This window comes from Lactuca virosa, chromosome 6 (assembly GCF_052849685.1).
Source record: "Lactuca virosa cultivar CGN04683 chromosome 6, Lactuca_virosa_CGN04683_v6, whole genome shotgun sequence".
Classification (NCBI taxonomy): domain Eukaryota; kingdom Viridiplantae; phylum Streptophyta; class Magnoliopsida; order Asterales; family Asteraceae; genus Lactuca; species Lactuca virosa.
In genome coordinates this window covers 205,336,888-205,408,976 of record NC_136431.1, presented here as the reverse complement: position 1 = coordinate 205,408,976, position 72,089 = coordinate 205,336,888, and the positions used below count along the sequence as shown (strand labels likewise).

General features: G+C 37.6%; 2 protein-coding genes across 3 annotated transcripts; one reads left to right on the top strand and one right to left on the bottom strand.

The window, feature by feature from the left end:
* Positions 1 to 28,803: 28,803 nt before the first annotated feature.
* On the top strand, positions 28,804 to 31,677 carry LOC145122844 (NAC domain-containing protein 71-like). Of its 2 annotated transcripts, none has more exons than XM_079058415.1 (4): positions 28,804 to 29,369; positions 29,639 to 29,922; positions 30,568 to 30,852; positions 31,193 to 31,677. In XM_079058415.1, exons 1-4 carry the CDS (start codon positions 29,213 to 29,215, stop codon positions 31,436 to 31,438), a joined length of 972 nt encoding a protein of 323 aa, XP_078914541.1. In that variant the 5' UTR covers positions 28,804 to 29,212; the 3' UTR covers positions 31,439 to 31,677. The 2 variants fall into 2 exon arrangements, with proteins under 2 accessions (XP_078914541.1, XP_078914540.1); XM_079058414.1 differs by having other exon boundaries at positions 28,809 to 29,369; positions 31,187 to 31,677.
* Positions 31,678 to 38,820: 7,143 nt separating this feature from the next.
* Positions 38,821 to 41,064, bottom strand: LOC145119026 (MND1-interacting protein 1-like). Its single transcript, XM_079054673.1, has 4 exons — positions 40,996 to 41,064; positions 40,795 to 40,891; positions 39,517 to 40,676; positions 38,821 to 39,407 (listed from the first exon to the last, which is right to left on the bottom strand). Exons 1-4 carry the CDS (start codon positions 41,050 to 41,052, stop codon positions 38,970 to 38,972), a joined length of 1,752 nt encoding a protein of 583 aa, XP_078910799.1. The 5' UTR covers positions 41,053 to 41,064; the 3' UTR covers positions 38,821 to 38,969.
* Between the last annotated feature and the right edge of the window lie 31,025 nt (positions 41,065 to 72,089).

Below are 72,089 nucleotides of genomic sequence, written 5' to 3'. Positions count from 1 at the left end.
AAGTTACATTCTTTGGATCAAGCCATTCAGAAGGTTGTGGCTCCTATTTCGAAGTTTGCTCATATGTTACCAACTGGTGCCCCACCTGTTGTCACAGGGGTGAAAGGGGGAGAAAAGAAAAATCAAGAAAGCAAACCTTCGAAAGTTACAAAAGTGGTGGAAAAGCCGAAAAAGATTGAGAAGATTGTTACTACTACTGGTGAAGTAACAAAATTTGTATCTACTCAAGTCACAAATCCTATAGTTCCAAAGACAAATACAACAGAAGCCATCAAGACAACAACAAGACCCATCCTAAAGGGGATTGTGTTTAATTCGACAACTGAAGGAGGGAGTTCAAGTTCGTCAAAACCAAAAGTTTCAGAAGGTGATAGAGATAAAAGAAAAGTGGTTGTGGTTGAAAAATCAAAGGAAGAGAAAAAGGCCGAAGTTGAAGCTGAAATGGAGAAGCAAAGGCAAATACAAAGCATTCTGAGACTTCGTGAAAGTGATCCTCCTGGTATCGAAAAGGGAGATCCAAAGAAGCTATATAGTTATGAGAACATTGAAGCAAGAGTTGCTTACAATCACATGCATGTGTTTGAGAAGAAGCAAAAGAAAAGCTACTCTATCACTAACACTGATTTGAGTCAGCTTGATTTCCCAATAAACGAAATGATGTTTATCATGGCTCAATACAAGATTGTGGAGAAGTTCGACAATGAGGATGATTATATCCATATGAAACTTAGGTTTCATGCAGTTGTTGGAAAAGAACCAGAAGAGATATGATCTTTGGTGAAGATCAAGAAAGTAATCAGCATAACGAAGGATGTGATGTTCGAGAATATGATACAGAACTTTCAGTATCATGATGTAAGAGCGAACAATCAAGTTTGTGATTTCTCAGTTGCTGATTTCCCTCTAATGAAATTGAATGATTTGATTCAAGTTGCATTGATTCTGAAAGACATAGAGGTTTCGCAACTTCAGGGGACTGATAAAGACGTTTTGAGGCTTGGTCTTGCGCATATCAAAATCTTCATAGACAATTACTATGATTGTTTAGCATTGACTGATGTGGAATTAGCATCAGCAATGGGAAAGGAAGTGAAAGTTGCAATGGAATTGTCGAAGACTCAAGTTGAATTGAAGAAGTATGCTGATGGGGAGATTAGCTTAAAGCCTTTTGGAATGGTATTTGTTGGAAAAGACAAGAATGGCAAACCTAAGAGGTTTTTGTTCCAGACTTCAGAGATTGAAAGATATACCACTTCGCAATATACGAACTTCATTGTTCGTATGAATAATTGCAAGAAGAACAATGATGGTGACAAGGTGGAGTTAAGGAAGATTATAACATGGTATTCTGAGATACGAAGGATGATGCATTTTGCTGCACAGATTCTCACGAATTGAGAATTTCGACATGATTACAAAGGGGGAGATTGTAGAGTCGAATTATATTGTAATATGTCGAAGTTTGTGTAATTGTCTTTTTCGTATGTTCATTATGTATTTACTAAGGCATCTGTTTTTACGAAGTTTTAATGTCTAGCCTTAGTATTTTTTGTACTTTCAGCCTCCTATAAATAGGAGCTGAACATAGAGTGGATGATAGAGTTTTCCCATTTTCTATTATCATTTTGTACTCGTGTTCATTGGAAGTAATGAGAGCTTAAACCAGACCTTATTTACTTCTCGTGTTCATCTTTACTCTGATTTTGATTCTTATACTCGATTAATCAATTCTACAGGGGAAGGGCCCGACTTGATGGCACATCATTCACTCCTCACTAGTTTTCCGCAATTTGACATTTTACTCTGATAATTTGACATTATTATTAATGAATAGTTTTGGAACAATGTGACGATTTTAAATTTTGTTTTTATTTAAAAATGAAAATTTTGATCCTGGTTTTTAGGCTGTTACATACCTAGTGTAAAAATGGTTTTTTCTATAGTTTCTAGGGAAGAGTCTCTTCACAGAAATGGTTCTCTTTCCTCTTCCAAATCTCAACCTACTGCTTTAATACTAGGTTTAATAATAAGTTCAACTATTATAATAATAATAACAATTAATTTGTTCAATGTAAAAACTGTGGTATTAAAGGTCATTCCATAGAGAACTGTTACAAACTTATTGGGTATCCTAAGGATTTCAAACCTATAAATGAACCTAATAGTCAAATCAACTTTAATAAAAAAAATTCTATGAATTTTGTTACTACTTCCTCTGTAAGTTCTACTACTTCCATTGTGCTTGAGTATTCTGGAGACTCTGAAATTCATCAGCTCACTAAGGCACAATACCTTAAGTTCTTACAACTCATTAGTGATAAGCAGTCTAATGAGGAAGCATATGCTAGTGCTAATATTACAGGTACTTCATTGTTTAAAGCTTTTAGTTCTTCTGTTAATTTTCAAAAATGGACTGTGGATTCAAGAGCCAATCAACATATGATTACTTCTGAATCTTTTCTTCATGATATTGTGGATGTGTCTAAGTTAGATCTTCTTGTTAGTCATCCTAATGGTATTTCTGCCAAAATTAAGAAAATTGGAAATATGAATTTATCTAATTCCTTAACTTTGTTTGATGTGTTTGTTGTGCCTGATTTTAATGTAAACTTGCTTTCTGTTCATGAGGTCTGTAAAGATAGTAATTGTGAGGTTATATTTAATGAACATAATTACAAAATTCAAGGTTTACAATCCAAGGAGATGGTGGGGGAATGATAGCGGATCTTGAGGTCTCTATTACATAGACAGTGTGCCTTCAGGTAATATCTCTAGGGTTAATAATATCTCTTTTTTTGTATGTTGTGTTTCCAAACTTACTTGGTATAATAGACTTGGTCATCCTTCTGATCAAGCTTTGTTTTCTTTAAAAAATAAAATTAATTTTGAAAATCAAGTTCTTCCTCCTTCTGACATATGTCATAAGGCTAAACAGACTAGAGATTATTTTCCCACCAGTCAACATGTCACTTCTAAACTTGGTGAGTTGGTCCATCTGAATTATAACACCCGCATCTTCGGGCTAGACAAAATAAATAATAATCATAATTAAAATCCTCGATTAGGATTCCCATTAGTTGTGCGCATTGCAGACTACGTATTATCAAGCCATTTTAGTAATTTATCGATAGGCAATGAAATGGAAATCTTGATAAAAGAATATTTCGGAAAAATAATCTTGCTAGCAAATGTAGGAGTTGTGATATGAATCCCGTAGATATAAAGCATACTCAAATCCAACTTCGTATGCAGAAGTTATAGACTTCTGAAGTTTCACAATCAGTCAGCATATCGTAAATAATGAATCGGAGATAGGTTGCTTATTAGCCTAAGTAACCTAAACGAAATACGTAGCAGTCGTTAACCCGAGAGCGTGCATATAGAGAACATCCAAATCTGACTTCGTAAGAGGAAGTTATGATTTTTCTAAGTTCTAGCGTAACAGTGTGCAACACTTATATCAACTTTTAGATCGGTTGATTGTTATCCAAAACAATCTAAACAAGAATCGAAGATCTCGTTAATAGGAACCCAACAATATAAAGACAGTCGAGAACGGACGTCGAAAGAGAGAGTTATGAATTTTTAACGGACTTTAACAGTCTAATCCTGTAAAAAGTATAACTTTAAAAATAAAGTCAAAATTAGCTGATAGAGTCTTAATGAAAGTTGTTGATCTCGTCGATAGCTACGCGTGGATATTAAACTCATCAAAAATGGAGCTCGTATGAGCAAGTTATGAAATTTATAAGAAAACAGAAAATCTTACGCACAGCCGCATGCATAGACAACGTGCGCGGAGCGCACTGACACACCACCCAGAATGCGACACGTGGCACCACGCAGAAAGTCACATGTCAGCCTCTTCCGACCAGATGAGCGGCGCACACCTGGTCTATGAGCGGCGTACACGTCGATGTGGCCTATATAAAGCTGCCTTCAGCTCACTTCATTCTTCACATCTTCCAACGATTCTCTCTCGAATGCTTTCTCTTTTAGCCCAAGATTTCTTTAGTTTTAAGTTCCCGAACCCTTCGGTGAAGCCCTGTGGTATCAGATAGCCGGTGAATAGAAGCTCATGGGTAAGAGTTATGCCCGCATAATTCCTGGTTTTCGCTAGATTACTCTATAAGTTAAGTTACGCTTATTTTATTTAAGTGTAACTTTTAATTATAGTCATAAGTCGTTATTATGAACGTATAATTAAGATTTACCAGTGATTCTAGGTCATTATCCTAATTGATCTACTTATAAGAGTGATGTCTAGGCTGGATTTTGTGAGGTGTTTAAAGTGAGATTTCCAAACAATATACATTGTATATCAAACGGACCCTACCCCTGATATGATCCTACCTGGTTATTCCTTACTTGATAGATCTTGATGTAGACATTGGTTTTGTTGAGGAATATAGACTATAATTATTATAGTCGCCAGGAATATGAGACTACGCTAAGGCTTAGTGCTTTATACATCTTGGTCTCTTTGGAAGTGCGAAGCTAAGCACTACCGAAATCGCCAGTCGCCCATTTTTATCAAGTGAGTGCATAGTCTCTTTCATGAACATGATTTAATACAAATATAAATCAAAGTGTTAAATATTTTTTGGTAGTCGTATGTGAATTATATGCTTATTTCCTAGATTATATGTTTATATATATATATATATATATATATATATATATATATATATATATATATATATAGATAACCTAATATAATAATATTAGAAGTAGCATTATTAAGAAGATAAATGAACGGTAATACCTAATCCTCTGTAGGGAATACATATACACTAAAGATAGGTTAGTGTCACTCAAGAATAGAGTTAGTAGTAGAAGTTGGTTATAGGCGTTGTAATCTAGTCTAGGGATAAACTTAGACTTATGGAAGATGCCTAGTTCAATTAAGTTTGATATTGGCTAGTCTCATTAGGAAGATGTGTGTAAGCTAGGGACGGAGAGTAAAGTTCTGTCCCGTGACACTTTCACGTTTCGATGTACGGTAGCTCTGTATGGGAGTATATTATAGTATTCCCCTTGGATAACCAGAAATGGTAGGTCCTGTTTAGACAACTGCAATGGTATGTCTGGTCACCTCCAAGAGTGGGTGACAACACTTGAGCATTCTAGATAATATTGTGAATACGTTGGTGGCGTGAGCTCATTACTTACACATGTAGATGAAATGGGATACCATATTCATCAAATACTCTGATGACCCATATGTCTTTATGACTGCACCGACCAAGGAAGCCCCTAGCTGAGTAGTCAAGATTTTTAACTGTTCATCAGGAGAGATAATTTCTCCCTGATAATATGTAAGGATCGATAGGAATGGAAATGTGGGAATGTAAGCCTATATGGTTATTGTATGGTAAAAGTTGATTTTGTAGGTATGATAATTAAGGAATATTATCATAACACTATTGTGGGATTGAAATCCATATGCATCTAACTAGGTTTCCCAACCTGACCCACTCAGTTTATATGCATCACAAGTATTAAGACTTAAGCTAGTGGAACTTGATTAGGATTCTGAGTGGTTAAGAGACAACCTGCTATAGTTTTCAGGACCATCAGGTCTTTACTCTGTAACTTATGTATCTGTATTGATTATGACATACTTAGGGTTTTAACATTTTGGAAACAAATATTTGTAATCAAAATGATATTTTGTATTGGGATTTTCTACAAATATAAATAAAATGATTTTTAAAGCGTAAAGAAAAGTTTTAATTGGTTTTGAAAATTAGAGGATGTCACAGTTTGGGGACCTTATAGAGTGACTACCTCATAAGGATTTAGATATTTTTTGACCATTGTGGATGATTACACTAGAGCTACTTGGGTTTATTTGTTAAGGTCCAAAGATGAAGTTTTTTTATTGTGGTTCTGGTTTCTTTAACATTCTTTTTAAACAGTTTGTAGTCAAAATTAAGACTGTTAGGTCAGACAATGGAACTGAATTCTTAAATCATAAAAATGAAACATTTGTTTGCGTCTAAAGGAATTTTGTATCAAACTTCTTGTGTTCATACTCCACAACAAAATGGTGTTGTGGAGAGAGAACACAGGCATGTTTTAAATGTTGCCAGGTCTTTGATTTTTCAGTCTGGTTTGACTCTTAAATATTGCCACCAAGGAAGTCAAGTAGGAGCAAGAACAACACATCAACAGCCTCACCACCGCCACCTCCCCCACAAATGGACTCTTCAATGTTCCAAGCTGTAGTGATAGCTGTTATGGCTGCTGCCGTCGCCCAAATCAGTAGTAACAGCAATGGAGGCGAAAATGAGAATAACGGCTCCAATCAAAGTGAAAACCAAGGGCACCCAAGGGAATGCACTTACAAAGACTTTGCAAACTGCAAGCCCAAGCCCTTCAATGGAAACGGTGGCGTCATTACTCTGACACTGTGGTTCGAGAAAACAGAATCAGTATTTGAAATTTGTGCCTGCCCAGAGGAGAGCAAAGTCAAATTTGCAGCCTACACTTTTTCTGATAGGGCCGTTTCATGGTGGAATGGTCACGTCAAAGCCCTAACACTGCCAGTGGCGAACTCGATGAGCTGGGAGGATCTCAAAATCATGATGCTCGAAGAGTACTTCCCAAGGGGCGATGTATAGAAGCTAGAACATGACCTTTGGAATCTCACTATGAACGACTCTGACATCGAAGCTTACACCGCCAGATTCAGCGAACTGGCAATCCTATGCCCTGGGATGATCACTTCGGAGAGAAAGAAAGTAGAACGTTTCATATGGGGGCTATCTCCCTAGATTCAAGGGAATGTAATTGTTGCCAACCCAACAACTTTCGACAGCGCCAAGCGCCTCGCTCAAAAGCTCATTGATCATGGAGTACGACAAGGAATAATGACTCCCATCCCCGAACAGAAAAGGGAATTGATAACAAGAGGAATTTCGGAAACAAAAAGAAGGGTCAACCAACCCAGGAGGCCGCGAAGAAACAACAAATCATGACGGTTCATGCCACTACCGCCCCTGCCACGCCAGCACCTACCAAGCCATATGTCGGTACCCTCCCAAAGTGTGACAAGTGAAATTTTCACCACAACGGCGCCTGCCGGGAAATGAACTGTACAAACTGCAACAGGAAAGGGCACACTGCCCGATACTGCAGAACATCCGCACAGCAGGCCACCCAACCCACAAATGTTGGGGTGAGCCAAGCGTGTTATGGTTGTGGGGAAACGGGGAACTACAAGAGGAACTTTCCGAAAGCCAACAACTGAAATACTAGGGGAACGGGAAGAGTCCTAGCAATAGGACACGAGGAGGCAATGAAAGACCCTATAGTGGTCACCAGTATGTTCCTCCTCAATAACATTTATGCATGCATACTATTTGATAGTGGTGCGGAGAGAAGCTTTGTGAGTCATAAGTTTAAACATCTACTCAAACAAAACCCTCAAACACTAAACGAAACATTCACCGTGGAAATGGCCAACGGAAAAACTGAAACAACAAATGATGTATACATAGGATGCACGCTAACTTTGAACAACCACTCCTTCCAAATCGACTTAATGCCGGTTACCATAAGAAGTTTTGATGTTATCATCGGCATGGACTGGCTAAGTCCTCACCATGCCGATATTATGTGTTACGAGAAGGCCGTTCGCCTTCACCTACCAAGTAACGAAACCTTGGTCATATACGGTGACAAACTCAGTACGAACCTCCGAATCATCTTGTATATCAAGGCCCAGAAGTGCTTACACAAGAAGAACCACACCTTTTTAGCTCACGTTGTCGATAAGAAGAAAGGAGAAAGGAACATTAAGGACATCCCGGAGGTTTGCAACTTCCCTGACGTATTTCTTGAAGACCTCCCGGGAGTACCCCCCGAACGACAAGTCGAATTCAGAATTGACTTGATACTCGGAGCCACACCAATCGCCAAGTCGCCATACCGCTTAGCTCCTACGGAGATGCAAAAATTTTCCAGTCAAATGAGTGAACTGTTGAACAAGGGGTTCATCTAGCCAAGCTTCTCGCCTTGGGGAGCTCTAGTCTTATTTGTGAAGAAGAATAACGGATCGTTCCGCATGTGCATCGATTACCGAGAACTAAAAAAACTCACCATCAAAAACCGATACCCTCTTCCCCGAATCGACGACCTATTCGACCAGCTACAAGGAACGAGTTATTTCTCGAAGATAGATCTAAGATATGGGTACCACTAGCTGCGGGTCCGAGAGGAAGATATCCCCAAGACCGCATTCCGAACTCGCTACGGTCACTATGAATTCGTAGTAATGCCCTTCGGTCTAACAAATGCGCCTGCGACATTCATGGACCTAATGAACCGTGTGTGTCGACCTTACTTAGACCAATTTGTGATTGTATTCATCGATGACATACTCGTCTACTCACGAAGTAAGGAAGAACATAGTCAACAACTACGGCAGGTTCTGGAAACATTAAGGGCGGAGAAGTTGTATGCAAAGTTCTTCAAATGCGAATTCTGGATCCGAAAAGTGGAATTCCTAAGTCACTTTGTCAGCAAGGAAGGGATACACATGGACCCTTCCAAAATCAAGGCAATCGCGGGCTGGGGAACCCCAAGAACCCCAACAGAGATCAGACAATTCTTAGGCCTCGCTGGTTACTACAGGAGGTTCATACAGAATTTTTACAAGATCGCCAAGCCACTCACCGCCCTAACCCAGAAGGGTATAACCTTCAACTGGGAAGCGAAACAAGAGACTGCCTTCCAAACTTTGAAACAAGCTCTATGCAACGCCCCGGTCTTGCCCCTCCCAGAAGGGACGGAAGACTTCGTGGTCTATTGCGACGCGCCCAAACAAGGATTAGGTTGCGTGCTCATGCAGCGAGGAAAGGTCATAGCCTACGCGTCAAGGCAGCTAAAGACCCACGAGGTCAACTACACCACACACAACCTCGAGCTGGGAGCAGTAGTATTTGATTTGAAGATATGGAGGAACTACCTTTATGGTACGAAGTGCACCATTTTCACGGATCACAAGAGCCTTCAGCACAGTCTCAATCGGAAGGAGCTTAACATGAGACAGCGGCAATGGGTAGAGCTATTGAATGACTACAAATGTGAGATTTGATATCATCCGGGCAAGGCCAATGTAGTAGCAGATGCCCTGAGCCGAAAAGAATACTCGGGTCGCCGAGTAAAGTCACTAACCATGACTATCCATTCGCACCTGTCTTCGCAGATTAGAGAGGCTCAGCTGGAAGCCTTGAAACCCGAGAACGTCATGAACGAAGCCTTACGAGGGATGGATAAGAACCTTATAGTCAAAGACGACGGAGCTTACTACCTCATGGATTGAATCTGGACACCGAAGTTCGGTGGGTACAGAGACATTGCATTGAACGAAGCCCACAAGACAAAGTACTCTATCCATCCAGATTCAGACAAGATGTACCTGGACCTCAAGAAACTTTATTGGTGGCCGAACATGAAAGCCGAGATCGCTACCTACGTGGTCAAGGGTTTAACTTGTGTCAAAGTCAAGGTAGAGTATCAGAAGCCCTCGGGTTTGCTACAACAACCAGATATACCCAAGTGGAAGTGGGAGTGGATAACCATGGATTTCATAACCAAATTGCCCAAGACAGTGGGTGGACTTGATACCATCTGGGTGATCGTTGACAGGTTAACCAAATCCGCCCTTTTCCTGCCAATAAAGGAGACCGATAAGATGGAGAAGCTAACCAGGACGTACATAAAGGAAATCGTACGATTACATGGCATGCTAATATCTATTATCTCTGATAGAGATAGTAGATTTACCTCGCGGTTTTGACAGTCGCTGCAAAAGTCCTTGGGAACCAAACTCGATATGAGTACAGCTTACCATCCTCAAACTGACGGGAAAAGTGAGAGGACCATTCAAACACTAGAAGACATGCTGAGAGCTTGTGTGATAGACTTTGGAAAGGCATGGGATACCCATTTGCCACTCGTTGAGTTCTCATACAACAATAGCTATCACACTAGCATCAAGGTCGCACCATTTGAAGCTCTATATGGACGTAAATGCAGATCACCTCTGTGCTGGGCCGAGGTGGGTGACACACAGTTAATAAGAGGGTAAGTACCCGACAACACTCTCACCAGTCCCGAGATCATCAAAGAAACCACCGAAAAGATCGTCCAAATTCGGGAACGACTAAAGGCATCCAGGGATCGACAAAAGAGCTACGTAGACAAATGACGAAAACCCTTGGAATTTCAAGTCGGTGACCGCGTGATGTTAAAAGTCTCACCCTCGAAAGGAATGATACACTTTAGGAAGCATGGAAAATTGAATCCGAGGTACATTGAACCATTCGAGATCCTCGCCAGGATCGGCCCAGTGGCCTATAGGCTACGGTTACCACAAGAACTCAACAACATACATCCTACTTTCCACGTGTCCAATTTGAAGAAATGCATGTCTGATGAAACTCTTGTCATCCCTCTTAAGGAGATTGAAGTAAACGAAAATCTCCATTTCGTCAAGGAGCCTGTAGAAATAAAGGACAGGGAGGTCAAGAGGACAAAGCAAAGCCGGATACCCATAGTAAAGGTCCGTTGGAATGCCAAACGGGGACTCGAATTCACTTGTGGACGCGAAGATCAAATGAAACAGAAGTACCCACAACTTTTTCTTTAGTTGCAAGAGCCCATCCAAGATGCCAATTTCAGGACGAAATTCCCTCTAACGGGGGGATGATGTGACAACTAGAAATTTTGGGTCAAATCAAATTTAAGGGGTCTTATGTATAAGTGTATCTACAATATATATCTATGTAACTTTGATGCAATAATTTTTATTGAAAGCCAAGAGGGCACCATTTGTATGATTAAAGATAATATACACTTGGAAATTCATGTTGAAATAAACTTTGAAAAGTCCATGCAAGTCAAACAAGAGTCAAATGTGTAACAACCAAAATTTTCCAACCAATTTAAACTTTTCAAAAACAACCCAAATGCATTAATTATTATAAAAAGGTTTTTAATTACTTTATTATCAGAGTATCCAGAAACATCAACATAAAAATGAGGAGCGGTACGATCACGCCTTCGCCTTGCCACGATCTCCTGAAGTACCTGAAAACAATACACTGAAACTGTAAGCCCGAAAGCTTAGTGAGTTACCCCCAAAATACCAACCACATAACCATACACATATCAAATCATATCATAATACAGAACAGCCATGCATATCGAGTCACAGTGTGACTGGTCCGCCCGCATCGGGCCTTCAGTCCACCTGGTCTACTCTCTGAGTCTACAGTATGACTGGTCCGCCCGTACCGGGCCTTCAGTCGATCTGGTCCACTCCCCGAGCCTACAGTATGACTGGTCCGCCCGCACCGGGCCTTCAGTCGATCTGGTCTACTCCCCGAGCCTCGGCACGTCTGGACCGCCCTCCTGGGGCCTTCAGCCTATCCGGACCGCTCGCTGGGCCTACGGTTTATCCGGTCCACCCTGGGTATGTTGGCCTACAGCACAAAGCAGGACCCGCCTCAACCCAACCTCGATCAAACCACCATGTGCACATAAAACAATCAATCACATAATAATCCCCAGACAAACCGATCTATCAGATCAAACAGCATAACATCATCCTAACCAGGATACCGACCTAATCGGTCACTAACATAACATTACCCTATATACCAGGATACCGACCTCAACCAGGTCACTAACATAATACCATCCCAAATACCAGGATGCAGACATAGCAAATCAATACATATCAAACAAATACCTGGATTCCCATCCGATAAAGGGCCGACCTTGGTGCCTTAGACCCTGTTGATATAGTGAGGATAACTCACCTTGCAACTGCCGAACCGAATCACAAAAGCACAAACCCAAAGCACTGCCTCCAACTTCAACACCTATCATCATCAATGATCCAAGGACATAAATATCCAAAAATTACCATAATACCCCTGAAGGTCAAACTGGTCAAAGTCTACCTTCCTGATTGACCATACTCGCCGAGTCAACCCATTGACTCGCCGAGTTCCTAACTCAGGAAACTCTCATAACACGACTCAACTCGCCGAGTCACCCCATGACTCGTCGAGTTCAACAATCTCTGAGTCTTAACCCGTCCGACTCACTGAGTCACCACTCAACTCACTGCTCTGAGTCTAACCATAAGAGGTTGGGTGATATGGGCTTATTTAGTCATAGAAATCATTCATTATCTTATTAATTATTGTTGATTTTATATCATTTTATGGACAAAAGGTACTTAATTAGCTTAATATTTCAATTTCAGCAATAAAAGACATGCTCGGGTGGAAAAGGAAGCGGAACTAGCGATTGGAAGCTTGGATCTTGGATTTTGAAGAAAGAAGGATGTTGCTGGACAGCTTGACCCCTCATCAGTGTTTTGGCCATATCTCATGAACCGTAACTTCGATTGACGAGATTCAAATTGTTCTGAAAACTAGACACAATTCCGGACGACTTTCGTGTTTTGAGAAAATGTTGATTCCAAACGGACTCGGCGAGTAGGGTCGACTACTCGGCGAGTCGTATCGAACTGTCGCGATTCTGGACGCGCTGACTTGCCGTACACGGGTTTTAAGTGACGGACTCGCCGAGTAGGTCACTGGACTCGCCGAGTAGCCTCTGTTTTGTGAAAATCTATATAAAGGGACTTTCAGATCGATAACCTAGCATATAGAGAGAGATGAACCCTTGGAGGCCAATTGTCGACTAAAGGTGCTGCTGGAGCGTGGGAAGCAAGGGAATCAACCCTACATTCAATTTTAAGGAGATTTGAGGCAAATTCACATCATTCTTACTTCAATATATTGTTTTTCATTATGTTAAGACTTTTAGATTTCGTTTTTGTGCTGTCAATTACCTCAATCATGAGCTAAAACTCTTAAACTTCTGTTTGGGGATACAAAATTGAGACTATGGTTTGATTAATGGTAGGATTGATTTAATATTGGTGATTTTGTTGATTCTAGCTTGTTAAAGAACCTTATGTGTGAATGATAACTATTTTTCTGTTAATAGGAAGATAATTAAGCTGCATGAACATCTCTTAATTGTTACCTCATATAATTTATGTGACCACTTTATTATATGACTAGGATTAGCGACTGTGAAACTAGAATTAATAGAAAAATAGGTAAATTCATGTGTGAGCTTGTGTGATGACCATCAACGAGAGGTTAACTAAAGGACCAATTTAGTTAGCTATTACAAGTCTTAATTAACCCGAATAAATAACCTAGTGAATTGAATTAAATTAGACAACTGGCCACTGTTTGAGTTAGTTTTTTCTCTAAGGATTAGTGCAGCGAACGTGAATCTAATCACTTGAATCGGTAGCCAATAGAAGAATTAATCCATTGCACTATTACCATAATATCAACCATAGGATCAATTGAGTTGAACTAAACAGAAGTTCCCTTCGTTATTGAATTTAGTTGAATCTTTGCTTATCTAGTTTTTAGTTAAGTAGTCTAAGTATTAGTTGTTTAAGTTTCTAGTCTTGCAAAACTAGAGAAACCCCTTTTCTATTACTTGTTTTATTTAGATAATATTAGCATTTCTTTTAATTGTTTACCGTTCCCTGTGTTCGATACCCTACTTACCTGAACTAAACTGCTAATCGATAGGTACACTGCCTTGCGTGTGTTCGTCTTTGTGTTTAAGTTAGTAGGATTAAAACTAGTTGGTTTTACACACATCATTGGGGATTCTGCGTCGTGACTCGCCGAGTCCAAGAACAGACTCGCCGAGTCCACGGCAACCTTCATCAGACTCGCCGAGTTGTTCATCCAACTCGTCGAGTCCAAGCTCATCATCATATGACTCGCCAAGTCACCCATGCGACTCGCCGAGTCACTACGCGACTCAATGCCTGAAACCCTGGCCCAACTCGCCGAGTCATCTCCCATACTCGCCGAGTTCATACGTATATTCCCATATTCGAGAGATACAGAGCTACTCCTTTGCTCCAAACAATAGATCTGGGTCCCTAGAGTGCATTAGCAACATAAAGTTGCTACCTTTACGTGCTTCATGCCCCATAATTCCAAAAAACATGCTAGAAAGGAACTTAACTCATGGGGAAAGGCTTTTGCATAGCAACTAAAAGGGCTTTCTGCATGTTTGATCCAAATAGAACTCAGATCAGGAGTTTCAACTCCAGATCTAACTCATGCACCAAAATCTCATCATATTATCTCCAAACAAACCCTAAAACTCCATGAAAGATGGATCTAGAAAGGAGAAGGCCAAGGATAACGATTCATTACCTCCAAAACGACCTCCCACTGAAGAATAAGTCGAATCTCCATAAATCTCCTTGATCCAAACTCCTTGATCTTCAAGATCCCTTCACAAATTACTTATCTAAGCTCCAATTTGCTTCCCAAGAACTCTCACACACGAATTTAGGGTTTCTGGATCTCAAAGGGTGCTAAGGGGGCTGAGGGGAGGACATTAAGTCCTTTAAATAGGGTACAAACCCTAAGATTAGGGTTTTTCCTCTTCCAGCACTGACTCCTCGAGTCCAGCCGTCGACTCGGCGAGTCAGGCCACTTATCTCGTGCTCTTCACACGCTTCGACTCGACGAGTCATAGCTCCAACTCACCGAGTCCATCCTTCTAATAACACTTTACATCCCTGAACTCCCGCTTCTGAACTTGGGGTGTTACAATTCTCCCCCACTTAAATTAGGCTTCGTCCTCGAAGCCTGCTGCAACACACAATTCCAGATGATACTCTCACAACGCATCCACTGATCCGACACCGGCCCAGATTCCTTCAAACACTACTATCGAATCCCTATAAAATCCATCTCTTCCCCTACAGGGTCCTGACAACTGCTTCAAGCTGGCCACCGGCTTCTTCTCTCTGATGACAACACCCATCTACTAAGTGCCACCTGATGATATTACCATATTCCCGACTTGCAACCACTTCCGCAACTTGCGACAACCGGATACCATAATAAACCACCGGACTCTACCATAGCTCTAAGCTATTTTCCCTTTGTCAAAACTGACGACAACCCGGGTGCGCGCAATATTGGAACTCATCAAGTTCTCCTCCCAAAACTAATCTCTTCTCTGTGCTAAGATAACACATCCTTCAGCGTCCAAACAACTCTCATGGACAACCAGGTAAATCATATAAACATCCATACATGGCCCCAACAGCCTCAGGCTGGAACTCCATGTACATCTACGACGGGTCCAGTCATCCCCCGGAAGGAACACCCCCGCATACATAACTCATGACAACAACCATACTTGAATCCCAAGGGTCTATCCTTGCATCACTTCCAAACTCCTCTGATTCGACATCAGCGATAACCGTTCCACCACCTCAACGAACATCCAACCCGGATGTGCTTCCATACAACTGGTACAATCTCAGTGCTCACTATCAATAACCGGAATACTTCCGATCATCCATTACACTACTGCTTTCCCTTCAGATGACCAATACTCCTTCCCGGAGCCACATACCTTTCCCTTCCATTCTTCAAGGAAGTCTACTCAACGACCTTTACCACCTCACAAGTGTCATGGTGCTAAAACTCCACTTTACACCACCCATGCAGAGCAAATGCTACTCCCTAACTACCATATACTCTGAATCTGATCACACAGCTAACGAAGCCCATACATGGCCCCTAGCTAACTCCATTATCATGATCAATACTTGGGGCCAGACCTTATCGATTGCTATTTCACAGCGACACACTCACTCATTCTCGGCATACAAGTCTACTAGCACATACAGAGTCTTCAGCATGACTGGACCGCCTCACCAGGCCTTCAGCCTACCTGGACCACTCTTAGAACCTTCAGCACGTCTGGACCGCCCTTCTGGGCCTTCAGCCTGTCTGGACCGTTCTTCGAGCCTTCGGCCTGACTGGTACGCCCACCGGCCTTCAGTCTATCCGGACCGCTTAAAAACTGTTGTTCATCACCCTGAACCATTCTTCCTGGGAATCTCTCCCATGCAGTCTGTTCTAGCCCTCTAGGGGTTCCGAACTCTAAATCCATTCTATGAATTTTCACCCCTGCCTAATCCCAGGCCTCCCGTCGATCAACTACCTTACCAGAAACCATGTTCTGTTCCCTGCCCCATATGTCTATCACATGCTCTAACCATACCACACTCTCGACTAATGACACTGCTGAATCCAAACAGCTAACCCACCTTGGATGCTTGTTGATTCACCTGAGAATTTTCCAATTCTCCCCACTTGGTGCACCAACTACTAATTACCAATGGTAAAACCGGCATGACTCGATCGACCCCACTTGGTATCGACCCCTTCTCCATGAACTGATTCCCTATGGAGTGAGCAACCTCCACAGAACAACTCTCCCGTCATCGCACATCTCGAACTCTAAGGAAGTTCGAATCTCAACTGAACACCTCTCACATCGCAGTTGCTATTCCTAGCAGCGAGATCATATATCTTATCTTCCGACCATGAATCCTCCTAGACGCTAACCACTATAACTCCTAACTACTAAGATCCTCAAACATACTACGAATCATGCGGAAAAAGGCAGACATGATGCAATACCACACAAATAATAAGATAACAAGATGGAAACATACCTGCAGCTGCATCCGGCTCCGCTCTGGCCTCCTCTGCTATAAGCTGGAAAGCGCGTCCCTGAGCCCTTGGAGGCTCCGCTCCACCCTGACCCCCGCCCGTAATCCTCAAATTGGCCGGTGCTGGAGCCTGCACCGGTCTTGCAACAAGCTGCGGACAGTTGACCCTCAAGTGCCCAACCTGATGGCAATGATAACAAATCCTCATATCCTGAACCGGGGCCGACTGACGGCAATCCCTCGCATAATGCCCCTCTCTCCCGCACTTGCGACGCGCACCACCGGATCTGCAAATTCCGATATGACCCTTCCCACACTTCTCACAAGTGTGGCTGCTCTGACCCCCAATCCTAGATTCAACGGTTTTGGACCGTTTCGGCGCCGGCTGCGACTGCACCGGGGCCTGCCTCTGCTCTCGCAACTGCAACTCAATCTCCAACTCACGCCGCCTGGCGGCCTCCTGCAACTCTAACAAGGTATCACATCTCTGCATGGACACAAACTGCCGGATATCCCTCTTGAGCATACTCAGATATCGGGACATCTGAGCCTGCTCTGAAGCAAACTCCGGGCAAAACATCGCCCTCTCAGTGAACATCCTGGTGATCTCTGTCACCGACTCTGAATCCTGCTTTAGCTCCAAGAACTCCTGAGCCAACCTCTCTCTCTCTCAACCCGCGGAACATAACGAGTACTGAACATTTCCCAGAACTGATCCCACGTAACCGCAGCCCGCTGCGCATCAGAATAAGATCTCGTAGTCAATCTCCACCAATCCTTCGCTCCGAGCCTCAAAAGGTTCAGAGCACACCTCACCCTCTGATCCTCAAGGCATGAACACGTGAAGAAACAACCCTCCACGTCTGACAACCATCTCATAGCAATGATAGGATCCTGAACTCCATCAAAGGTAGGGGGCTTCGTATTATCGAAGTCCCGATACTGAAAACCTCGACCCGTTCCTCCCCCTGCCGTTGCTACAGCCGTTGTAGCTGCCGCGGCAGCCGCCTCCGCAAGAGATGCATAGCGCTCATCAAAGTTCTCAACCATGGCGGTCTTGATCGACCCAAACATCTCTAGCAACTCAGCCCTGAACATGGCAGCAACCTCATTATGCAGGATCTCGCGAATCCTGGCATCCAACTCATCCGTACTCATCTGACCAATGACCTCGGGTGGTACTGGTCCATCCTGACCACCCTCTCCTGATCCCGATCCCGAACCGGATCCTGCCCCGAAACGTCTCGTAATCGCCATACTGCAATACACCAACAAGACCCTTAGACACATCACATACCCGCCCGGGGAACTATCTCATAACCGACACCCTAGAGAGTTGTGACTTCCTTGGTACGCGTATGGGTCATGTGCTTTCAGTAGTACGGGCCCATACTACCTTCCACACCTACCCATATTTGTCTCAAGTATCACCACAACACTCTAACCATATATACACACACACGCTCAATCCTCACTCCTAGAGGAAAGCTGAATATCTCATATAAGGAAAACCCTAGGCTAGTAGGCATCACATAATCAGGAAATTCTATCATGAAATTCCTGAAATTCCCTAGCCTAGTACTAGCATGCTGTTCTAACATATCACATAATCAAATTAACTTGTATGGTATTTTGGGGTCTACTTACTGGCTCTGGCTGATCGTACCCTCTGCATCCTCCTTTACTTATTTCGAAAACCTTTTGAAAACCATTTTGAAAATCCCTCCTTGATTTGAGACTGGATTCACACGAATGTTCCTCCAATTCACTCAAACCAAGGCTCTGATACCAACTTGTAACAACCAAAATTTTCCAACCAATTTAAACTTTTCAAAAACAACCCAAATCCATTAATTATTACAAAAAGGTTTTTAATTACTTTATTATCAGAGTATCCCAGAAACATCAACATAAAAATGAGGAGCGGTACGATCACGCCTTCGCCTTGCCACGATCTCCTGAAGTACCTGAAACAATACACTGAAACTGTAAGCCCGAAAGCTTAGTGAGTTACTCCCAAAATACCAACCACATAACCATACACATATCAAATCATATCATAATACAGAACAGCCATGCATATCGAGTCTACAGTGTGACTGGTCCGCCCGCACCGGGCCTTCAGTCCACCTGGTCCACTCTCTGAGTCTACAGTATGACCGGTCCGCCCGCACCGGGCCTTCAGTCGATCTGGTCCACTCCCCGAGCCTACAGTATGACTGGTCCGCCCGCACCGGGCCTTCAGTCGATCTGGTCCACTCCCTGAGCCTCGGCACGTTTGGACCGCCCTCCTGGGGCCTTCAGCCTATCCGGACCGCTCGTTGGGCCTACGGTCTATCCGGTCCGCCCTGGGTATGTTGGCCTACATCACAAAGCAGGACCCGCCTCAACCCAACCTCGATCAAACCACCATGTGCACATAAAACAGGCAATCACATAATAATCCCCAGACAAACCGATTTATCAGATCAAACAGCATAACATCATCCTAACCAGGATACCGACCTAACCGGTCATTAACATAACATTACCCTATATACCAGGATACCGACCTCAACCAGGTCACTAACATAATACCATCCCAAATACCAGGATGCAGACATAGCAAATCAATACATATCAAACAAATACCCGGATTCCCATCCGATAAAGGGTCGGCCTTGGTGCCTTAGACCCTATTGATATAGTGAGGATAACTCACCTTGCAACTGTCGAACCGAATCACGAAAGCACAAACCCGAAGCACTGCCTCCAATTTCAACACCTATCATCATCAATGATCCAAGGACATAAATATCTAAAAATTACCATAATACCCCTGAAGGTCAAACTGGTCAAAGTCCACCTTCCTGATTGACCCTACTCGCCGAGTCAACCCATTGACTCGCCGAGTTCCTAACTTAGGAAACTCTCATAACACGACTCAACTCGCCGAGTCACCCCATGACTCGTCGAGTTCAACAATCTCTGAGTCTTAACCCGACTGACTCACTGAGTCACCACTCAACTCACTGCTCTGAGTCTAACAATAAGAGGTTGAGGATTCTGCGTCGTGACTCGCCGAGTCCAAGAACAGACTCGCCGAGTCCACCGCAACCTTCATCAGACTCGCCGAGTTGTTCATCCAGCTCGTCGAGTCCAAGCTCATCATCATATGACTCGCCAAGTCACCCATGCGACTCGCCGAGTCACTACGCGACTCAATGCCTGAAACCCTGGCCCAACTCGCCGAGTCATCTCCCAGACTCGCCGAGTTCATACGTGTATTCCCATATTCGAGAGATACAAAGCTACTCCTTTGCTCCAAACAATAGATCTGGGTCCCTAGAGTGCATTAGAAACATAAAGTTGCTACCTTTACGTGCTTCATGCCCCATAATTCCAAAAACCATGCTAGAAAGGAACTTAACTCATGGGGAAAGGCTTTTGCATAGCAACTAAAAGGGCTTTCTGCATGTTTAATCCAAATAGAACTCAGATCTGGAGTTTCAACTCCAGATCTAACTCATGCACCAAAATCTCATCATATTATCTCCAAACAAACCCTAAAACTCCATGAAAGATGGATCTAGAAAGGAGAAAGCCAAGGATAACGATTCATTACCTCCAAAACGACCTCCCACTGAAGAATAAGCCGAATCTCCATAAATCTCCTTGATCCAAGCTCCTTGATCTTCAAGATCCATTCACAAATTACTTATCTAAGCTCCAATTTGCTTCCCAAGAACTCTCACACACGAATTTAGGGTTTCTGGATCTCAAAGGGTGCTAAGGGGGTTGAGGGGAGGACATTAAGTCCTTTAAATAGGGTGCAAACCCTAAGATTAGGGTTTTTCCTCTTCCAGCACTGACTCGTCGAGTCCAGCCGCCGACTCGGCGAGTCAGGCCACTTATCTCGTGATCTTCACACGCTCCGACTCGACGAGTCATAGCTCCAACTCGCCGAGTCCATCCTTCTAATAACACTTTACATCCCTGAACTCTCGCTTCTGAACTTGGGGTGTTACAAAATGGTTTTAACATAAAAACATGTAATGATGGAATGACCTTGAATTCTCGATTTTTAAGGCCACCATCTTTGTGATTTCTATTACTCAAGACCGAAAACACATTCATGGGATCAACCCAAGACCGAAATCCCTAGTTTATGGACCATTAAGGCCGAAAACTCTTCAAGCTAGGACCAAAACCATTTGTTTGAAGCCTTTAGGACCAAAATCATCAAGAATGGGTGTGTACCAAGGGATTTCGGTCATACCTAGAACGAAATCACCTTCTTTATGGACGAAAATTCAAAGGTGGTCCTTCCTAGAGTAATTTCAATGGGATTAAGAAGATAAGGTTTGACTTTGTGATAGGATAGTTTCCCCCCATTTCCAATAAGATAACAGTATCCCAAGTAAACCCCAACGAAAAAACTTATTATCCAGCAAGTATCTAAGCAAAGGTCTAGTCACTTATTTCCATCATATTAAGGCCAAAATCACCTTCTCCAAACCCCACCAGTCCTATTTGCACTTACTGTAAACATCGTTTCCTCTCAAAGCATCAAACCTAAGCCTTCAAGGATTTAAATCTTCAAGCATTAATCTTATTATTTTGGTAAGTAATTTCGAGATTTCCTAGTATTCTATACAATTTATGTTAAGTTCATCCCATTTACACATATTATTATGTGTTAAAAACCTTTAGGATCATACCACTTCCAAGGAGTTCATCAAACTTATCCAAGAGTTTAGGCTTGGAAATCTTCACAACATCACTTCCAACAACCCACAAATCCACTCAAGGTGAGTTCATACCCCCACATTTTCAAGTGTTTTCATGATTTTAGGGGGAAGGGGGGGAATACAAGTCAAAAATTGATTTACTACCTAAATACTTGTTGATACTTCTTGATGTTGAAGTATAGACCATTATTTGCTCAAGTTAGGATTATCACTACTTTTATACAATATTTGTGATAAATTAGTTTTGATATGCAAAGTTAATCAGAAACATAACTCATTATGTGTCACATATATCACCAGGAAAATATGATTTGTGAAACTACAAGGTTTTGGAAACATTTACTAAAAAAATAACTTTTCTAGCAAAAATGGTTACAATATAGTTATTTACTATTTTGGTGGGTTACAACCCAAAGACCTCATATTTTGACTCTACACAGGATTATAATTTTATATTTATATAAAATATTATATAAATAGTCTCAACAAACATATAAGATAAACTATAAGTGATATAGTTTGGTAGTTCTAAAACCACACTTTCATTTCAGAAGAACTATATAATTATTCAAATGTATATTTATTTCATTTTACAAGAAAAAGGAGTTATAGTTCATGTAAATCTGTTGATGCTCTTGTGAGACGTTCCTTCACCGTACCTACCTAGCGTACACCTTAAGTCCTGCATTATAACCAGAGTCTCCTTGAGGGAAAGCGAGATAGTTGTGTATAGATCTATACGGGATTGACAACCCCACACCTCAGTTGTTCGCTACACTTACACCGGCAAGTCTAGGGTGACAAAAGTCTACCAACTCCGACGCCTGAAGAACGTCATTCAGGCATATCAGTCATATTAAGCATGGTTATAATAACTCACATAGGGATTAACAAAACGACTTGGTTTACGGAGTAACTTACACTTCATTAGTTTTATACAAAGATAAAACCACATTCTATTTCTCAGTAAAATATAACTTACATTTTTGGTCTTAGGGTTTAAGATAATAGTTCATATTTAAGAAAATATTGGATTTTCTGGAAACATACATATTCATTTTACAAGGAAAAGATACAAAGGAAATACATACATTTTAGTTTTGGGTATAAAGCTTACAACTCGTTTTTAAAGAAAATATCGGATTTTCTAGAAGTATACAAAAATCATTTTACACGAAACCGATATAAATCCTTCTCATACAAAATGCTTATGAACTCACCAACTTAATTGTTGACACTTTTCAAAATCACTTGTATTCTCAATAAACCAATAAACATGTATCCAAACATTTTGAGGGCAGGTGGCGCTGCATCATGTTTTCTACTTTTCAGAATTTGTATGTAACTTTTGAGCAAGCGACGTTTGTAAACAATGTAAACTTGTAATCTCAATGTATGATGTTTGTGTTGCTATGATTCATTTATATTCAATTGTTATGATACTGTGCAATGACGTCATCTACATTCGGACGTTTCCGTCGTTCTGGTTCGGGGGTGTGACATACAGTGTCCAGATCATCCAATGATTCTGCATACCGTGCTTTGGGATCTATTACCTGTGAGATTTTATGGGTGTTAAAGATTTTATTTCGTATTGGTATTAAAAATTTAACTGCTGTTAAAATTTTTTGTGATAACGAGTCTGCTATCAAATTAGTTGTTAATCCTATTTTTCATGAAAAAAACATAACATTTTGAGATTGGTGTTCATTTTGTAAGAGAAAATTTTGATAAAAGTATTGTTAAAGTGGTTAAAATTGATTCTTCAGAACAAAATGTTATATTGTTACAAAGTCTTTAGTTTCATTTCAACATGATTATATTTCAGGTAGGTCAGGCCTTATAGATATCTTTTCTAGTAAATAGTATGTTTTCAAATATTATGTTTGAGGGGGATGTTAAAAATATATACACTTATTATTTTCAAACTTAATATTTGTATGTTTGGTTTGTGGGTATTTTGTGTTCTCTTATTTATTCTGCAGGGAACTTTATGTAAATTTTGAGGATAAACACGTTTGTCGGTTAAACGAGTCGTTCTCCTGATCCGGATATATATCAGATGCAGTTGGCTAGCTTCTCTCATTATTCATCTCATTTTTACTTTCACAATTATTTTTCTCTCTCATTCTTCCTATCTCAGTTAGGGTTTCTGACTTGGGTTTCTTCCTTTCTGTTGTAAATCTTGTATAAAACTGAGTGATCGAGTGTGATTGTAGTGAAGCTTTATGATGTAATTTGTTTGATATAAACCATCTAATTTATACTGAATGAATGATGATGTTGGAAAAGTGTTGAGTTTGTGTTCTTCGTATTTTCTATCTGATTCTTTTTGAAGAAGTGGAAATGATTACGGAAACCATGCAAAGGAAAGAAAGTACCATGCAGGTCTCAACAAAGAAAAAAGATGTATAAATGTAGTGCTTCTAGCGAACCGGTTCTTAACCCTTATATGCTTTATTATTTGTATTTATTTATTTAGTTTTCATATATATATATATATATATATATATATATATATATATATATATAATGGTTATTTAACGTATAACGTTTCCATAGTTCATAAAGAACTTGATATAAAGCCTTACGGTATGCATGCCACGAGTTCTTCTAGTGACCAGGTGACAGACAGGGTGGCCACAGTCGTGCACACCATCCTTGGTGCCACGACCGTGGCGTTTCGTGGTGTGTGACATGGGACGCAATGGATGGATGAGAAAGAAGCCGGAGGCATTTACTCTTTGACCATCCTGATTAGCCTTTAACAACTATATGTAATTATATAAAAAAAATAATTCATAATTTAAAATTTAACCCGATAAGTTTACTACTTCAAACCATTATTATTCACGTCATTCTTTTCTTCTTCTATCAACATACATAAATAAAATGTTGCCATCTCTCCAACCATAGAAAAAAATCCCAACACCCCAATAACAAATCGATTCTGGAATCTCGACAGGGTGTTTTTGCTAGACATGACCCCACGTAAATTTATAAGTTTAGATTCACCACAATGTGGTTTCAATTACTTGCTCCAAAGCCCCCTATCCCACAACAAACACTCTTCCAACACACTTTTCTACATAATTATGGTAAATTTTTAGTATGGCTTGTTTTTTATAAAATTATAAAGTTTAAATTAAGGCAAATTATATAAAAGACATTAAAGTGTTGTTTGTTTTTTCGAAGCAAAAATGTATGAAGTCTGCGGATCACCTCTACAACTCTCTGTAGCAGAAGAGGTGGAACAAACGGCTACAATTTTAAATAAAAAGTATGTTTGTTTTTTAACGTCTACAGACTGCTGCAGTAAGTTAAAGTAATGTGTGAAGAGGTTTGAAGCAGTTGCTTTAGTGCTGCGCCACGCAGCACACACACATCAGTTTTTAAGTCAGAAGTCTTCTGAAAAACAAACAGCTGCAAATGGTCAAGTGTTACGTGTGTGCTGCGCGGCGCATCAATAAGTGGTCTGAAGTGGTTTTTTTTTTAAAAACAAACAGCACCTAAATTTACTCAAATGTTTGCAAACTTAGATCATATGTGGAACCATATTAGTTTTTTGTCTAGAGAAAATAAAACACTTGAACCAAACCAATCGATTGTTTAAATTTGCAACAAAAGTATAACTTAATGATAAAACACACTTAAATGTTTTTGAACTTAAAAGGTTATATTTTTTTTAAAAAAAAAATAAAAAATTAGTATAAAAGTGTAAAATAACTTTTAAAAGGTTGTATAAAAATGTATAAAAAACTTATAAAAAATTATAACACAAGTTTAAAAAGGCTAACAGAAAGTACAAAAAAATGAAAAAAACTTTAAATTTTTTTATAAAAAGTAAATATGTAAAAATAATTTAATTTTAGGGTGAACTAAAAAAATGGACCAAATTCTTAAGAATTTCATAACAAACCTTAAAAATTGGACAAAAAATATAAAACTGAAAAATAATATGGTATACATGGTATAGCAGTAAAAAAAAATCATTATCTTTTGTGTAATCAATTAGATTTGTTAGAATTGAATACAATTAAAACAGTTATTTCTCAAAAATAGTATTAAATGTAATATTTTACTTTTTTATGGAAAAACTAAGTTTTTATTCTTTTTATATTTATAATATAATAAATGTATATCAACAATGGTCTCTAGTTATTAGGGCAATTTATTTTTATTTAAAAAACAATAAAGTGTAATTTGCAATATATAAAGTTTAATTGAAAAAAAAAACATTGGGATACTGACACATTGCTTGAACTGTTGAACATACTTTTTGGAGATGTTGGGTGGACTGCTGATGCTAATCCCCTCTTCACATCTCTTTAACCTTCTTTTATTATTTTTATTGTTATTTTGTTTTAATTATGATTCAATATCCACAAATACATGGCTTGAATTTTTTAAAGAGAATATAATATTTTGTAAGTTTTTATTAAATTATCATATGTTTATATATATATAGATCTAATTTTTTTAATAAAAAATAAGTATAATTCTACTACAAATTATTGGGAGAACCGCCCAACTCTACTTGTGGATCATATCATATTACAAAATAGAAACACTTCGAACCCGATTCCTTAAATGCCCATTACACAATCCCAAAAGTAGAATATCAACCCTAAATAATTATAGATCATGCATTCATAAATTAAACAACTTATAATATTGAAAATAAAAAATTGCTTCTTATTACATGTCGAAAATTCTAATCAAGTGTAGAGAAAAACCCTTTCATATCTAATTTTATTATTCTGTCATAAAACTATTTTTTCTACAATTGCTTAAAATTTGAAACTTTTTAAAATTGTGTTTGATGCACTACCGAAAAAACTAATTTAACTAAAAATTAAATTTTATTTGAAAAACTAGTTAGCAAGTAAAGTAATAAAATTTGGTAAACAAAACTTAACATCAACTATAATAAATGAAGATTCATTTTGTCACGTGTTAATCTCTCATGAGTTTTTGACACTTGTCATTTTATTATATTTTTAAAATAAATAATATTCACATGTCAATTTCTGGGTTTTTTCAAATTTTAAATTAAAAGCCACATAATACTTATATATATATATATATATATATATATATATATATATATATGATATAGATCCGGTAAGAAATTTTTTTTGGTAGGAAGGTAAGAAGTTTTTTTTGTACATATTTTTTTGACGAACAAAATAAATGAATCACTAGATGATTCATTTGTAAGATGATTCACAAGAAAAAATTCCCAAAAAAACATCTTTATGATTCATTTTTAACTAAATTAAGAAAAAATTCACTTTTATGACAATTTTAGTGAATAACAACAAAATCATTGTATAAATGAATCATCGAGATGTTTTTTTGAGAATTTTTTCTTGTGAATCATCTTACAAATGAATCATCTAATGATTCAAATAAGAAGTAAATTTTTGGTAGGAAGGTAAGAAGTTTTTTTTTCTACATATTTTTTTCGCGAACAAACAAAATGAATCATTAGATGATTCATTTGTAGGATGATTCACAAGAAAAAATTCTCAAAAAAACATCTCGATGATTTATTTATACAATGATTTTGTTGTTATTCACTAAAATTGTCATAAAAGTGATTTTTTTCTTAATTTACTTAAAAATGAATCATAAAGATGATTTTTTGGGAATTTTTTCTTGTGAATCATCTTACAAATGAATCATCTAGTGATTCATTTATTTTGTTCGTCAAAAATATATATAGAAAAAAAACTTCTTACCTTCCTACCAAAAATTTTCTTCTTACCGGATCTATATATATATATATATATATATATATATATATATATATATATATATATATATTAAATGTAATAAATGTGATAGTAATTATAGTTAATAAGTTTATTCATTCCTTATTTTAAAATTCTATTTAAAAAATACTTAACGTTTACATTTTAATATTTAATTTTTTTATCAACTCGTGTAATACACGAGTATTACACATAGTCTCTAATAAATGAAAGTTTTTTTTTGTCACATGTCTTCTTCTCATTCATTTTGCCACATGGCTTTTTTTTGGTTTTTTCATTTTGTTTATTTTCCACTTGTTATTTTTTGAGGTTTTTCATTCTTACATTTAATTTCCAAAATTTACGGTTATATATATGGAATGTTCTCATTCTATTCATATAATATTGTCATTTTATTAATTTGAGAATAAATTCACATAAATGTTACAAATTCATTGATTTACTTTCTTTTTCCAATCACTTTATCAGGGCCGGTCCTGAGGATTCAAATGCCCATGACGAGCTGAAAAAAAAAGCCCTTAGCCATAACATGTAACGAATTAAAATACATAAAGTATTTTTTTTTTAAAAAAAGACGATAAACTTTATAGCAATAAACAAAGCAAAATCATAGTATTTTAATGACTAATTACATATTGTACATCTAACCGACGACCCGTGAAGCTCTTCTAACATTACGGATATCAAATTGGTTGATCAACTTTTTGTAGTTTATACTCTTTAAGATTTCGTTCTCGGTGGATAAGTTTAGGTTTTACTTTATTGACAATGAATTAAATGTGTGATACCAAAAAAAAAAAAAAAAAAAATACGAGTCCAATACTTTTAAGTTTGAAGATAACATTAAGTTTATTAAAATAAAAATAGCGATGTTTAAAGAAAAACTTAATTACAATTTTAATAATATAGTTTTTAATTTTTTTTAATTAATTTAATTATTATAAAATTACAACAAAATGTTGATGAATTAACTAACTGGATCTGTTCGAGTTTTGATTTACAATCAAATGTTCGTCATTTTTAACAAAGTTTTATCCGTTTTAACTATTTCCATTGAGAACGCATAACTTAAAGTAAAATCAATTGCTTTTATAGGACAAATTGTACTCGTTTGTTAAATCCAGTAACCTCACATTCATAGTATTTGTTCGACTATCTTTCCATTAAGATATGGGCATAACATGAAGAAAGAAAAAAAAAAAAGTTGGGCCCACAAAAAATTAGGCCCTGTGCACAAGCCCTTATTGCCCACCTTTATAACCGGTGATGCACTTTATAAATGTTTAATATTTACATATTGATATTAAATTTTTTATTTTTCATAAACTCATGTAGTACACGGGTTTCACACCTAGTTGATATATTATATGATAAATATAAAATTACATAAAATAATATATTTGGAAAATTATTAATTATTATCAATAAAACCAATTTATGTATAAATTACTAATTTGGAAGATGAAATTAACATGAGTAGTACATTATGCAGTAAAAATTGTAAACCAAACTCAACGGCCACCATTGAAACTTTATTGGCGGGTATAACCGTTTTCAGGTGTGAACTCGATGGTGGTTCTCGGCCCCTTCTTATGGAATTTTGTTTTTAGCTTCAGACATACCATTCACCTTTCGGTGTTTATGTTCTTTATATTCTTTAAAATAAAATCTTACACTTTTTACCCCCAAAAATGTTGTATAAAACCCATCTCCATCTGAAACTTAAACCTCCCCTCTTCTCCCATTAACAAAATTTGAATTTCTACTCCTTTTTTTGCTTCTGGGTGTTCCAAAAATCAAATCTTTTTTAGTGGGGGAGGGTGTTCGATTGTTAAGAATCCGTTGAATATTTTGAAGAAGATGATCTTGTTGAACAACGGATGCATTCTATGGAACTTGCTTGCGATTGTTGAGATAAAATTCTGTGTCGAGAAAAGTTTTTATTTTTGGATTTTTCAGATTTTCAATAGATACAATACGGATACTTAACAAAACCGATAATTTTCAACATTGTTGTTTTAAGTTTTAAGCTGCTTTTGATCTTGTTTTTGTTCTATAGTTTTTTTCTGTGAATTAATTTTTAAAAAAATATGGGAGGGGCGACATTGCCACCAGGGTTTCGGTTTCATCCAACAGATGAAGAATTAATCGGGTATTACCTTAAAAGAAAGGTCGAAGGGATTGAAATTGAACTCGAAGTGATTCCAGTTATCGAATTGTACAAGTTTGATCCATGGGAATTGCCTGGTAAGTTCGATTTTTTAAAAACAAACTTGAAGCTTTTGAATGCACGCAACCTGTTTATTTTAATGCCAAACGAAACCCATTTCATGATCACTTTGAAAAAGGATCGGTTTTTGAGCTCTTTTGGGTAAAAAAACGAATCACCCAGATCACTAAACTTTTCAGACCATAATCTTGTTGCAGAATCTTTCTTTTTATCTTTAAAGCAACAATATTGGAGTCCTTTAATCATGACATACTTTTTAATTGGTGTGTTAATTATTTAATTACAGATAAATCTTTTCTCCCAAAACGCGATATGGAGTGGTTCTTTTTTGTGCCACGTGATCGCAAGTACCCGAATGGATCGCGTACAAATAGAGCTACAAATGCGGGGTATTGGAAAGCCACAGGAAAAGATCGAAAAGTGTTTTCAAGAGATCGATCTTCTTTGGTGGGGTATCGTAAAACCCTAGTTTTTTATCGTGGTAGAGCACCATTAGGTGATCGTACGGATTGGGTGATGCATGAGTATCGATTATGTGATGATGTTTCGGGAGGTGCACCAAGTTTTCAGGTATAAATTTGTACTAAAATACACTTGTATTTTCATTATTTTATTGATTTAGATAATTCATCATCAATTTTTATCGACCATTTGTGAAAACCATTTTTCTAGTTACAAGGGTTAAAATATAGAAAAAGGCTTAGCGTATGTTTACAATTTTATCGATATAGTAACAAAACTAATAATCTTTATTGATTTAGCTACTCAATTATTATTATAATAATTATAAGATAATTGTTTTATTACTAAATCAATAAAAAAAATATGAAAGTTCATTGTATCTTTTTGTATTTTAGCCTTTACAAAATTGGTAACCGACAAAATATGGTTTTTTTTTAAGGTTAAAACAAATATAACCATTGTACTATTATTATAATAAGGAAAAAAACAGTTGAGTGGCTAAATCGCTAAATTGTGAAACGCACATTGTATTTTTCTGTATTTTAACAAATTGGTGACGGAAGAAATGGTTTCTTTAAAAGCCAAACAAGTTTATATATTGGTCTAATCATCGCAAATAGTTGTTGAGTCGCTAAATTGAATAAATAATGAAAGTATGGAATGTTTTTTTTTCTTTTGGTATTTTGCGTTATAATTAATAATTTTGTTAAAAGCTTTAGGATTAAAGAATCTAATGATGAGTTGCATTTATAGGGACCTTATGCATTGTGTCGTGTGACAAAAAAGAACGAGTCAAAAATAAGCTATGTTAATAGTGAACCGAAAACCACGGAAATTGGAAGCAGTTCTAAAGGAGTTATAAATGAGCCAATGGTTCTTCAAACAAGCACCCGTATAGGCGATGAGAGTAATTTATCAAGTCCTCTAACTTCTTATGAGAAAATTTCTACATCCGAGAACGAACCAACTTCATCAATAGGCTTCAACAATTCTTCAAGCTTTTGGGTCTCACCCGATTTGATTCTTGATTCTTCCAAGGTACAACTAACCATATTCAACTCTTAAACAGCAGCATGATATGACAAAACACAGACTCTAGAATTTTTTGACCTGCAACAAAATAGGTCCAGAAGTGATGTCAATGAGAGAAAAACTGCAATTTTTTTGTCTTGCCAGAAAAAGTTGGAACAAGTTGTGATAGATAGTTTCTCAATCTCTCGTCTACCCAAAAAAACGTAAATGTCCTCATCCTCATCATTGAAAACAAACCTAGAAAGTTTGTCCACTCATATCTAATGTAACAAATGCAACCTACAAGATTACAAAATGATCTTTAAGAATAGTATTATTAAACGTGTTTTGGGGTTTATAGGAACAGTCGAAAGGACAAGAAGGGCACTTCGGGAATTTCACAGTGAACGAGATACCACACCCGATGAGTCCATGGCAACCTAATCACCAATTTGAGATCTCACCAAGTTCATCATACTCGAATTTTACAGATGAAGTTGAACTTGTTGATGATCTAAGTCGATTTGCATACATGTCACCATATTCAGGAAACCAAAGCTTTACGGGAATATTTGGAAGTGAAGATCAGTTTCCATTTGAGTTTTATGGATGAAGTTGAATATGTAGTTTCAGGAATGCACATAAAAATGTGTTCTTAAGTTATGTTCTATATAAAGGTTGTTGATTAATTTCTAGGTGTTATTTGATGCTTTATAGTAAGAATACGAAAATACCCCTGAGCTATAATCATTTTTATCGATTGTTGCTAGGAAATGTTGTAATTGCTGCTTGTATAAGCTTCTTTTATGGAAGCCATCTACTGTGAAATACTATCTTATTGCTTGTTTTCTAGTTTTGCATATTGCGGATTTTCATTACTTTCTTGAAAAGGGGAAGACAAATAGTATCCATTTTCCTATCCTGACTCTTATATGTATGAGCCAGGGTATTGTCATTTGTATAATTTATTCTTTTATGTAAATTACCTTTTTATTAACTTTTTCTTTACGAAATTTTCAAAGACTACTTTTAGGTAAAAAAGAAAGAAAATAATACATGTTAGTAAACATAAATTTATCCACCTACAAAAACAAATGATATATTAAAAACAAAAAACAAATGGCGAGAGAAACGACGTTTGCAAGACAAAATTGCCGACATGAGATTGTATAAGACGAATTACAACACATACCCGTATTGGAGGACAATGGCGGCAACCGACTTTAAGGAAGAGAAGATAACGATGAGAAATTTTATGGTGGTTTGTGCGAGAAAATGAGAAGTAAAAGTTTCAGTGGCAAAATAAGAAAGGCAAATACTTCCGTGCACAAATAAGAAAGAGAGAAAAGCTAACTGTAGCTAACGTTTTGAAAATTAATAGTATATACTAATTTCAACATTTAGTAACAAAAGAACACTAATGGAAAATAGATAATATAGTATACTCACATCTAATACGGTTGTAATGAAAACCATATTATAAAATTAATCTAATATAAACAAATGAAGAAATATAATACGGTTAATTAGGCGTACTAGATAATATTTCCAATTAAAATTTGTATTTTTGGAATTATTAACAAACTTTAGCCTCTGCATTGACCAATGGATGTTCATTTGACGCAACGTCAAAATTGAATTGATTGTTCATTTGTATTTTTCCCATTTTGCCCCTGTAGATCGCCTTCACTCTGGTCAAGTGGCTTACTTATCAAAGCATCGATGAACGACAACATCAGCTACGAAATTGATCGCTCACACTCTCTCACTCTCTCTTGACAAACTCCATCGCCTCTCTTCACCGGCGAGCACCTCTTCAAAACTCATCGCCGATTCAAAATCGATTTCAGATTCATGTCTCTTCACCACCGATTCAAAATCGATTTCTGATTCGTCGAGTCTTCAGTATTGAACAACCAACCAGGTATTCTTTCTAATCAATTGTTTAATTAATTTCGTTATACATTAACAATTGATAGAGTTAATTTAGTGTTCAAACTGTTCATTCTACTTCATATTTGGTCATTTGATTTCCGTTTATTAGAGTACAGTGGGAACTGTATATGCGTCAAACTTAGAGCATCTCAAACCCACTCTCATTCTCCATTTTTCCCCATTCTTCTCCAACCCTTCTCCATTTATTCCCCCATTCTGGGGATATGAATAGTATTACACCAAATATGGTGTTATACTATTCATTTCTTCCAAAATGGGGGTGAACTTTGCGTTGTCGATTTTAGTCTCTCTGTTATATTTTTATACATTTCTAGTTCATTTTTACCTACTAATTATAATTTAAATATAATATTTAATACTTATAATATTTTGTTATATATTACATTATATTAATTAATTATAAATATAAAGTTTATTTTTTGTTCATCAAATTCATATAAAAATTTAAATACATATTGAAATTTTAAAAAACGATAACGTATTTTACAAAAACTTATAATTAAAACATATATTACAAACACGATAACATATGCTATTAAACATGTAGTTAACCTATATATTACAATAATAATCTAATAAAAACCAACAAGTGACAATACTATTATTTATTTATTAATATTTATTTAAAAGTGTATATGTGTAATATTTCTATAAATGCATGTATAATATTTATTTATAAGTTTATTATAAATATAATCGTTTGTATTAAATATTAATGTAGTTAAAAAAATATAGATTATATATTTGTTAAAACTAAATTAGTAGAGGGGTGTGTTTGACAATCTATGTAAGTTGGAATAATGTAATATACTAGGAATATACTTTTTGGGGGTAAAAATGGGGAAAAAATGGAGTAGGGTTGGAGATGAAACACTATTTGCCCCATTTTTTACTCCATTTTTTGGGGAAAAAATGGAGGTGAGTTCGAGATGGTCTTACGTTTCTTCCTCTGGTTCGTTCTTTGCAGCTCAAGTTCCTCACCCTCATCTCCGGTCTTCATCAGAAAACCTTCCGCAACTATTTCCCATGTCGTCTGCTTCATCTCTGCACATTTCAATAACGATTCCAATCTCCTCAGCTTCAAATCCCCTCTCCTTTAGCGACATTTGTTCAATTGGATTTTCTGAGAGAAAGAAGGTGTTCATTCTTAACTTTGTTCCTAATTTTTGGATTTTCTTAGCTTCATTTTACATGACCCGTAGAAAATTTTGGGTTTTAGCTTCATGTTTTCACCGTGGTTTGAATATAACCTATGTCTTTTTATAAATTGAAATAAGTAATTGAAACGAACAAACTGATGCCAAACTAAGATTGGTATGAATCTACGTATGTGCTAGATAATAATAATTGATTATATTGATTAGGAACTAGAGTATTCTCATTCTAATGATTTTTTAAGGATAATGAGATTGGTGTTACATCTGCCACTAGCTTTGATATCCTTATCCGGTTTGATTTAGGTTAAAATTATTAAAATGGAGATTGTTGTTGGTAATTTGGTATAGACCCCTTGGGGTTAACTTTGTTTATCTTAGTGCATAACTAAAATTTGACTGTTGATTTGAACATTCTAGAACTGAATGATGACTATGGTTTCATGAATAATGCAGGAGCATCCAAAATAATCGGAGTTTTGTTCATAGAATCATGTGTTCATCAAAAGAGCCACCAGAAGAGAAACAGGGCTCACATCAAAAGCATCTGAATAACTAAAGATGTGGTCAACAATCATCATAGTGGAAGCTACTAAAATGTGGAAGATAGCAGCTTCTATGCCTTGTCTTAGAGTTAATTCTGGTTAAGTTAAAGCTGGTAATGTTGGCAGGTAAATTTTTATCGAACATCTATAACACGAGAGATTTTTGGTGGAATTTTTCATTAAAAAACTTAAAATGAAAAATCTCTTTTTATCTCCACAATAGAAACATTATTTTAGTTTGTTATTTGTGGGACCCTTGTATATGTTGTCTATATACAATTGGTTGAAAACCCATGGATCCACCAAATCATTGAAAGCTTGTTAATTAACAAACTCTTTGAAAAAGTTCATCCAATAACTTCAATTTTCTTGAGTTTTTTTTTACATGAAAAAAGCTCCTATTGTGATGTTCATATTAACTAGTTATTTGGTTTCATTTCATACCCTTTTTTTGAGTAAATATTAGATATGCTCAATAAATTTGGAACCAGTTAACAGGGTGAAGGTTATCTTTAATTAATATACATTAACAGAGAAAATGGCGTGTTTAAAAAGAAACTTATTATTTTCGTGAACAAAAGTTAATCTATATTATAGCAATTTTTTTAAAGGTTGTGTTCAAAATAAACAACTCATTTTGATATTTCCATTTGTACACTATACTTGAGAGTATTACTTTATTGGAAGATCATAAACACATCCATAAGATACTTATGCTTTTGTTTTGATGAAACAGTATAGTTTTTTTTATTAAAGTAAAAAACTAAAAATACACATTTGATATATAAGAAATAGGGAATATTATGACCATAACTATAGCATGCCACCGACGTTATCTTTTTTAATGCACCTTGTGTGCAAGATTTTTTCTAAGGCATTGTACTTTTTCAAAATGTACCATTTATAACATCGTACTTTCAATTTTTCTTTTTGTATTTTAGACATTATCCTTTGAAAAATTTATCAACTACTTTGTATTTTGTAGAGAGATTGATCCTTCGGTCACAACTCACATGGGAGGGACAACGAGTTTTTGACATCATTATAAATGTTGATAACATGTTTCTAGAGATTAATATTGTCAAAATGAGTGGAGATATTAATAGTGCTCTTGTGCTAAATACAACAGTCCATGTTAGCGGGAGGAGTTTGACAATAATTTTGCAGCTTGTAAAAGGTAGTCATACCATAATCAGTGCCATAGAGACCATAGAGATCTTTGAAATTGTCAGAGCTGATGCCAAAATTTCAATTGTTTAAAACATTTCTTGGAATTTGAAGCTTTGAAAATGATTCTAATGAAGTAAAAATTATTTCTTTATGTTGTAGTAAAAGCTTTGCAGAAGTTGAACGGTACATTGGGTCTTCCTTTTCGTTTCAGTTGGAATGGTGATCCATGTGTTCCACAAAAGCATCCATGGAGTGGAATTGGGTGATGAGTAAGGCAGGAATGTCAACCTTTTTATTTATCTTTTTTTAATTGGTCACAAATGTCAACCGTCACAAAAAGGACAAAAAAAGAGGTGCAATAAGCTACCCTCTCGCGGTGGCCATACCGCAACACAACAATGGAGGTCGGTGTTGTGTGCAACACACACTGTTGTGCCACCTTGGCCACCGCAACGTGCAGTTTTAGGTGTACCGTGTAGCCTCATGTAACACCTCGATTTACCATGTATGAAAGTAGCAACCAAATATTAAGTGGTGCAATAAAATATTTAATAGTAAAAAGAATAACCTAAAACCCATATTTTACACAATGCTCGTATTTTTTTTGAATACCGACATTCAAAGAATATTTACTTGATTATATGTTATTTTGGTTACAAACATGGGTTAGATTAACACTTTATTTTTATAGAAAAATTTACCATCCGAAAAAAAAAGTAGTTAGGAGATTTTATAAGTGGCAACATGTTATTGGTTGATTGCCATGTTTATAGGGTCAAATCAGTATATTCTAAGAATAAAAATTTGATTATCGGTCTCATTGAAATCTTTTGTTCTACAATTTCTTCTGCATATTAGGATCAATTGGCTACATTTCGTGCACTACATTGTCCTAGTATGCTTGCAAAACTGAAGTTATGCCCCATAGAAAATAGGAGAGACAAACATAAATATCATGTCTACATGAAACCTTGATTGAAAAAATCGCATTTCAAGATGAAAGATATTAACACTTAAGAAATTACGACTTCATCAATATAATGTCATTCAATATATAACCACAATCTTCGAATTCGCAAACAAAAGTTAATTTTACATAATGTTTTAGTAATTATAAAGTTACCCTAAACTACAAAAAAACATAGCCATGATTTGTTAGCATTAGGTGATTTGATTCACACTCCATGTTCTCATAAATATTTACTATCCAAATAGTGAAAAGGCTTAAACAATTAGAAGATTTTCTATGTGGCAACATACTAGAGGGTGATTGTCCCTTTTATTAAATACTCTCTAAGAATAAATATTTGGTTATCAATCTCATTGATATCTTGTATTCTACAGTTTCTTATCCACATTATGATCACTTGGCTACATGTTGGTGATTTTAGTGTCACCATGTCATTTTAAGTAACTAGAACTAACATGCGAGCTAAGGGGCTTCATAGTTTGTACTCTAATATGTGTACGGGGTTGTGCGGAGTGCACGCATGTATAAGATCGAATTAGAAGCCGGTTCGACGACTAGTCGAGGGTCTGGGGGCAGCGTCCCCGGGTCTGGGGTTTCCAAAGGTTCAGCGCCCCTTTGGCGGGGTCTAGCGGCAGCGCCCCTAGCGGGGTCCAAGGGGCAGAGCCCCTGGCTGGGGCCCCAAAACCTCACCGAATTTTACATATGGGACCTTAGTGGAAAATTCAATTTCTTGATGGTGTTTATGGTAAAACTAACGAAACTCGTTAGTTTTAGTAACCCTAAATCCTCATTAAATCCGGATTAACATCACTTGCTTCCAAAGCAACTAATGACGGCCCAACCTAATAAAACCCTAATATCGTTTATTATATAAACGGCTCTTCTTTTCAGAAGAGGGTGACGATCTTAAGCTCTCGTTTGATCATACTTTCACAGAATCCTCTAGCATATTGGCTTACGATTTTCGTGCCTAGAATCGTGAGTGTCCACTTGGATTATCCTAGGCTGAATTTCTTGTAACCCAGGCATAGGGTAGAAATATCAGTTCGAAAAGTGATATCACGATCCAAGTCGGTATCCAGATCTCCACTACAAACCCTAAATTTCCCAACACTACATTCCGTGCACTACATGACCTAGTATGTTTAAGGAACTGCAAAACAGAAGTTATGCCCCATAGCAAACAAGAGAAACATAAATATCATGTATACATGAAACCTTGATGGAAAAAATCGCATATCTAAATGAAAGATATTAACGCTTAACAAATTGCAAACCACATTCTATATATAACCGAAATCTTCAAATTCACAAACAAAAGAGAATTTTGCATAATGATGTAGAAAATATAATGTTACCCTAAGTTACAAAAGACGTAGCCAAGATTTGTTAGTATTGGGTGAATTGATTCACACTCCATGTTCGGAGAAAAATATTTACGATCCGAAAAGAAAAAAAGACTGAAAACATTATGAGATTCTCTATGTGGAAACATGCTATTGTGTGATTGTCCCATTTATGAGGTCAAATAATGCTCTTTGAATAAATATTTGATTATCAATTTCATCGACATCTTGTGTTCGACAGTTTCTTCTGCATATTATGACAACTTGGCTAGATTTCGTGCACTAACCCAACCTATATGCTTGAGGAACTGCAAAACTTAATTTATACCCCATAGCAAATAGAAGAAACAAACATAAATCTCATGTCTACTTGATTGAAAAAATCGCATTTCAAGATGAAAGATATGAACGCTTAACAATTTGCGACTTCATCAATAATAACACGTTCTATATATAACCATATATAATCAGAATCTTCAAATCCACAAACAAAAAGAAAATAATGTTTGTACAAAATACAAAGTTATCCTAAATTACAAAAAACATAGACAATATTTGTTACCATGACCATACTATAATTACACAAAATTAAATGCATTTTGCAAAACCTAAAACTTGTTCAAAAAGTAATTTAACAAAGACTTTTTCTTTCTAATTAGATTGTTACTTTCTCATAAAACTTGTTCAAAAAGTAATTTAACAAAGACTTTTTCTTTCTAATTAGATTGTTACTTTCTCATAGTTGAGAAAAAAAAATGTGGTTATCTAGTAGTAAATCACACTCCCATTTTTTTATTATTTTTTTGAACATCCCTTTTTCAATAGCATATTAAGTAATTCGACAAAAGAAAAACTTGCACCACAACATATACTCTAATTCTTACTATTAAGTCAAAACTTGCACAACATAAATCCTAATTCTTACTATTAAGTCAATAAAACACACAAATCTTCACCACTATAAACCTATTGTTCACAACACAACAACACTAAAAATCCAAAACTAAGAACTTCCACCAAAAACACGAACCCTCTGTTCAATCGCAACCCCACAAGTTGGACATTCATCCTTCTTAAGACCCTCATTGCAATCACCACAAACTACTTCATGAGCACATGGTAAAAAAATCACAGAAACTTCATTTTCACCACATATTACACATTCATGGTCAACTTCATCATCGCTTTCATCACCTTCAAAGTGGGTCCCAAAAAGACTAGTCCAATAATGATCCGGGTCAGTCAAAGATTTGACCCTTGAGAGTTCTTGTTCGAGTCTTTGTATGTCATCTTTTTGGCATTTCAAATCCAAATCAATTCTTGCATGTAATGATTCGTTTATTCTTTTGTTGTCTGATATGGTTTGTTCTTTGAGAATCATTTCTTGTTCTACACGTGCAAGAGCGTGTTTTTTGGATTCCTGTTCCTCCCTCCATTTTTCCTGTTTTAGAAAGATTGAAATGAAAAGTAGATTAAAGATTTAGAAAAGCTACCATATATATGTACAATAATGATAACATATAACAAGAATAGAAAGAAAATGAAAATACCTCGGATGTTTTTTTAGATGCTTCAACTTGAATCATTTCTTCTTCCATCTCCATGAGCTTCTGTTTCTCAGATGTAATATCTTCCTCCAACTTACCCTTTTGTTTCTCCCATGCCAAAATCTTCTTGAGATGCTTCTTCTCCCTTTTACCAGATTCAACAATTGAAGTCACAGACTCAGAAGCACTCAACTTTGAAGCCATAATTTCAGCTCTAATTTCTGAATTCTCGATTTCAAGAAAACTCATTAACATTAATGCATGATCATATTCTATATTTAATGCCCTCAAAGCCATTTCTGCATCAATCAGACTCTTCATGGTGGGGTGATCAATATCAAGAGGTGACTTCTGCTTCTTAGTCCATTCCTTATCCTCCTTTTCCATTCTTAACTTCTTTAACTTATTGCGATCTTCACACAACCTTTTTGCTGCTTGCAGAGCTTTCTCATCAGCCCACTTCTTTTTTTCCTTGATCTGTGTATCAAGATCCTTAATTTCTTTCATTAAACTCATAAGTATCTCATCATTTGGATCCAAATCATTGAATTTTTTCAAGATACTTTTGGTAGATGTTTGATTCTTCATACACAAACCTTCAAGACTTACCTTACTATCTTTTACAACTGCAATTGAAGAATCTCCATCCAAGCTTCTGTACTCTGCAGCTAAAAAGTCTGCATTATCTTTTAAAAGGACAAGCATTGATGGAGTGGGCTCTGACCAAATTGGATGCTGATCATCCATTTGTGGATTAACACCATCGCCATCATCATTAGAGATTTTTGATGAGCTGACACGAACTGCATTAAGGTCAGACACGAGTAACCAACACATGGCGTCCCTTCTGCTCATAAATGGATAACTTTTCCTCAACCAACATAATAAAGAACTGAGTGTAGCTTCTCTCAACAACTTCAGATTAGCAAACACTTCCTCGGTGCTAACAAATTTATCATTGCATCCACTATCGTCAGTACTCAGATATATCTGGGCGTTATGCAGAATGTTAGTCAATGGATCCATTTTCCCATGACAGTGTCCATTCCTCAATACAGCTTCTAAAACAGCATGCTCATCATAACCTGATGAAACAAGCTGGGAAATAGCCTTGATGTACAAAAGCTCTATTTTTTTCAAAATAGAGTCTTCCAGTTGCTCATCTGTATAATGATCCAACGTTTCATCATCAGAATTAGGGTTTAAAATTAGGGGTTTGCGCCGATTCGTTAAACCCAAATCGGAAACCCATCGGAATTAAAGAAGAATCGGGATCACTACCTGATGGTGTAACCGATGCATCGGGATCAGGTTCCGGAGGCTGACACATCCGATTGGGGTGAACCCGTCGTCCTTTAATACCTGTGCTCATTAGCTCCTACAAAAACACATCGAAATTTATACAATGATTTCATTGTCATCAACAAAATCATATAGCTGTTAGATCTAACCATACAGAAAAGATCGATTATGCAAACTTACAAGTGCAATTCGTCGTTTGAAAGTGGAGGATCGACGATTCAAAAGAAGAGAGAGCATGCAGAATGGTTCGTAAGGGACGCAATAGAGAAGCATGAAATGAGTGGAATTATTCTGAACATATATGAAGAATTCTTTTTTCCAGAGTAGTAGTTTAAGTAATTAGATTACTGTTGTTATGGGAAGTAGTAACATACTCAATAAACATTGTACGTTTTCTGAATTTAGCAAATTTGACCCTGAGAAAGTAAAGCCTGATAAGGCCAATTGTATTTATTAGCCAATTAATGATCCAAATGTAATAATGGATCGTAGTATGTGATATTTATAAAATTATCATGGATTCTGAAAATCATACTATGGATTCTGAAAATCAGTAAAAATGAAGAGTTGATTATAAAGATTACTTATTACTATATTTTTTAGAATTTCATACGTTGTATTAATTTTTAAAAGTTTATTTGGTAAAAATTATAATGAAGGTTGTAACAACTGCTTCTTGATCTTTGACTATTATCATTGAACGTGTTTTAAAAGGTTGTAACAACCATTTTTTTGATTTGCGACTATATTATTGACAGTGGCGAATCTAGTATTCAAACTCACGTGTGTCCCATATAAATGAAATAATAAAATTAACGAGTCAAAAAATTTGATTATCGGGTAGGTTTATTAGTAATATCACTCATCTTATTAAACAAATGGTTTTTTATCAACTTCGTTATTTCATTGTTGGTTATCATGATTATATCACAAAGAGCTAGTTTCACCTTTTTGTTTATAAACCATTAACATATTGTCTAGAATAATACAATAAACAATTACCAATCTAAATAATTAATCAAAACAAACACATCTAATGTTATAAATGCATAGGTATATGAATTCATATGAGCAAGCTGGTAGGTCTATTGTTCTAATTGTTTATTATACCAAAGACATAGAGTATAGACTATGACTTTTTAAGTTTATATAGACAATGAATTTTCGTTTACACAGTAGGCTACAGTCCTACACCCATTTTATTGTTTTACACACGTAACTAGGAACCACAAAGTAATGAAACGAGACATAAAATAGAGAAAAAGTTTTACCCAAATGTATATGGAATGCACGAGAAGCAACACACACGTTGTAGCGCCGACGGCTGGTGTTCTTCGGTCCGGTCGGATGACGGGCTGGCGGCGGAGATGGTATCGATGCAAGTGGAGGCAATGACGTAAGGAGTTGGGACCTGGGGGACGACCAGAAATCAAGAACTTTGACACCAAGAATTGTTTAAGATAGGTTGCGACCGACAGAAAACGGAGACGGCCAGAACTATGATCGTCGACGACACTAAAGAATCGTATGCGGGCGGTGGCAGTTCGAAGTTGAGTAGACGAAGGCACTTTGGCAGCGTCCGATCCACAAAAATCGTAATTATCTTTTGGGTTTTATTTGCTGTTTTTATATTTTTGAAAAATATTTGTTACTTAACGAACTCCTAGATTTTTGCTCTTACATTTTTTTATAAGGTTTAGAGATTAAAAATAGATTATGATTAGCAAATATAAAAGATCAAAATTGTTTGTTATCTTTCCTTTTCTCCAAAGGGTGTCCAATTTGTTTTGTCAAAGGCTGTCCCATAAAATTTATGATATATTTAGTAAATAAAATTTCAAAGTTAAGGGTGTCCATGGACACCCTTTATGTGCATGTAGACTCGCCTCTGATTATTGAGCATGTTACATAACAATTTTTCTCGGTAGACAACAATTTGTGTTTTGTAGAACTGTACAGTACAACATTTTAAAACACATGTTGTTGTGTATGGAGAAAAATTGTTGTACGAATTAGTTCCCTTACTAAAATCTTGTTTTCAATTAAGGCTTTTTTGTAATGTTCCAGAAGAAATGAAAGAAATCGATTAAAAAAATTATTTGTAAGAACTATATTCAACTGAAAATAGTATATAGATGTATTTGGTACTTGACCAATGCATTTTGAACTATATTATTGGTTTCCCTTTTTGATTTGTCAAAAAGATTCTATTAAAAAAATACTCTAACATACGAATTGTTTGATACCGAATCTTGAAAAGATGATCAAGAAATTCTAAGATGGACAAAAAAATGATTTTTGAATGCGTAAGATCCACGTGATTCTATTATATTTGTGTGATTTTCACCAAAGAAAGGGGATTGGAAGGGAGTTTTCAAGTATGCTTGAAGAGGAAGAACTAGCCATTAGATTATTGGAAGGTACAATTTTATCTTTGTTCTTCATTTAGATCGAGTTGGGGTTTCAGGTGATTTTCAAATTCAAAAATCTACCATGTCAGGAGTGTTTTGATGATGTTTCAAGTTAGTTTTAGTTATTATATTGTTATTATATCTTCATTATTCTCATTCATTTCTTAAAGATGGAGTTTAAATGGTGTTTTGGAAGCTTCAAATCCCTAACAATGGTGAAATTCAATTTTTGAGTATCCTCTCATGAATATGATGTTATTTTTTTACTTAGATTTAAGTCTCTAAACTCTATTTGAAATTTGAAATCCATCAATGTTTAATAATTATACTTATGGATCTAATTTAAAGATTTCATGTTTGACTTAGGACTTGAATGGTCATTCAAGATCTACTAATGACTTAAGTTTATCTCATAAGTCTAATTCACCAGCTCAAATTGAAACTTATTGGTGATTATCCACGTTTATAAAAGGATTTGTGATAATTTGAAGCTTATGTGATTCCAGTGTAACCTGATCAAGCTTTTGGTTGTTCATATCACTATATTGTTGGTGATTTTAGTATCACCATATCATTTTATGTAATTCGAACTAACATGTGAGCTAAGGGGCTTCATAATTTGTACTCTAATATATGTACGGGTTTGTGCGGGGTGCATGCATGTATAAGATCGAATTAGAAGCCGATTCGACGACAAGTCGGGGGTTCGGGGGTAGTGCCCCTGGGTCCGGGGTTTCCAAACGGGCAGCGCCCCTTTGGCAAGGTCTAGGGGCAGCACCCCTAGCGGGGTCCAAGGGGCAAAGCCCCTGGCTGGGGTCCCGCTGACCTAAGAGAAACCCTAATCTCTTTTATTATATAAACGGCTCTTCTCTTTGAGAAGAGATACACGAAAATTATTAGCTCTCTTTTTCTTCAAACAAACAGAGAATCCTTCTAGCAATTTGGCTTACGATTTCTGTGCCTAGAATCGTAAGTTTCCTCTTGGATTATCCTAGGCTGAATTTCTTGCAACTCAGGCATAGGTAGAAATATCAATTCAGAAAGTATTCACACGATCCAAGTGGTATCCAGATCTCCAATGTAAACCTTAATTCCTCCAACATATATTATCTCACTTGAGTCGTAAATCCTTGTGTAATGATGCCTTCAAATGATTAATAACATGTTTAGGATGTCATTTGGTTTTATTATTATAGTAAGAGTCAACCTATATGAAAGACATGATTAAATGATACTTAGGGCCTAAATTTGAAGTTTGATGACTTCCATCAAATTCATTCAAAATGTTGAAATATTAAGACATTTAATCATTAATTCACTAATGAAATAAGATGTTTTAGTAGTAAAACATGATACTAAGAATTATTACATCCTATATAAGTCAACTGGAAGGTCTATGGAAAATTTAAGACCAAATACATCAAAGAATAATAACCAAATGGGACAAAAATCACGCAATGGGCAAGTTTGGGCGCCCGCACGAACCGTGTGGATTTCATTAGTAAATATATACAGCTCGTATGGATTTCATGAGTACATTTACACGGCATGAGTTTTTCATTGGATGGAAATGAAGGAAAAAATTAAAGTTTTATGTCGTTGACCCCTTTTACCTTAAACCACCTCCAATGCTTCTCAAAATGACTTGTCTAGCTTATATAGTGTATAATAATTAGGTTGTCATGTGAAAAAAATATTAATAACTTAATTTAGTGATTAGTTAAGTTTTAACTTATCATATATGTTAACTTTGAAAGTGCAAACATCACTAGTGTCGGCATTAGATTGTGTCTACAAGATAAGGTGAGTAAATATCAAGAGTAAAGATGACTTATAAAAAACTTAAAACTAGTGTCGATATTAGATTTCATTTATGAGCTAAGAATAACTTGTAGGTTATGTCTTATTATACTAATTGGAAAAAAGGTTAAAGATGATGTGAAACCCTATCCATTAATATTTCATGGAAAGTATTATTGTGGAAACATTGACGTATTACCAAAATATAATGAGACTAAAAGTATGCAAAACTTTTGTTATTATGAATTTGAAAGTTGAATTAATATATAATGGTATTAAGATAAAAATAATTATTAATCCTAATAATAATATTGATTGATCTACTTACGATGACGGTGTATAGAATGGTCATGTTGGTTTGGTTTTTGGATTTTCCGAAAAGCTATATGCTGAAAGGATCTTGCTTCCCGACTGTATTGTCTGACTCTAATTTATTTGATAGTTAGGAAGTATTAGATTGAAGTTAATGAATATTCAAGGAATACACTTATAATTAGTTCTTAAGCAAGGACGAAAACCTTGAATATTGATTAAGACGGTAAATTATTATATGTTGAAAGGAAATAATGCAACCAAAGAAGAAAGAACAAACATAGTTAGTAGAACTAAGTATCAAGGCAAGTACTTTGTGATTTTTTCCAGTTTGTGACACACGTCAAAAATGTTTTAAATAATATGTGTGCCTTATAAATGATATATGTTATAAAGTTATGTGGTTTAAACTGTTTATGAGAACATTTTACTTTTTTATGAATACTACTTATGTCAAATGCTTGCGGATGAATGTTATTGGAAAATAATGTGCTTGGAATCGTGAATCGTAGTGTGTGAACTACCATAAACTTAAATGACTAGATACATGGGTCACCCTTCAAGTGGTAGTGATTTAGTTCCCACAACAAGGTTGCGACCTTAGGAACACGTTCCTAAATAGGCAGAAACCCGACACTACATAACTTGATTTTCTTATAATAACATTGTTATTCTAAAATAAATGGGACACTTAATACTTATTGAAAAAGTCAACTATCTCATACAAGGGGTGTTTCATCATCAGTCTTAGCCTCCTTTTCGAAGACTATCTCCGAAGTCTCTTTTATATGGCATCAATAGTACATTAATCAAAAAGTGAATTTGTATAGTTAGATATAAAATGAAATAAGTAAACTTAACCAAGTATTATCTGTGTGTTGTTTATATGAACAACATCCTTTTTAGTGGTTATCTATAAGAGCTCACTTACCTCCTTAGTCGTACCATGAGCATGAAAAAAGTTAATGTTATAATGTTTGTAAAATAAATTGAGTAGAAATCAACTAATCAAGATGTATTGATGACTACCTCTACATCATTTATATGATTGGAGTCTTTCTCGATGTCCTCATCACCTTGATGCTATGTACTCTGATTCACACGTTGAATTAGCTACAGTCTCCTGCTTGGAAATTTTCCATGTCACTGCTCCTCCATTCAGGGTAAACACCCAGCCCGACTGAGAGCGGAAATTATCTCGATCGGTTTGAAAGCTGGCGTCACTATACCCCGTCACTCTCAAGTCATCACTCCCACCAAGGGTAAGGATCCAGTCCTTAGTCCTCCGCATGTACTTGAGAATGTTCTTAACCGCATTCCAATGAGCTTTACCAGGATTCCCTTGATATCTGCTAACCATGCTCAAAGTAAAGGCCACATCAAGGCGAGTACAAGTCATAGCATACATGATCGAGCCAACTATGGAAGCATATGGTATTCGACTCATTTCTGCTATCTCAGCCTCTGTACTCGGACTCTGATTCTTACTCAGTTTGGTATTGCTTAGGATAGGTAGGTTACCTTTCTTGGAGTTCTCCATGCTGAAACGCTTCAACACCTTGTCCAAGTAGATACTTTGACTAAGTCCTATTAGTCTTTTACTCCTGTCTCTCAATATCCTTATCCCTAGGATATAAGCAGCTTCTCTGAGGTCCTTCGTAGCGAAACACTTCCCAAGCCAGGACTTAACCTCCTGCAAGGTTGGGATGTCGTTTCCTATGAGCAGTATGTCATCTACATACAATACCAGAAAGCTCACTATACTCCCACTAGCTTTGACATATACGCAGAACTCATCCTTGCTTCTCGAAAATCCAAACTCTTTGACTTTCTCCTCAAAACAAAGATTTCATCTGCGAGATGCTTGCTTCAATCCATAAATGGATTTCTCAAGCTTACACACTCTATTAGGGTACTTTGCATTGACAAAACCCTCTGGCTGACTCATGTAAACATCTTCAGCCAACTTTCCATTAAGGAAAGCGGTTTTGACATTCATTTGCCATATTTCATAATCATGAAATGCAGCTATGGCCAACATAACCCTTATAGATTTAATCTTCACTACTGGTGAGAATGTCTCATCATAGTCAACTCCCGGAGTTTGAGTAAAGCCCTTCACAACCAGTCGCACTTTATATGTGTGTACTTTCCCATCTATTTCGGTCTTCTTCTTGAAGATCCATTTGCACCCGACTGTCTTACGACCCGGTACATTATAAACCAAGTTCCAAAATTGATTGTCATACAATTGACTGGATCTCGCTGTCCATAGCGTCTTTCCACTTTGCAGACTCGGGGCCTGCCATGGCTTCCTTGTAGTTATTAGGTTCATCCAAATTTACCAGTGTGCTATCACTGATAAATGTCTCACCTTCAGTAGTAATATGGAAACCATAAAACTCAGGTGTATTTCTAACTCTACTGGAACGCCTCAGAGGTAAGGACTCGTCAATTGGATCAACTGGAGCTTCCTCCTCAGGTTGATTGCTAGTGTTTGAGGTTCCTTCACTGCTTGACTCTTGAAGCTCTTGAAGGTCAATTTGCCTCCCACTGTTTCCCTGGCCTATGAGTTCTCTCTCGCGAAAGACTCCTCTCCTCGCAACAAGGACAACATTGTCACAAAAGCCTCGCAACCCCAAACTTTGATGTGGTCTAATGTGGGAACTTTCCCTGTCCACATCTCTTGAGGTGTTTTGGAAACCTTTTTGGTAGGGACTAGATTAAGGATATGGGTGGCAGTCTCTACGGCATACCCTCAGAATGAGATAGGTCATGAAGTTCGACTCATCATGGAACGAACCATGTCTAGCAAGGTTCTATTGCACCTCTCAGCCACACCATTAAGCTGTGGTGTCCTAGGTGGCGTCAATTGTGAAACAATTTCACATTCCTTAAGATAGTCTAGGAACTCGATACTAAGATACTCTCATCCACGATCGGATCGTAGCATCTTTATCTTCCTGCCCAATTGATTCTCCACTTCTTGCTTAAACTCCTTGAACTTTTCAAAAGTTTTTGACTTATGCTTGATTAAGTAAATATATCCGTATCTACTATAATCATCAGTAAAAGTCACATAGAAGTGGTTAGCATCCCTTGTGGCGGTTCTGAATGGTCCACACACATCAGTGTGTATAAGATCCAACAGACCTTCACCCCTTTCACAAGTACCAGTGAAGGGTGACTTGGTCATCTTTCCAAGTAAACAAGATTCGCAAGTGTCATCCGACTTTAAATCGAATGACTCCAAAACTCCATCCTTTTGGAGTTGTGCTATGCGCTTCTTGTTGACATGTCCAAGACGACAATGCCACAAGTATGCTTTATCCAAATCATTGGAAGAATCAATATTCAACACATTATTTCCTAAGTTATCTACAACCATCACAGTTTCATATATACCATTTCAAGGTAATGCTTCAAAATAAAATACACCATTACAATAAGCATAAATACCACCATTTTCATTATTAAAGGAAAAGGTAAAACCTTGTTTATACAAACTGTGAAAGGAAATAATATTTCTCTCCATATCGGCGGAGTAACAACAATTCTTCAAATCTAAATTTAAACCATTACTAAGCAATAAAGAATAAAGTCCAATCTTGGTCACAGGCGACACTTTCCTATTTCCCATGATTAAGTTTATCTTCCCGTGCTCCACATCCCTACTTCTTTTTAGTCCCTGCAAATCAGAATAAATGTGAATACCACAACCTGTATCAAGGACCCAAGAATTAGCATGTGATGAGATATTAGATCGAATAGTGTAAATACCTACAAAGGAGGGCTTGATCTTGCCATCCTTTATGTCCTGCAAGTAGTTGGGGCAGCTTCGTTTCTAGTTCCCTTTTTCATGACAGTGAAAGCACTCTGCTTCCTTCGGATTGGAAGAGGGATTAGCAGAACCAGCTTTGGTCCCACTGGAAGAGGATCCATCAAGAGACTTTCCTTTATGGCTCTTGTAGGGAGCCTTCCTCTTCTTTCCCTTCCCATGTCCGATTGCCAGAACAGCGGCAGGAGTAGTAGTAGGAGTAGACACAACCGACTTGCCTTTCAGGTTGCTTTCTGTAGTCCTAAGAAGGCCTTGAAGCTTGCTAAGAGTGACCTCCTCCTTGTTCATATGATAGGTCATACGAAACTGATCATAACAAGAAGGTAAAGAATGTAGAATAATATCTATGGCCAACTCTTCATCAAAATTGACATTCAATTTAAGCAAGCGGTCCACGAATCTCTGCATCTTCTGCAAGTGGGCCGTGATGGGCTCACCATCCTTCATTTTGGTTGTGATCATGGAAGCAATGATCTCATACCTCTCCTGCCAAGCACTTTGATGGTATCTTTCCATCAAATCTTGATACGTTTCAAAAGGATAGTAGTCCTTATAGGACTTCTGTAGCTCAGCAGTCATGGTAGCAATCATTAGACACGACACCTTTGTCACATCCCTCTCATGAGTAGTATGTTCAGCGATTTGTTCGGGAGTAGCAATGGTGACATCAATCACTTTGAGCTCTTTATCTAAGACATATTCTTTGTCCTCATAGCGAATAACCATTCTGATGTTTCGAATCCAGTCATTGAAGTTCGATCCATCGAAAATGACCCTCCCACAAAGGTTCATAAGGGAGAAAGAGCCTGAAGGGATTGGGTTGGAAGCATTGTTTGGGATAGACATCTGTAAAAGAAGAAGAACAAAGTTTAGATTAGATGATAATCCTTAATATTACACCCAAATGAAATATTAAGGCTAGGACCCAACACAATATTCTACAATTGCGAAAAGGGATGCCGTAATCCAATTGTAAAATATTTGAAGGTAGGTAAATGACGATTTACCAATTTCCACCATGAAAAACGAAATAGATTATTAAGTTTTAATTGGATTGAAATTTCTAGATCCTTTGAGATTCATTGAACCTTTTTCAATGGCATGTTTAAATCTCGATTGTGCCCTTCAAGTTTGTGACTGGGATGCTGAGGATCACAAACAAGGTGTGAATAACCATGCAAATTAACTTGGTACACCCAATGTTACAAATCACCTAATCAATGTGTCGGTTAACCACACACGCTCCATTAATCTATGATTAACATCAAGCTACCCTTTGTCACACATTGTTAGTCCCAAATTAGTGTGTCGGTTAACCATACACGCTCTACTAACGACTTAACAAGGTACAAATTGTAATTTCATGGATTAACACCATATTCATATTTTCCTAAAGTAACTAAGATTGGGAATTTAATAAAAGTTTAGTTACTTTATATTTATCATTATACTTTTAATGAGGGAGAATTAATGTCTTATCCTACCCTTTCGGCTAACGACCCTCCATCAGTCAAGGAAGCGGTGGGTGAGAGTGGACACCCATTAAACTACCATTTTATAGGCAGTAACATTATACCCCCCTTATAGACCGGCTTCGTGAATGAGGTCTACTAACGGTAAGACCGACTTGTCTTATACATATATATATATATATATATATATATATATATATATATATATATATATATATATATATATTAAACTTATAATATTATAAAGTATAAGGGTTGAATTTTAAATTTTAAAACTCTAGGGTTTGGAATTAAAGTTTCATTAGTGTGACTTTACAAATTCCAAAACATGAGGGCAAGTTTTGAAACTTGTCAAAACTCTTCACATTCCTAACTTATGAGTTTAATTGGATTTTAATGTATGAGACCTTTCATTTTCCATACCTTGAGGACAAGTTCTGGAGGTCATTAAAAATCATTTAGATCATTTTCTAACAACAAAATTATCACATAATCTATGATCTAACTAAAACCATAATCAAGATAATTTCTAGTCAACAATTTGAAAGCAATTTTGTTTATCATATAAAAACAACAATTATTTTAAAACTTTGACAGTTATCTTGTGGTTGGATGAGTACAAGCACTACCATATCATAAAAAACATTTCCAATGATGAAAAACAGTTTGAGGTAGTGTTCCCAATCCAAATCAGGCCAAGAAACTCGAAATTCTGCACACAGAGCCTTCAACTCGTCGAGTGCATGAACTGGACTCAGCGAGTTGCTCTGTTACCGAGTGGACTCGTCGAGTCTGTTCATGGACTCGACGAGTTCACCAGTCAGAGGCCAAAATTTTGACTTTTTCAGCTTTGAAAAACTAGTAAGCATCAAATATAATAGAAAACAATCATAGGCTCTGATACCACTGTTGGGTTTTGAGCACTATAACACTCCTATGGTGCACATGCAACTCTAAATGCTTTGGATCTATGTTTTCTCTAATTATACATGCATATTTTTAATTTTCCAAAGCATTGTCCTAACTAGCATACATTTGAACAATTGAATAACACATCTAGTTAGATGACATGCCTTTTAGAAGGACTAGTAGTTCTTGACATTTGAAAGCTTGAGCACCTCAAGTGTGATGCCTCTATTGGTTCACAAACACCAATATACAAGAGGAGGCTTGAGAGAATAGGCTACTAGCACAAAATCAACTTCACCCTCTTGGAAAGTAAGTGACAACCGATTTTGGCGCTAGGAGGGGCTTATTTATAGTGTTGCACATGCTAGGGTTACACTTTGTAAACCCTAATGACCCATGACTTTCCACATTCTCATGCTCCATGGATTTAACCTCCATGGACTATCCATTGATTACTTTAGCTCATCTACATAATCATGGATTATTGGCCCACACTACAAGAATCATTGATTTACATAATCAATCCTCATATATTTAATTAGTCTCTTTTGACCACAAAATTAATTCCAAATTAATTCTTGAACAATACTAATTAAATAATATGATTTCATATTAATATACTATACTTGTAATATATTAATAAACCACAAATAACCTTATTCTCAAAATCCATCCTATCAAATTGCACTGGTGAAGGCAACCCAAAAAGGACCATGCTACAATCGGGTCAAGTACATCCCAGTTATAATTATGGGCTTAGACACCAAATCCAACATTTTCTTCATGGTTGTGGAAGTTTTAAGGAATGGATTCCAAAAAGTTAGCAACTTTATGTATCCTTGAGGTCCCTTTGAGGACACATGTTGTAGATCTAGAGTTTCTTGAAGTTTTTGGTCCCATGAATATGTTTGAGTTCCTTTCTCCCATATTTTTGACCTAAAAAGGAAGGGACATGCATTGGACATGCATGTCCATAAAGCATCAATTTTTATGATCCATTAGGTGTAGGAAAGCCTTTTGGAAGATATGCATGAATGACTTTGGTGATTAAGAGCTTAATGGATAAGTTCATGCTTCATGAGTTCATTAAGAACTTAGGTTTTGAGGTTTTGTCTTATTGAGGTGTCTTGATGGATAAAGTTGGAAACTTTATCGATCAATACCTTATAGGGTATCAGATATGAGCTTTGGAGCTCTTACGGATGAAGGAAAACAACTTAATCCATTAAGATGTTTAGACCTAATTTCCACGACGTGGCCTTCTAGCCGCCACGACATGGCGACTGGGGATCAGCCTGTCTGTTTTGGAATTATGTAACCACGACGTAACCAAAGGGAGGCCACGACATGGAGGCTTATTGATGATAACTATTGACCTTGACCCTGACCGTTGACTTTTGGCATGGGTTGACTTTTGGACAATTGGCTAGTGTTAGAGGGTGAACTAAAATTTTGTCTTATGTGATTATTAGAAGGTGTGTAGCATTTGCGTTTGACTGCGAGAGGATGTTAGGTATTGTTTTCATCGGTAAGGTGAGTCTTCTCACTATACTGTGTAGGATGTTAGTTGTCTTTGTGACTCTTGCATGAGTTTGCTGGGTTAGGCCCATTGTATGCTGGGTTGGGCTATTGTATGTTGGGTTGGGCTCGTTGATACGTTGGTGTAACGCCCGTGTTTCTGGGTTTAGCACTAATGATGATGTAATAGTCTAGGTCAACCATTGTAACCCATTTTAAAGTATTAAAAATGAATTACTTGAATATTATGTGAATTATGTGTTTTTGCGTGCTTATTACTTGTTTATAATAATATAAGGGAGGAGGGAGTCGTTCCCTCCCAACCCACTGCCACATCACTTTTTCTCTTTTATTTTTCTTCATCTTTCCCAACCCACAACACACGGAAATCCTATCTTTCTCAACCCACTCAACCCACCCAATTAAAAAAATACAAAACAAATAAGGTACAAGTTTTAAAACACATGGTACAAGAGAAAATGAGAGAGAGAAAGTAGAGAGAGATGATGAAGTGGGTTAGTGAAATCAATTAACCAACCCGTTGAAGCGGGAGTGGTACTGTCGGTAACTCTATTGCTAATTAAGATTTTACCTTTGATTGTTTTGTATTTTTTTAATTGAGTGGGTTCAAAAAGATAGGGTTTCTGTGTGTTGTGGAATGGGAAAGATGAAGAAAAATAAAAGAGAAAAAGTGATGTGGCAGTGGGTTCAGTGGGTTGGGAGGGAATGACTCCCTCCTCCTTAATAAATAAAGGATAAAAATAAGAGTCAAAAATAAAATGTTAGATAAACCCGATATCTACAAAGAAAGTTGTAGTGGTCGTGACAAGGATTCCGGACATATGAAGAACGCCGAAATCCGAGTTATAACGAAGAAGTTGTGACCTGTCGAAGTTTCGCGACAGAACCGACACGACACTGCGTGACGTAAATAATGAATTTACGATATAGCAATTTTTAGCCCTAACAATCTGAACGAAAGTCGTAGTGTTCATTAAACTGAGAGCGTGCATAAAAAGAACGCCCAAATCTAACCTCGTATGAGGAAGTTATGATTTTTCTAAGTTTCGGATCGGCAGTGCACAGCTCGAAGTTCGAATAGTAGATCGGTCGATTGTTGGCCGACACAACCCAAACGAGAATCGAAGATCTCGTTAATAGTAGCGTAACGATAAAAATACATACGAAAACGGACGTCGGATGAAGAAGTTATGGGTTTTTATCGGACTAATCTTGTCTCGGTCTGTTAAAGAATATAAAATTTAAAATCGGTCGAGAATTAGCGACGAAGTCTAAACGAAAGTTTTAGAGTACGGTCTCACCTACGCGTGGATATAAATAACGTCGAAAACGGAGCTCTTATGCGACAGTTATGAATTTTTGAAGTCGAGATGGTGATTTGCGAGACTGTCCGAGGAACGCCCCGCGTAGAGGAAGGGAACGCCTCGCGTTCGCATACTCGGTCAGGAGAAGGCCACGTCGCCCCAGTAGACTTCGGACACATACCCACCGGAACGCGCTACGTTCACATGAACGCGCTGCGTAGACCAGACCAGCTTCCCTATAAATAGGTGCGAGGCTACCCAGATTTCTATGCAAATTCTCTCTTTCTTTCACTCTCTACACTCTCTCAAACTTCCCCAAACCCCCCAAAGCCTAGGGTACCTCCCTAGCACTAGAAGAAAGCCCCGGAGAGCCTGGAGTCTCCGAGCAAAAGAGTTTTTCGGTTTGAAACTCTGCCCACGCAATAGGTAAACATTGTTTTTATATCTACAAATATGTTGTGTAGAACAATGGGTAGACGACATAGATGATGTGTGTTAAAATGATGAGAGGCCTCGATGTTTACGATGTTTAAGATGATCCAGTCGTCTAGCAGAGTATAGATGACGACCACGTACTTTTCTAGGCAGTCCAGTGGAACGCTAGTAGGCTCGCAACTTGTATGTGTTTTTGAAGATGTACTCCATCCCCCCATGGTTGCCTTATGGACACATATGGCTGAGGAATCCCCTTAGCAGTAGTGTCCATCCCGATGAAATTCCTTAGGATAGGTCCCTTATAATATATGCTTTAGGGACGTAAAGTGAGGATAACGGGAACGGGTAATCGGGTTAATGATTTGATAAACAATGAACTTATTATTTTGGGTTGAAAACCCTATATGATCACCAAGCTCCCCAACCTGACCCACTCAGTTTTCTTGTATTACAGGTAGTGGCAAAAGCATAGTTGGATGACTTGACGAGAGATTATGGATTTGAGGCCAGATTGTGTTTTGTGGCCTAAGATGTTTATTTCTTTTTGGTTTATGCTTATCGTCTGTATCGATGATTGATATCCCGAGTTTTTGTAATGTAATGAAAATACATTTCTTTAAGAAATGCTTTGATAAAATTTATATCATATTTTGTTTTGGGAACAAATTCCGCAATACTTTTCTTAAGAAGTTACTCTGATTTTTATGAAAAAGCATAAACGAAATCGGTCTTTTCTGGCCGTAAAAATGGGGATGTCGCAGTTGGTATCAGAGCATTAGTTTAAGCGAACTAGGAATTTTTAGGATTTCTAGACTTAAACTTAGAATGCTAAGCGATGATCGTGAGATGAGTGTCTTCCATATTTTGGACACTAGCACTAGTTTATTTTAGGAAAGATGCCTAAAATGCTTTTATGTGCTAAATGCTTTATGCTTTCCTTATGTGCTATTATTTGTTCGGATCTATGGTCTGTTGCCGACCGGATCCGGAAACCTTATGTGTTTAGGATTCTAAGCGTTCGAGTACGATATTAGAATTAACATGTAATGTTTCAGAGTGATAAGGAGAATTTAAACGTCTATCGTGAATAAAGATCTAAATTCACCTAATTTGGTGTATAGATCGAAATGGAAAGAACTCGAAGTGGAGATGGAAACGCAAATGGAAACAGGAATCAGCAGCCTCAACCCCAATGGATTGAGCAAGTGCCAATTGTAGAAGTTGCACCTGAGCCAGTCACAATGGCTGGAGTTCAAGCCATGATTCGGGCTATGATGGCTGAACAGAGGGAAGAGATGAGACAATTGTTTCTGAATAACAGAAATGAACCTTCGATGCCTGTTGAGCAACCAGAACTGAATGAAGGAGAGTCTGAAGAAGGGAATAACAGCCGCACTGTCAGTCAAGTGGAACCCCCAGTGATCAGGAGGAACAACCATGATGAAGGAGTCGAGAGGAACGAATGAAAGTATAAGGACTTCACAACTTGCAAGCCATCAACTTTCATGGGGAAGGAGGATCCAATTGGAGTTATGGACTGGATATCAGAGATGAAATTGGCTTTCATAACATGTGGTTGCAAAGGCAAGCTACAGACCACATTTGCAGTGCGTCAGTTCAGAGTTGGCGCTGTTCGCTGGTGGAACACTCTGGGGAAGACCCTAAGCCCCAATGAGCCACTGCAGCTGACTTGGGCAGAATTTTTGGTACACTTCAAGCGCAAGTACTGATCAACCCAAAATCTGCTCGAGCTAGAGAACCAATTCCTAACATTGAAGAAGGGAAACATGTCCATTGATGAATACACCAATGCCTTTACTGACAAAATGGAGTTTTCTTTGTGCATCGTTCCAGACGAGCTGACGAAAGTTGATAAGTATGCAAAGGGACTTCCATGGGAGTACGTTGTGCCAGTCCACCAGGCACCTACTCTGGAGGCAGCTATCTGGGCTGCCAAGTCTGTTGAGGAGATGATCAAGGGAAGAGCCGCCAGCAAGGTTGAGGTTGGCGAAAAGAGGAAGTTTGATGGGTCGTCCAAATCTAACAAGAAGAACAAGTCTGGTTCAAAGAAATCAGGAGGAGGAGGAAACGAGGCAAAGTGGTGCGAAAAGTGTAAAAAGAAACACTCGGGGAAATGTAGCGAGGAGGTGACTTGCTACAAATATGGAAGGACAGGGCATTACGCCAACGAGTACACATCCAATAGGAGGGTGTGCTATGGATGCAATGAAGCAGGGAACATTGCTAAGGATTGTCCGAAGAAGAAGGAGGCGGCAAGGCCCAATGTCCCACCGAAGCCAAAATCCAGAGCTTTCCAGATGACCCTGGAAGCCGCGAAGGAAGCAGCGGACATCGCTTCAGGTACCTTTCTTGTAAATGGAGTGCCTGCCAATATATTGTTTGATTCTGGAGAAAATTACTCCTGTATATCACATAAATTTGGTGGAAGACTAGCATTGCCTATAGAAAAACTTGATGATGCTCTAGTTGTAGAAGTTTCCAATGGCAAATTCATACCTGTTAGCGATTACATTAGGAATATTGTCATCGACTTGAACGGAAACGAATTCCATGAGGAGCTGATGCCTATTGAGCTAAATGGTTTCGATATTGTACTGGGAATGGATTGGCTTAGCACCGATGATGCCAAGATATTGTGCAAGAAGAAGATAGTAAGAGTGAACCCGCCTGGGAAGGAGTCATTTGTGGTCTACGGGGACAAAAGTAGAGTGAATTCTGGAATCATTTCCCTAATGAAAGCCAAAAAATGTTTGTCCAATGAATGCACATCATACTTGGCATTTGTGATCGATGCTAAGAAAGAGAAGAAGGAGATGCAAAATATATCAGTGGTGTGTGACTATCCGAAAGTCTTTCCCGAAGATCATCCTGGATTGCCCCCTGATAGACAAGTAGAGTTCCGAATAGACTTGTTACCAAGAACAACACCAATAGCAAAAGCACCATACCGATTAGCACCGACGAAGATGAAATAGCTTATGACGCAACTTCAGGAGTTGTTGGACAACGGTTTCATTAGACCTAGTTCATCACCCTAGGGAGCTCTGGTGTTATTCGTGAAGAAGAAAGATGGGAACATGAGGATGTGCATAGATTACAGAGAGCTGAACAAGGCAACGGTGAAGAACAAGTACCCATTGCCGAGGATTGATGACCTTTTCGATCAGCTGCAAGGTTCAAGTTATTTTTCCAAGCTCGATCTTAGGTCAGGGTATCATCAGTTGAAGGTGCGAGAACAAGATGTTGAGAAAACCGCATTCAGAACGAGGTACGGACACTATGAGTTCTTGGTTATGTCGTTTGGACTAACCAATGCTCCAGCATCATTCATGGATTTGATGAACAGGGTTTGTAAACCATTCCTCGATAAATCCGTGATAGTGTTCATAGATGACATTCTGGTTTAATCAAAAAGCGAGCAGGAGCATGGCAAGCATCTTCGAGAGGTGCTAGAAGTTTTGAAGAAGGAGAAGCTATATGCAAAGTTCTCCAAATGTGATTTTTGGATTCGAGAAGTCCAATTCTTGGGTCATGTGGTTAACCAAGAAGGGATCATGGTTGACCCAGCAAAGATTGAAGCTGTAATGAAGTGGGAACGACCGAAAATTCATACGGAGATCCGAAGCTTTCTGGGGTTAGCCGGATATTACCGAAGGTTTATCCAAGGCTTTTCTTCGATAGTTGCTCCATTGACAGATTTGACCCATAAAGGAGCTACTTATACTTGGAGTGAGAAGCACGAAGAAGCATTTGAGAAGCTAAAGAAGAAGTTATGTGAAGCACCAATTCTTTCTCTACCCGAGGGAGTTGAAAACTTCGCAGTCTATAGCGATGCATCTGGAGTTGGGTTAGGTTGCGTTCTGACCCAAAGGGATAAGGTGATAGCATATGCATCGAGACAATTGAAAGAACAAGAAAAGAACTACCCCACTCATGATTTGGAGTTGGCAGCGGTAGTATTTGCACTAAGGATATGGATGCATTATCTTTACGGCACAAAGTGCAAGCTTTTCACTGATCATAAGAGTCTTCAGTATCTCTTTGATCAAAAAGAGTTGAATATGAGACAACGACGCTGGTTAGAGTTGTTTAAGGACTACGACTGCGAGATACTTTACCACCCTGGTAAAGCAAATGTCGTATCTGATGCTCTAAGCCGAAAAGTCAACCTGGAAAGAAAAAGGCCAAGAGTGTTGAGAATAGAAGTTGTCTCGACTATTGTGGAAAGCATCAAGAAAGCTCAGGAAGAAGCTTCAGAGAAAAATGACCGAAAGGAGGAACGTTTGGGCAAAACGTTAGTGTTCGGTACAAACAGTCAAGGATTAAAGGTATTCCAAGATAGGATTTGGGTACCTAAAACGGGAGGAATGAGAGATCTTCTTATGGAATAAGCTCACAAGACCATGTACTCGATTCATCCCGGCAGCACAAAAATGTATAGGGATCTGAAACCCTACTACTGGTGGCCGACGATGAAACTCGATGTTGCGAAGTATGTGTGATACCCCCTAATTTCTCGGCCAGAAAAGACCGATTTAATTTATGCTTTTTAAAATAAAATCAGACAAATCTTTTTAAAAGATGTTGCGGAATTGGTCCCCAAAACAAAACATGATAAAAGTTTATCAAAACCTTTCTTTAAGAAATGTATAGTTTCATTTCATATCAAAACCTCGGGATGTCATGTTCCGATACAGATCAAAAGCATAAACAAGACATTATAAGCCTTACAACAGTTATTTACAACTATTGGCCTATAATCCCAAAATCTCTCATCATCCTCCGACTATGCTCGGGGTCCACTACCTGTAACATAAAAAGCTGAGTGGGTCAGGCTTGGGAGCCTGGTGAGCATATAGGGTTTTTAACCCACAATAATAATAAAGTTATTAAGTTCACCAATCAACAATAACCGTGATTACCCATTCCCGTTGTCCTCACTTTACGTCGCTAAACACCTATCACAAGGGACCTAGCCTAAGGAATATCATCGGGATGGACACTACTGCTAAGGGGTCTCCTTATCCATACATGTCCTAAAGGCAACCATGAGGGGGATGGAGTACGCCAATGAACATTTAGTTCATCAACACCTACAAGTTGCGAACCTGCTAGTGTGCCACTGAACTGTCTAGAAAGGTTCGTGGTCGTCATCTATACTCCGCTAGACGACTACAACAACAACAACAACAACAACAACATCGAGGCCTCTCACCATTTTAACACACATCGACTATTTCGTCTACCCATGTTCTACCCAACATATTTGTAGATAAAATACATATACAGTTTAAAATTTGTATAAAACATTTGTTTAACAGTCACCTCAAATAAACACATAATATAATTACACATAGCACGTATTTTATAGAAAATACTTCATATCTAGGTGTAAGATGAAAGTGACTATACACTCACATGATTTGATGATAATCGGGCAGCACTTCGTTCCCTAAAACGATCGTTTCTAATAAAACCGAGGGTTTTATTGAGAAACCGGGCTCTGCGAGGGTCGGGCTTCAAAACCGAAAAGATAAATTTCTCGGGATTCTCGGGAACTTCGTGGCGTATTTCGGGTGTTTGGTATAATACCGGGGCTTTGGGGGAAGTTGGAATGAAAGAAATATTGAAAAAGGGGTTAAAAATGACAAGTTTCCAAATATTCCCCGGGAGGTCTCGCACCCTTCTATTTATAGGGGCGAGGCACCTGATCCAAGGGCTGAGAAGCCTCCACGCGTTAGCAGATCCGGAGCGAGGCCACGTGGGTTGCGCATGCGAGGGTCCTGCTGGCAGCTTCTAAGTGGACCGAGGTCTAGGGTCCGAGGAGGGGGGGTTCGTGGCTCACCTACGAGGCTCGGACACGCGAGAAAGGGGCACGCGTCGGACACCCATTGGACCGCGGCTTCGGATGCGAGGGCAGGCGACACGTCTCGGATGACTCAGCAGATTTCGGACACGTGGCGCGTTTTGAGCGAGGGTGACGTGGCCGAAGTCCATCTATGCGAAATTTCTCGGATTTTGCAAATTTTCTCGATTTTTGCGCCAAAACTTCTAAAATCCATAACTTTCGCATACGGGCTCCGTTTTTGACGTTCTTTATATGCACGCGTAGGTAAAATTACGCTCTACAACTTTCGTTTAGACTTTGTCGGCTAATTTTAGCTTTAATTTTTATATTATTATTTTTAACAGACCGGGACAGGAAATTCGTTAAAATTCATAACTTCTTCATCCGACGTCCGTTTTCGTCTGTCTTTTTACCGTTGTGATACTATTGAAGAGACCTTCGATTCTCGTTTAGGTCGTGTCGGCTAAAAATCACTCAATCTAAAATTCGAGTTTTTAGTTGTCTACTGCTAAGCTGGAACTTAGAAAAATCATAACTTCCTCATACGAAGTCAGATTTGGACGTTCTTTTTATACATACTCTCGGTTTAACGAACACTACAACTTTAGTTTAGCTCACTAAGGCTAAAAAGTAGTTTATCAAAAACTCACTTTTTACGACATTCGGCACCGTGCCGGTTTTGTCGCGAAACTTCGACAGGTCATAACTTCTTCGTTATAACTCGGATTTTGGTATTCTTTATATATCCGTAATCCTTGTCACGACCACTACAACTTTCTTAATAGATATCGACTTTATCTAATATTTATTTTCGACGCTCATTTTTATTCTTAATTAATTAAATCCTAGTAATTAAGCATAAAACACATAAAACACATAATATTCACATAATTCCTTTTCATTTCTTCAAAATGAATTACAAAGGTTAACCTAGACTATCACATCAATATTAATGCCTAGCCTAGAAACACGGGCATTACAATTCTCTCCCCCTTAGGATGATTTCGTCTCCCGAATCACACATCAACAAACAACTGCGGGTAGCGACTCATCATGTCACTCTCCGTTTCCCAGGTGAGATTTGGCCCATTCGTATGTTTCCAACGCACAAGCACTAAATCAACCATCTTGCGTCGCAACTTCTTAGTCTTACGGTCAACGATTGCCTCAGGTTCTTCGATCAACCTCTTGTTTTCATCCAACGTTAATTCAGAAATGGGAATTATGTCGGGCACATCTCCCGTGAACTTTCTCAAATAACACACATGAAAAGTGTTATGAATACCCTCCAGTTCTTCCGGTAATTCTAGCTTGTAAGTTTGATTCCCGATCCTCTGAAGAACTTTAAATGGTCCAATAAACCTTGGACTCAATTTTCCCCTTTTACCAAATCTTATAAGTCCCTTTCACGGCAAGACTTTAAGTAAAACCGAATCTCCAACTTCGAAGGATATCGGTTGTCTGTTCTTGTCAGCATAACTCTTTTGTCGATCTTGAGCTGCCAACATCCTTTCTCTAATCACTTTCAACTTTTCAGCAGTCTGATGGACTATTTCAGGTCCCATAAACTACTTTTCCCCAGCTTCCAGCCAGCATGACGGCGTTCGACACTTTTCCCCATACAAAGCGTGATAAGGTGCCATCTTGATGCTTGAGTGGAAACTATTATCATAGGAAAATTCTACTAGAGGTAAGTGTTCATCCTAGTTACCTTGGAATTGTAGGGTACATGCTCTCAGCATATCCTCCAATGTTTGAATTGTTAGTTCGCATTGACCATCAGTTTGCGGATGGTAAGCTATACTCAAACACAACTTGGTACCCAATTCCTCTTGTAGACTCCTCCAAAACCTTGAGGTAAAACGGATGTCACGATCGGATACAATCGTTAACGGAACACCGTGAAGCCTCATAATTTCCTTCACGTAAGAATTCGCAAGTTTATCCATAGACCATTTCTCGTTGGCTGCTATGAAATGCGTACTCTTAGTGAAGCGATCAACGACCACCTAAATCATGTCGTGACCGTTCCTTGTTCTGGGCAGTTTAGTCACAAAATCCATAGTGATGTCTTCCCATTTATGCATGGGTACAGGTAAAGGTTCTAAACTCCCATATGGTTTCTGATGTTGTGCCTTAACCCTAGCACAAGTTACACACTCGGCCACATACTTAGCAACATCGAGCTTCATCGTCGTCCACCAGTAACAGGGTTTTAGATCCCTATACATTTTCGTACTGCCGGGATGAATCGAGTACATGGTCTTGTGAGCTTCTTCCATCAGAAGATCTCTTACTCCTCCCATCTTAGGTACCCAAATCCTATCTTTGAATACCTTCAGTCCTTGACCGTTTGTATCAAACACCAACGTTTTACCCAAACGTTCCTCCTTCCGGTCATTTTTCTCTAAAGCTTCCTCCTGTGCTTTCTTTATACTTTTCACAATTGTCGAGACAACTTCAATTCTCAACGGTCTTGGCCTTTTCTTTTTAATATTTACCTTTCGACTGAGAGCATCAGCAACAACATTTGCTTTACCAGGGTGGTAAAGTATCTCACAGTTGTAGTCCTTGAGTAACTCCAGCCAGCGCCGCTGCCTCATGTTCAATTCCTTCTGATTAAAGAGATATTGAAGACTCTTATGATCAGTGAAAAGTTTGCATTTAGTACCATAAAGATAGTGCCTCCATATCTTTAAGGCGAATACTACCGCTGCCAACTCCAAATCATGAGTGGGGTAGTTCTTTTCATGCTCTTTCAATTGCCTCGATGCATACGCTATCATTTTATCCCTTTGGGTCAGAACACATCCTAACCCAACTCCAGAGGCATCACTATAAACTGCAAAGTCATCAACTCCTTCAGCTAACGAAAGAATCGGTGCTTCACACAATCTCTTCTTCAACTTCTCAAAGGCTTCCTTATGCTTCTCATCCCAAGTATAAGTAGCTCATTTGTGGGTCAAAGCTGTTAATGGAGTAGCGATCGAAGAAAAGCCTTGGATAAATCGGCGATAATATCCGGCTAATCCTAAAGAGCTTCGAATATCCGTAGGACTTTTTGGTTGTTCCCACTTCATCACAGCTTCAATCTTTGCTGGGTCAACCATTATTCCTTCTCGGTTAACCACATGACCTAAAAATTGGACTTCTTGAATCCAAAATTCACATTTGGAGAACTTTGCATACAGCTTCTCCTTTTTCAAAACTTCTAGCACTTCACGCAGATGCTTGTCATGCTCCTGCTTGCTTTTCGAATAAATCAAGATATCATCTATGAATACTATCAAGGATTTATCAAGGTATGGTTTACAAACCCTGTTCATCAAATCCATGAAAGCTGCTGGGGTATTGGTTAGTCCGAACGACATAACCAAAAATTCATAGTGTCCATATCTTGTTCTGAACGAAGTCTTTTCGATATCCTTCTCTCTCACCTTTAGTTGATGGTATCCTGATCTAAGATCGATCTTCGAGAAATAGCTTGAACCTTGCAACTGATCGAACAGGTCATCGATCCTCGGCAACGGGTACTTGTTCTTTATTGTCGCTTTATTCAGCTCTCTGTAATCGATGCACATTCTCATGCTCGCATCTTTCTTCTTTACAAATAACACCGGGGCTCCCCAGGGTGATGAACTAGGTCGAATAAAACCTTTGTCCAATAACTCCTGAAGTTGTGTCATAAGTTCTTTCATCTCTGTTGGTGCTAATCGATACGGTGCTTTTGCTATCGGCGTCGTTCCTGGTAACAGGTCGATACGGAATTCTACTTGTCGATCAGGGGGCAATCCAGGAAGATCTTCAGGAAAGACTTTCGGATAATCACACACCACCGTAATATTCTGCACCTCCTTCTTTTCCTTCTTAGCATCGATCACGAACGCTAGATATGATGTACATCCCTTGGCCAAACACTTTCTGGCTTTCATTAGGGAAATGATTCCAGAATTTACTCTACGTTTGTCTCCATACACCATAAACGACTCTTTCCCTGGCGGGTTTACTTTTACTATATTCTTCCTACACAATATTTCGGCATCATTGGCGCTAAGCCAATCCATTCCTAAAACTATGTCGAATCCATTTAACTCGATAGGCAATAATTCCTCGTGGAAATTATTCCCATCCAAGTCAATGAAGATGTTTTTCATACGATGGCTAACAGGTACAAACTTGCCACTAGCAATCTCGACTATTATAGCATTAACTAGTCTATCTACAGGCAAAGCTAGTTTTCTACCAAATGTTGGGTTTTAAGTATTCTAACACTCCTAAGTGTACATGCAAACCTAAATACCTTGGATCTATGTTTTCTCTATTATACATGCAAATATGAATATCCAAGGTATTATACTAACTAGCATACAAAACTTTGATTCATATGAAATATGACAAGTTAGAATACATACCTCTTTGATGTAGAATGACTTCATGAAGCTTGAGTGCCTAGTGCCCCAAGTGTGACACCTCAAATGGTTCACACAACATCAAATACACTTGGAATAACTTGAGAGAACATCCACACTTCATGAAAATCGGCTAGCCCTTATTATCATACTCTAGTGGCCGATTTTTGTCAACAATAAGATGCTTATATAGTTAGTGACAATTAGGGTAAACCCTAATTGTCATGGCTTTCCATTTCCTTGGATCCATGTGTTCAAACATACCATGGAGCATCCATGGAGCATCTTATGGATTTTAGCCCAACTTGACAATCCATGGAGCATTAGCCCACTATACAAGTATGGGTGATTTACACAATCAACCCATATATTTAATTAGTCTTCTTTTGATCACTTAATTAATTCTAGATTAATTCTTGATCAATACTAATTAAATAATCTTATTAATATATTATAACTTATAATATATTAACAAACCTTAAGTGTTATTTCTCTCATTATAGTCTATCCAAATGCATGATGCCATGCAACCCAAATGGACCATGCCGAGTCGGGTCAAGTCTTACCAATTATAGTTATGGACTTAGACATTAATCCAACAGTCTCCCACTTGGATAAGTCTAAAACTATTAGTGCGTATGACTTCAAGAACCGACTGGCAATCGTAGCTCTCAAAAGCTTCCGTCGAACTCTGACCATGCCGATGATCTCTGACCTTTGTCAATGACTTGTCCATTAGATAAGGGATCATATATTCCTCCATTCTAGATATCATATGGACTGAGACATGGATTGTAAATCATTCTCTCTGTCCATTTGTTGTTTCCCGATTTCCGATTCATGACGACTGACTGACTGAACAAATCAAATCAGTCCTGGCTTGGCCAAGCACTCACATGTGTCATCACTAAATCATCGAGAGGCCCACATATATCGCTTTTATCCCGAAGGTAAAAGGAATGGATAAACATCGACTCATATGGCTTGTTCTACTACTTGTTGAATCATACACAAAGGCACGTTTTATAACATCGAGTTACCAATGCGGTTTCGTGCAATCAATGTATAACCAACTCATAGTAACAACTCATATCTCTAGGTTTGAAGAATATAAGATATTATCGTCTCATGATCACTCATGATAAAATCCATGAAGTGATTCAAATGAGCGTGGGTTGAATCCAATACTCAGAACTTATGAGCACTCATGAGTGTTGTAGCACCGCTTTGTCCAACATCTTAGACCTCTACAAGCCAACCCATGACAGTCTTGATTCATATCTACTTCCAACATATGACCGACTGTGGATAGTTTGAATAACTTAGTCATTCAGGAAGAATGACCTAGTTTATTCTGGAAGTCAAAACATGCAAAATGAAACACAAGAATAAATGAATCAAATATGGTATCAAACCCTATGAATATAAATAGACCACTTTTATTTATCACCATACTGATTACTCATTATTTCATTGTTTCGGTTTTATCAACTTTATACCTGAATTAAAAACACTAGTTGCCCCATGCTCCAAGCATGTACACTATGTTTTTCTAAACAATAGCTTTGCCATACACCAAGTATGCACTCTATGTTTGTCTATGATCCTTACTTTGTGAAATAAACCAATTGAACATAATTTCAATGATTCTAATTTCACACTCCCAAATCCTTATCGAAAAATGTGAGAATTTCAAATTCCTATCATTTATCGAAATCTGTTTAGATTTTAAACTTATATGCACTGACCCTCCTGTAATGAATATGTACAAAGTCACAAAGACTTGTCAACAGTCATTATAAGGTATTCCAATGGAGATCAACTCCATGGAAACTAAGTCTCATATTCAAAGTACATTGCTTTGGACATTCTTCTTGCATTAAGTTTTCTAATCTTACACAGATAACTTCCACCTATGGAGACAACTCCATATTCTCATTTTGACTATCACTTCTGAACAAGAGATGCCTCTCTTTCAGAATATGTCAATATGGTCCTTCCAAAACTAGCACTATACTTCCAACTGTCCCTGAGCAACCAATCTTTGGTAAACCTCAGATTGTCCTCGACAATTGCTTAATCATTTTAGTCTTATCCAATTCTAGATCTTTCCCCTTCTTAATGCCTCTGGGCATTTGGAAAATTTAGAAAGGACAAATATTATAGCACATCCAATCGATCCTGTACCCAAAGCAAATGGGACACGATTCATTATATCTCACATAAAGACATGATTCTAGACCAGTCTTTTGCTACAATATTTTTATTTTCCATGTTTTCAAAATTTGACTATGAAGAGGGATGACGTAATCACAATCGAATTTTGAGAATGTAATATATAGAATTTCCTTAAGTTGAACCAATCCAACATGAAATTCATATATATATTCTTGACTAAAGATGATTAAGGTCTCAATCTATGCCTTTAGAACTGAAATGAAGTATATCATCTCCCTTAATTATAGCAAAACAACTCTTTCAATCCCTGCAGCCTCACAAATTGAAACTTTTGTTTTCTATAATTAACATTGCTAACTTGCAACACTAATAGTAATTATCATGCTCCCACTAACATGATGATTATTAGCATAACACTTATGCTCCCACTAGCTTTGACACGTAGTCAGAAATCAGCTGGACTTCTAGAAGTCAATACTTTACTGACTTTCTTACCAAAGTTCAGATTTCTGAGACGAGATTGCCTTGATAAGACTTTATCAAAATCATTCACCTTTCCTTAGATAGCATGCATGTGTGTCTAAACAATTTCAGAACTATGAAAAAGGGATGCCGTAATCATAGTCTCAATTGTTTAGACCTTTTGCCATCTGCATCAAATCTACTTGGTGGAAGTGTTTCCTCACCATCATTTTCATGAATCGGAGAGAAACCTTATGACCCTTAGATTTTATGGTGTATGTGTTCTTATCCATGTGAATCGTCAAAACCATAGTCACAAGACAAGGATAATGGCAAATCCAAACTCATATGGACTGAACTTATGCAATCTTAACTTCTTACCACCTGGCAGTACAGGGCCCGCCAGTGCTTCCAAGTTGTTATGCAACCAACTGAGAACTCTAAGAACTCATATGCAAAGCCAACTTTAACTGGAATGGGCACAGAATATGTCAACACGATAGGTTATAAACCTCAAGTCATGTGCTAGTGAAGAACTTCAGGTTTTATTCTTGATTAGTTCTTGAGACTTTCAAGACCTTTAAGACTCCCACTGTCCTCTTGACATATAAGACTTTCTTGTCAAATATTCAAGGGGTAGTGCGGATTCTTTATCAAGACAAACACTTCACACAATTGGCCTTAGTTGGTCTTTGTTTAATCCAAAACATCACAACTTACCAACTTCAAATGTACAAGAGTAGGACACTTTTACTCTTACATTTGACAAGTGTTAATAATCCTTCTTTAAGATGTGTCACTCAAATTACAATCTTGGAGTATGACTCTAAGAATTGTTTTGAAACGAAGTATGACTCATCTTCTTGATTTAACCATTTCAACAATTCATGACTCCTCTTCTTAGTCATAAGAATGCACTAAGATGTCCTTAGAAGACCAATTGTGATGTGGTTCTTTAATCATTAAGATGATCACAAAACATGATACTAAAGTACTCTCCCATCTTTTCAGATTTGAGAAACTTTAATCTTTCTGCCTAATTTGATTCTTCTCATTCGTTCTGCCATACATCGAGACTTTTCCAATGCTTCAGAATTATACTTAAACTTATAAGTATAACCATATTTACTAAACTTTAGTAAATCATGACGAATAGTCCTATCGATCTTTGTGGTGGACTTGACCAGTGCACAAGAATGTGTACTCGATCCCTTTAGTCCTTTACTTGACTCACATATGCATGTGAAAAAGGAATTAGTCTTAATTTTCCAAAGCTTGAAAGTTCTCATTCATCATACTATTCAACTTGCATGATTCCAAGTTTCTATCCAACTGAAGCCTTGGGAATGAGAATGTTTCCTTATTTGGTAAATTATGACACTACCACAAACGAAAGAATCAAGTCCATTTTTTTCCAAATATTGCTATCAATGGAATCATATAAACAACCATTTTTCACAAATGCCACTTGTAAGGATATTTAAAATAAATATAAAATTAAAACCTTTTATTTTATTTCAAAACTTTGCGGAAAAAACTTATCCTTACAGTGCAAATGCATATGAAAAACTTGTTGTTATCTATTCCTAAGCAATATATCATAACTCCTAAGTAACAGCTTCAAAAAATTCTGATCACCAAACCATGAGATCGAAATCCATCTTCGTGATCAAAATCAGCATGTACTTCTTTTAAGTTTCTTCACTTTTCTTTGATCACCAAACCATGCGATTGAAAAAGGGGTTAAAAATGACAAGTTTCCAAATATTCCCCGGGAGGTCTCGCACCCTTCTATTTATAGGGGCGAGGCTCCTGATCCAAGGGATGAGAAGCCTCTATGCGTCAGCAGATCCGGAGCGAGGTCACGTGGGTTGCGCATGCGAGGGTCCTGCTGGCAGCTTCTAAGTGGACCGAGGTCTAGGGTCCGAGGAGGGGGGGTTCGTGGCTCACCTGCGAGGCTCGGACACGCGAGAAAGGGGCACGCGTCGGACACCCACTGGACCGCGGCTTTGGATGCGAGGGCAGGCGACACGTCTCGGATGACTCAACAGATTTCGGACACGTGGCACGTTTTGAGCGAGGGTGACGTGGCCGAAGTCCACCTATGCGAAATTTCTCAGATTTTGCAATTGTTCTCGATTTTTGCGCCAAAACTTCTAAAATCCATAACGTTCGTATACGGGGTCCGTTTTTGACGTTCTTTATATGCACGCGTAGGTAAAATTACGCTCTACAACTTTCGTTTAGACTTCGTCGGCTAATTTTGACTTTAATTTTTATATTATTATTTTTAACAGACCGGGACAGGAAATCCGTTAAAAATTCATAACTTCTTCATCTGACGTCCGTTTTCGTCTGTCTTTTCACCGTTGTGCTACTATTGACGAGACCTTCGATTCTCGTTTAGGTCGTGTCGGCTAAAAATCATTCGATCTAAAATTCAAGTTTTTAGCTGTCTACGGCTAAGCTGGAACTTAGAAAAATCATAACTTCCTCATACGAAGTCAGATTTGGACGTTCTTTTTATACATACTCTCGGTTTAACGAACACTACGACTTTCGTTTAGCTCACTAAGGCTAAAAAGTAGTTTGTCAAAAACTCACTTTTTACGATATTCGGCACCGTGCCGGTTTTGTCGCGAAACTTCGACAGGTCATAACTTCTTCGTTATAACTCGGATTTTGGTATTCTTTATATATCCGTAATCCTTGTCACGACCACTACAACTTTCTTAATAGATATCGGCTTTATCTAATATTTATTTTCGACGCTCATTTTATTCTTAATTAATTAAATCCTAGTAATTAAGCATAAAACACATAAAACACATAATATTCACATAATTCCTTTTCATTTCTTCAAAATAAGTTACAAAGGTTAACCTAGACTATCACATCAATATTAATGCCTAGCCTAGAAACACGGGCATTACAGTATATGGCAGAGTGTGTAACCTATGCAAGAGTTAAGGCCCATCATCAGAAACCATATGGGAGTTTAGAACCTTTACCTATACCCATGGGTAAATGGGAAGACATCACCATGAATTTTGTCACTAAACTGCCCTGAACGAAGGAAGTCACGATATGATTTGGGTGGTCGTTGATCGGTTCACTAAGAGTGCACACTTCATAGCAGCCAACGAAAGATGGTCTATGGATAAGCTTGCAAATGCTTACGTGAAGGAAGTGGTAAGACTTCACGGTGTTCCTTTAACGATTATATCAGACCGTGATAGTCGTTTCACGTCAAGGTTTTGGAGGAGTCTACAAAAGGAATTGGGTACGAAGTTGTGTTTAAGTACAGCCTACCATCCGCAGACCGATGGTCAGAGCGAAAGGACGATTCAAACACTTGAAGATATGCTGAGAGCATGTACCCTGGAATCCCAAGGTAACTTGGATGAACATTTACCTCTGGTAGAATTTTCCTACAACAATAGTTACCATTCGAGCATCAAGATGGCACCTTATCAAGCCTTCTATGGACAAAAGTGTCGTACGCCGTCTTGTTGTCTTGAAGCCGGAGAAAAGCAGTTTATGGGCCCCGAGATAGTCCATCAGACTGCTGAAAAGTTGAAAGTGATTAGGGAAAGGATGTTAGCAGCTCAGGGTCGTCAAAAGTGCTATGCTGACAAGAAGAGACGACCGGTGACATTCGAAGTTGGGGATTCGGTGTTGCTTAAAGTCTCACCGTGGAAGGGACTTATAAGATTTGGGAAAAGAGGAAAGTTGAGTCCAAGATTCATTGGACCGTTCAAAATTCTTCAGAAGATTGGGAACCAAGCTTACAAGCTCGAATTACCCGAAGAACTAGATGGTATTCATAACACTTTCCATGTGTGTTATTTGAGGAAATTTACGGGAGAAGTTCCCGACATAATTCCAATCTCAAAGTTAAGGATGGATGAGAATAAGAGGATAATCGAAGAGCCCGTGGCAATCATCGACTGTAAGACTAAGAAGTTGAGACGCAAGATGGTCGACTTAGTGCTTCTGCGATGAAAACATTCGAATGAGCCAAATCTCACCTGGGAAACGGAGAGTGACATGATGAGTCGCTATCCGCATTTGTTTGCTGATGCATGATTTCGAGGACAGAATCATCCTAAGGGTGAGAGAATTGTAACGCCCGTGTTTCTGGGTTTAGCACTAATGATGATGTAATAGTATAGGTCAACCATTGTAACCCATTTTAAAGTAATAATGATGAATTACTTGAATATTATGTGAACTATGTGTTTTTGCGTGGTTATTACTTGTTTATAATAATATAATAAATAAAGGATAAAAATAAGCGTCAAAAATAAAATGTTAGATAAACCCGATATCTACG

Bases quoted from the DNA above. Each gene is read 5' to 3' on its own strand.
- LOC145122844 (XM_079058414.1), top strand. From the start codon at position 29,213: ATGGGAGGGGCGACATTGCCACCAGGGTTTCGGTTTCATCCAACAGAT. The intron at 29,923-30,567 runs GTATAAATTTGT...TTGCATTTATAG, and splicing joins GAGGTGCACCAAGTTTTCAG to GGACCTTATGCATTGTGTCG. The intron at 30,853-31,186 runs GTACAACTAACC...TGGGGTTTATAG, and splicing joins TGATTCTTGATTCTTCCAAG to GAACAGTCGAAAGGACAAGA.
- LOC145119026 (XM_079054673.1), bottom strand. From the start codon at position 41,052: ATGCTCTCTCTTCTTTTGAATCGTCGATCCTCCACTTTCAAACGACGA. The intron at 40,892-40,995 runs GTAAGTTTGCAT...GTGTTTTTGTAG, and splicing joins TCAAACGACGAATTGCACTT to GAGCTAATGAGCACAGGTAT. The intron at 40,677-40,794 runs GTAGTGATCCCG...ATCATTATACAG, and splicing joins TGCATCGGTTACACCATCAG to ATGAGCAACTGGAAGACTCT.